At 46.9% G+C, this 69,104-nt stretch overlaps 6 protein-coding genes and 2 long non-coding RNA genes across 11 annotated transcripts in view; 4 read left to right on the top strand and 4 right to left on the bottom strand.

Annotated features, from left to right (window-relative positions):
- The window catches only part of LOC146270855 (phosphatase and actin regulator 1-like), a 39,637-nt gene extending 34,508 nt beyond the window's left edge, over positions 1–5,129 (bottom strand). The window contains exon 1 of one of the 2 annotated variants that reach the window (XM_084707169.1): positions 4,035–5,129. In XM_084707169.1, the coding sequence (XP_084563295.1) occupies positions 4,035–4,143 (109 nt within the window). In that variant the 5' untranslated portion in view covers positions 4,144–5,129. The remainder of the gene's footprint in view (positions 1–4,034) is intronic. The other variant, XM_084707170.1, reaches the window with a different exon arrangement.
- LOC146270854 (NAD-dependent protein deacylase sirtuin-5, mitochondrial-like) lies at positions 4,215–9,504 on the top strand. Of its 2 annotated transcripts, none has more exons than XM_084707173.1 (9): positions 4,215–4,328; positions 5,331–5,449; positions 5,554–5,687; positions 6,629–6,854; positions 7,144–7,231; positions 7,368–7,421; positions 7,661–7,784; positions 7,875–7,990; positions 8,134–9,504. In XM_084707173.1, exons 2-9 carry the CDS (start codon positions 5,350–5,352, stop codon positions 8,210–8,212), a joined length of 921 nt encoding a protein of 306 aa, XP_084563299.1. In that variant the 5' UTR covers positions 4,215–4,328; positions 5,331–5,349; the 3' UTR covers positions 8,213–9,504. The 2 variants fall into 2 exon arrangements, with proteins under 2 accessions (XP_084563299.1, XP_084563298.1); XM_084707172.1 differs by lacking the exon at positions 4,215–4,328 and adding an exon at positions 4,755–4,844.
- Positions 9,505–18,408: 8,904 nt separating this feature from the next.
- LOC146270853 (adenylate cyclase type 1-like) lies at positions 18,409–48,038 on the top strand. Of its 2 annotated transcripts, none has more exons than XM_084707969.1 (20): positions 18,409–19,408; positions 21,963–22,112; positions 22,873–22,991; positions 28,407–28,518; positions 34,901–35,028; positions 36,203–36,361; positions 36,894–37,035; positions 38,571–38,726; positions 41,001–41,195; positions 41,478–41,575; positions 41,705–41,789; positions 42,350–42,439; positions 42,752–43,014; positions 44,234–44,360; positions 45,408–45,524; positions 45,685–45,831; positions 45,944–46,042; positions 46,215–46,329; positions 46,481–46,605; positions 47,454–48,038. In XM_084707969.1, exons 1-20 carry the CDS (start codon positions 18,794–18,796, stop codon positions 47,841–47,843), a joined length of 3,432 nt encoding a protein of 1,143 aa, XP_084564095.1. In that variant the 5' UTR covers positions 18,409–18,793; the 3' UTR covers positions 47,844–48,038. The 2 variants fall into 2 exon arrangements, with proteins under 2 accessions (XP_084564095.1, XP_084564094.1); XM_084707968.1 differs by having other exon boundaries at positions 36,894–37,041.
- Positions 46,918–49,008, bottom strand: LOC146270852 (uncharacterized). The gene is made up of 2 exons (XR_014767167.1): positions 48,810–49,008; positions 46,918–48,065 (listed from the first exon to the last, which is right to left on the bottom strand). It is a non-coding gene; the product is annotated as an uncharacterized LOC146270852 (long non-coding RNA).
- A 3,207-nt stretch (positions 49,009–52,215) lies between these two features.
- LOC146270851 (uncharacterized) lies at positions 52,216–55,491 on the top strand. Its single transcript, XM_084708134.1, has 5 exons — positions 52,216–52,305; positions 52,503–52,649; positions 53,367–53,537; positions 53,613–53,702; positions 55,341–55,491. The coding sequence occupies exons 1-5, from the start codon at positions 52,285–52,287 to the stop codon at positions 55,428–55,430; spliced, it is 519 nt and encodes a 172-aa protein (XP_084564260.1). The 5' UTR covers positions 52,216–52,284; the 3' UTR covers positions 55,431–55,491.
- A 181-nt stretch (positions 55,492–55,672) lies between these two features.
- LOC146270850 (uncharacterized) lies at positions 55,673–57,287 on the bottom strand. Its single transcript, XR_014767180.1, has 2 exons — positions 56,635–57,287; positions 55,673–55,794 (listed from the first exon to the last, which is right to left on the bottom strand). It is a non-coding gene; the product is annotated as an uncharacterized LOC146270850 (long non-coding RNA).
- Positions 57,288–57,453: 166 nt separating this feature from the next.
- LOC146270849 (insulin-like growth factor-binding protein 1) lies at positions 57,454–60,055 on the top strand. Its single transcript, XM_084707485.1, has 4 exons — positions 57,454–57,904; positions 58,131–58,273; positions 58,596–58,724; positions 58,875–60,055. Exons 1-4 carry the CDS (start codon positions 57,553–57,555, stop codon positions 58,998–59,000), a joined length of 750 nt encoding a protein of 249 aa, XP_084563611.1. The 5' UTR covers positions 57,454–57,552; the 3' UTR covers positions 59,001–60,055.
- A 1,093-nt stretch (positions 60,056–61,148) lies between these two features.
- On the bottom strand, positions 61,149–65,347 carry LOC146270848 (insulin-like growth factor-binding protein 3). Its single transcript, XM_084707237.1, has 4 exons — positions 64,932–65,347; positions 64,121–64,374; positions 63,168–63,287; positions 61,149–61,274 (listed from the first exon to the last, which is right to left on the bottom strand). Exons 1-4 carry the CDS (start codon positions 65,299–65,301, stop codon positions 61,149–61,151), a joined length of 870 nt encoding a protein of 289 aa, XP_084563363.1. The 5' UTR covers positions 65,302–65,347.
- Positions 65,348–69,104: the final 3,757 nt, after the last annotated feature.

The following is a 69,104-nucleotide window of genomic DNA, read 5'->3' as shown; positions in this document are numbered from 1 at the left end:
CTTAGAAATAAAAAAAACAGGATAATTCAATCTGACAGCACTTCAGACCGGTCTTTAGAACTGATTTAAAATTGTAATCAAATGTGCTAATCCTTAAACTGGCCACTAGCTAAAACCACATTCTCTACTGAGAATATGCAGATGCTGATTTAAAATACCGTGAGTCTTTGCCTCACAGCAGAAATACAAGAAAACATACAAGAACTAGTACCAGTGTGAGTGTGTGCGCGTGTGTTTGTGTGGGTGTGTTTGAGTGTATATGTGCGTGTGTGTGTGTGTACTGGAGGCTAAACAGCCCCTTAGGCCCGACTAGAAACTCAGACGAAGATCCAGTGTGCTGCTTGTAATAAACTGCGGTCTGGTTCTCAGCAGGGGCCTGTATTTGCCCTTCTGACACACTGGAATACCACCAGGAGGAGACTGTCTAGACAGACCAGACAGACACACATAGAGACAGACAGGCAGGCAGGGAGGTAGACAGGCAGGCAGAGCGAGAGAGACAGACAGGCAGGTAGACAGGCAGGCAGAGAAACAGACAGGCAGACATAGAGGCAGACAGGCAGGTAGAGCCCTGCAGCAGAAATGTGTTCTATCTCACTCCCCACCGGCTGCCTGCTTGTATTGATTGTGCTCTTTGGGACAGCAGTGATTACAGTTGGGAACAGGAGTGAGGGAGGGAGGGATGGATGGATGAAGAGAGGAAGAGAGGAAGAGAGGGAAGAAGGGAGAGTTGAGTTAGCTCCATGTCTTTAATTTGCAACATCCCCATCATTCGGTAATTGCACAATTTTCACCTCATCGTTACACATGCATTACTGGTGTGTGTGTGTGTAGGTGTGGGTGTGTGCACGCACTGAGGAGCGACATGTCCTGTCCAGCTTCTACCCCCTGCAATGCAGCCAGCAAGCTCAGCATAGACACATTTACATTCACAGCTGGTCACAGAGCTCCAGCCACCAGTGCCCTGTCTCTCTGTCTCTGTCTCTGTCTCTCTGTCTCTCTGTCTCTCTGTCTCTCTCTCTCTCTCTCTCTCTCTCTCTCTCTCTCTCTCTCTCTCTCACACACACACACACACACACACACACACACACACACACACACACACAGAAGACGCACCAACTGTACAAACCACTGTCACATGTTTAGCGTTCTCAGAGGACAGATGTGCCTAAACTCTAAACACTGCAGAACACAGGGAAATTGTACTTATCGTTCTCATTACATTTGTTCACAACAGGCATTAAAGGTCACCAGTTACTGGTAAAAGTCACCAGTCACTGGCATCACATGTAAGATCCAGATTTAGCATCTATCTATCTATCTCTCTCTCTCTCTCTCTCTCTCTCTCTCTCTCTCTCTCTCTCTCTCTCTCTCTCTCTTTCTCTCTTTCTCTCTCTCTCTCTCTCTCTCTCTCTCTCTCTCTCTCTCTCTTTCTTTTGCTCCCCTACACACACAAATCTCTTAACTCGTAACACTGGAGCAGAAGCTGTGGAGAACAGGACCTCCGTGCAGAACGTTATTTAAATAGAGAGAGCTGGACAGTGCAGCACATTAATGGGAGTGCAAAATGTTACTAAGACAGTTGTACTTAACACTCACTGACTGAGTGAGCAGAGAAAAGGGATTGAGGGATGCATGTTGGTGCATGTGTGTGTGTGTTTGTTTGTGAGACGGATAACAGATGCCACGGTTGTTGAATTGAGCTGAGCAATGTGCAAACCCAAACAGACAGACGACCTCATCTAATGAGAGAACTGCTGTATCAGCGGTGATACAGACCAGCGATACACACACATGCACACAAACACACAAACGCACGCACACAGCCACACAAACCGCGGAGCAATAGCCTACAATATATAATGTACAGTGTGTATTGCCGTCAGACCTAACAGAAATGCAAACCATGCTACAGTTCCAGACACCTGCATACTCTTGACCGGATGCCTCCGAGCCATTCATGAAACTCCCATATCCTCAGCTTCTGTGCCACTCTGACACACATTCTATATCCAGAATTCACACGCTGAGCTCTCCCACAAATGTTCATTCAAAACCTCTCAGTCAGTCATGGCAGCCACATAGCTGTCTTTGGCACCCAAAAAAAAAACTGCACATTCTAATCCCTCAGCTGCCGGCACAGATGGCATTGTTGTGTGTGTCTGACTATGTGCGTGCGTGCGTGCGTGCGTGTCCAACTTCGGCACCAACTGAAACAAGGAGGCATACACATTAGTCTCTCTGGACAAGGTGCAGATGAATGTGGGTGGGAACAACAAACACCTTTCACACACGCACACACACACACACACACACTTTTTATGGCATCTTCTACACAGGGTAGAAACAGCATGCCAACCTCAAGGTATTGTTAATATGCTTTTCCAGTAACATTGAGCATGGTTAGTGAGGTGAGGGAGAGCAGTTTAGCAGCGGTGTCCAATGACAACAAAAACATAGGCCACTCACAGAGCAGAGCGAAACCAGATTCAACTCAGGTTCATCCAATCAAATTAGCCGGGTGCTAAGAAGGCCTGTTCAATAGAACCACATGTCATACTCACCTCTGATTCCATTATGAGGAACTTGCCATCATCGAGCAATTTTGTGCCATCGAGGCCATTAACGACTTTAGATGATATGGCACAACCCGATTGTTGAAGATACCTATGAACCAGAGGCCTAAAATGCAGTCAATCCCAGCACCATGGATTAGTCAATGGCTCATTAACTCGAGTGAATCTTTCCAAATATTCTAGTCAAACAATTATAATCTGGTCCTTTCACCAAGGGACCATAGCAGAATCTGACTTCAACTGGATCACAGGCATACTATTCCCTTTCCTCTTCGAATTCAACATGGAATCCCCATTCAACTACACTGACATTTGTCCTGCAGTATTGGCAGAAAAACACCTAAAACTACTCAAATCTGTTAGACAAATAACTCAGCTTTCACCTGAGACCAGAGTAGGGCACATGCAAGCAAGTGAGCATGCGGGAAAGTAAATTATAATAAACAATGACTCAAGAACTACGGTGCGGCAATTCTAAGAACATTGGGGTGGTGTGTGACACCAAACCACAGGGATTCAGGTAACTGTTAGATAACTTTCATGTTTCAAATATGTACGCTGTTTACATTAAATTAAAAAAAAAAAATGTTTTAACTCGTACAAAAAGTGTGTTCTAGAAGTCTGCACAACGTGGGCTGTAGGCTATGGGCTACCCAATTGTTTCAGCACCACACAACAGTGAACAGCTCCGGTCGCGAGACAGGGTATTTTACTATCACTGACTGTTGCCAACCTAAAGCAATATATCAAGTTGCATCTTCGTGACACAAATGATCGTACTATCAAACGACCTAATGCATAATTTAAGAGGAACAGGCAACTACTCGCACACAAGATTTAACAGGCAGACGAGATTGCTGAAAATTGAATCACTGACTCAGCCCCAAAATATGCCGTGTCACTATGGTAACAAGGATGCAATACACCTAGCACGGGGAGCGATTTGATTCAGCACACTATGATCCTGGGGGTCCAATCTAATTAGACAATATCTAAAATGTAGTGGGTAGACTCATTGCCGAACTGAATTGACTTTGTGTAGCCTACAGTAAATGCGTCGGTTTAGCCTTTACACCTTGCCTCATCCTACCAGGCGATCACGTTGAGGCTTTAAATGCTTCTTCACATGTTATTATGTAACTGCAGATAAATAACCTAGGCTACTGCTAGGCGTCCACAAAATAAAATATATAATCTTGTTCAGGCAGGACAAATTGCTAAACAATTTGAGAAACAAATCGTAAAAATCTGCTAAATGTTTGACTTAAAGACAGATATTCCACGTAAAATGTCGGGTATCTATTATAGGTGTGATGCAGACAATAGGCTAATCCGTAAAAACAGTAAATGGGACAAATGATTAACCAAATAACTTAATCATCTTGGTGCAGTAGTTTGCCATTGCGGAAAACATTGTTTATCCCACGGCAAATTAAATGGCTACACGTGTGTCCTTACCTGTCTTCAGGTTGAAAGAGATTCTGGCCTCTGCAAGGTATGGGGTATCGCTCTTTGACCGGACTCTTCTGATCGGTCGGCGGTCTAAGTCCTCCGGAGAAGCCGCCATCAATTTGAGCAGCGTCCAGTGACGACTGGCGTGCTGGGGCAGACTCAGAGCCACGGCCGCTCACGGGGAGGTTTTGACAGGGAGAACAAGTGGAACGGGGAGGACATGCAGGGAAGATGTTGGGAGTGAGGAGGTTACAATCGCGGCGCTTGGAGCCGCTACCGAGCTCATTCACGTATGACAGGGTATGATGAGATTGGATTATGAATATTAATTAACATAAACAATGCTAATTATGTCAAGGAGCAGGATTCTTACCAGCCAATTATTGGGGAGGACTTATACAATTTGCAGTTTTTTTTATGGAAAAAAACTTAATAGACTCTTATTTTCAAAGGGCCTCTCTCCAATCAAATGCTGCTAGTTTGAACTTATTAACTTATTAAGGACAAACTATGAGTTGAATAATTTATTTTTAAATCCTCAATTAAAACAAATTAGACCATTATAGACCCGAAACCCAACTTGATACTGCTACAATGCAACGCCATCTTGTGGCATAAGAAGGAAAGGAAATATACTAAAAGCACATAACATTTTGAGACCACTAGGGGTCTGTCTGAAACTACATTTCTATGACAGTACCAGAGCATTCTCTGACAGTACTAAGAAACCTGCTTTTGCGACAGCCGTGTACATTTACGGCTTTTTCAATAAACTGCTGCACAAAAAATACATACACGTTTGTTTACTGGAATTGGGTAAGTAGAGTCGTGTTAGGCATGGGAACTCAGTTGCAATCATAATTCATGGACGATCGGTGCACATTCATATAAGAAGTTTGAAGCCTCGCTTCAGTTCTCTTTACTGCCTGTAAAACTTATCAGTGACTCAGTGAATTGGGGCTACTATACCGCAATTCGTTGCGAAATGCTAGCTGTTTGACAAATGTAAAAAACCTACTGTAAAACACAAACACTAAAGCATAGACTTCCAAACAACGCAATGATAGACTACATCGTTTTGAAATAGTTGGCTTTACCTGAATAACTTGTATCGAGCTTTTTGTTGAAGAGGTTGAAATTATGCTGTTTTTAACTATTTTTGGAGTAGGCTAGCCTACTCAGTGGACCTAGCCCTTGCGCAAGTTAAGTCGTTTTTGAGACTGTCATGCGGATTACATTTTGACAATCTGTTACCACTATCAGTGTTATTTATGTCATCAGTCTCATGCTACTTTATTGTAGGGTGGAAATTTGATGAAAAATGATTCTGCAACGGTTAGCAAAACTTGCTCTTGGTCCTCGGCTGTCCTCGCCTGCAACCCTCGGAGGACCAAAGGCTAAGCTGACTAGAGCAAGCTCAGGTACCGTTCCTCCTGTATGGTTCACTTGGTTAAAATCTATCCCCTAGCGAAAATAATAGATTGGTGCTGAGTGACATGTATTGAGTTTTTTGTTGTTGTTGCAGATATGTCTGAATTCCGAGAAGTCTTCTCCAAAGCCAAACACGTAGTCATTATCACGGGGGCAGGCGTAAGTGCAGAGAGTGGAGTCCCGACCTTCAAAGGGACTGGAGGCCAGTGGAGGAAATGGCAATCACAGGTAATGATGAAACATACCCATACACACGTAAACTACCACTAACACCAACAAGGATCTGTATGCAATGTCATAACGTGACCCTTTTGAAACCAAATTTTGTCTGGTCCTTTTGCCATGGGCAAGGCTTTGTGTGGATTAAATCCCATTTTCCTCCACAGTTAATGATGAAGAAAGTGTTTTGTCTGTTTCTTCATTAAAGGAGCGACTAAGTTCAATTGAGTTCTGGATTGGTAGAAGTGTTATTAATCTGCAGATTTGGAGAGAGAACCAGACATAAAACCCTGTTTGACAAAACCCTGGTCAAACCAATAGCTAGAATGTGTTACAATCATGGCTTGCTCTGTGTTGCTTGACTGAGTTAGATATTCCTCGTTTTAATTCTGCAGTCTCACATTTTCTAGACCGTGGTAGCTTTACCAGATGAAAAAATGAATGTTTGATGGGTTCTTTTGACTTTTCACTTGACAAGATAGATTTGTGCTGGAAAATGTATAACAAATATATATATTTTTTTTTGAGTTGTCAAGTAAAATATACTTGACTGTGAAGCACATGCTTGTGTGTAGGTGTTTTTCTGTTGTAGCTGTAGCACCAGCAACACATTTGCTCAGAAATGTAAGGTTTGCAGCTGGAGGGATCCCCTCCTCCAGAGACGGTTGGTGAAAGAGAGGAGCAGAACACAGGCTTAACATAGTCATACAGCAGGGAAGTGTCAATGGGTGCTGGAACACACAGCTCCCAGCCCATGACCACTCTCAGGATATACATTACTGTAGGCCTTCAAGATTACAAGATCTTGACAATAACATCCAAACAGTGGGGGGAAAAAAAAGTATACTGTGCTTTTTGTAGAACGTTCTACTTCCTATCCATGGGTTTACTAGTGTATCTCTTTGACCTTTGAACCTGAACCCTCACCCGTGCTGTCCCTCTCTCCCCAGGATCTGGCCACGCCTGAGTCTTTCTCTCGGAACCCGTCCCTGGTCTGGGAGTTCTACCACTACCGGAGGGAGCTGGTCCTGAGCAAGGGACCCAACGCCGCCCACCTCGCCATCGCCCAGTGCGAAGCCCGGTTCAGGAAGCAGGGGCGGTCTGTGGTCGTCATCACCCAGAACATAGACGACCTGCACCGCCAGGCGGGGTCCAAACACGTGCTCAAGATCCACGGTGAGTCGGAGGGGCCGGTCCTATTGTAGCAGCAAGCTTTTCTGGAGGTACCAAAGGCTGATCCGGTTCCATTCAAACTCCTGCAATAGCTGTTTTCCTTCTTGTCAAAATGCTCATACATCTTTGTTTACGAACCCCAAAAACCTTTGTTAGACAGCTGTAAGATCTGGAGTTCAAGCCCTTCCAGGTCATCCGTTATCAGCTCCTAAACACAAACAGGTTCTTCTGATCTAAAGCGTCTCCATGGTGACGGCCTGTGTGGTCTCTCTGTGTGTGACTGCCTGGGCAGGAAGCCTTCTGGAGACCCGCTGTGTGAGCTGTGGACACGTGGCTGTGAACCAGCGTAGCCCCATATGTGCTGCCCTGAAGGACACAGGGTAAGCAGAGAGAGCACACGCAGCTGCCTTGTTGCCTCATCAAAGGGCCTCTGATCCTTACGGTTGACTTGGTAGAATGGGAAATGGTAGTTCTGTGACACAAGGTTGTGTGTGTGTGTGTGTGTGGTTTCCGCAGTTCCCCGGAGCCAGACACCAGCGATGCCAAGATACCCGTGGAGGACCTTCCGAGGTAGGACAGGGTTTGTTTTTGTTTAGTGTTAAACGTTTGTGCCTGTTCCGAATGGTTATACAATGAAATTCATACATAACACGCATATCTGGATGAAATGTTTGTTCAACGTAGCTATTTTCTTCACTTGACAGTCCACGCCGCAGTAAGTTCAAAAAACGAAAAGCCGGTACCTCATGCCCTTGGTACCAGTCGTAAGCTGTTTGTTTTTGTCTGGATGTGTGTGTGTGTGTATATAGATGTGAGAAGAGTGACTGTCGAGGTCTGCTCAGACCCAACGTGGTCTGGTTTGGTGAAACCCTGGACTCTCACGTCTTGACCAGGGTGGAGAAGGAGCTGGACACATGTGACCTGTGTTTGGTGGTGAGTCTTATCTGTGTGGGTAATGATCTGGGATGTCTCTCACATCCCAGATCACAGCTGACGCCTGTGCCGTCCCGTCGAATCTCTTAGGTGGGCACGTCCTCGGTCGTGTTCCCAGCGGCCATGTTTGCACCTCAGGTCTCCTCCAGGGGCGTCCCCGTGGCCGAGTTCAACATGACCAAGACCCCCAACACCGATCGCTTCACGTGAGTCCTCCGCCACACCCGGGGTCGGTCGTCCGGTCGCCGCTCCTCAAACCGCCGTCCCAAGTCAACGTCAGAGCACAGAGGCTTGGAGCCTGTGCAGTCTCTCTCGGTGTGTCATTGTGCGACTGCTTGGTGTTTTACAGGTTCCACTTCCCAGGCCCTTGTGGGATCACCTTGCCCCTGGCCTTGGCCTGTCATGAGTCAGAGGTCGATGGAGTTTGAGAACGGTGATACCTGGAATAGGTTGAATGGCATCACGTTCGACGGTATCATCCCAAAACATGTGCCTTAAAGATGCTACACAGCGGTCTCGCGAGCCTCACAGCGATGGTTCCAAATCAACATCGACAATTTGTAATGGTCACTTTTCAAATCCGAGTGAATTCCTTGTCAAGTAAGGTTGACTTTTAGGTTTCTGAATTTTCCAAACTGGTCGAGGTGCATTTTGAGTACAGCTCCGTCGTGCCATACACAGTCATATACACCCAGGTGCACAGAAATGTCTGGGAAGTAGGAATTCTGCTGGCCTGCCTACCATACAAAATTTGCACGAGAGTTAGATGGATGTTTGATCAAATTGCCTGACGTGGACACATATAAACACATATCAGCCTGACATTTAGTTTTCTACACGTTTCTTTTTGGTTCGAAAGCACCAAAACTACAAGTGATCCTTCCCGTTTTCTGTTGCGTTGTTACGGTAGAGCTGCTATCTGCATACTGTCGAACTGGACTTTTCAATGGATACTTGAACTTGAGAGGTTTACTGATCTAGGAATTAAATATGAGACGTATTTAAAGGTCGCTCTTGGGATTTGAAAATAGGGAGTTTATAACTGGAATTTTGGAGAAGGGATTTTTAATGGGGTATTTCTTTGTCCTAAAATGGGTCGACATATATTGCGATTGTGACGTCAAACTCGGTATGTTTTTGTGATATTTCGTAGAATAAGAGAGAACTGTCTCTCAGACCTGTCGTAGGGTGAACATCATATTGCTCCTACGTAACTTCACTGGGACCTCCATGCTTCTACACCCTGTTGGTCGGTCCTCTTTGAACTGGATGAACCATGTTACAGTAGAACAGGCAAGCCAGTGTTTGAAACCACCAAGCCCAAAGACGTGCCTAGGAAGTGCAAAGCAATGTCACAAAAGCTTTCGACGTCGGCTATTACTTCAAGGACCAAGACAGTGGATGGATACATCTGTTTAGGTTTTGTATACTCGTCCTAAACTGGTGTGGTGTTGTTCCTCTGCTTGTGTTGCATTCTCACTGTAGTGTGTCTAGCTGAAGTCTTTGAGAAAGTATGTTATTGCGTATTCCTGCATACTTAAATAGACAGCCTAATCACATGCTGGAAGTGACTGTACAGAATCAAATACAAAACATGGAGCCATGTTTCTATATCCCGATTGTACAGATGATTTTCTATGATTAACCTTTGGCTTCTAGGCATCACTACACAATTGTCTTACTATGCCATACTCCAATAAAGAATGAGTAGTTAATCCCATGGTTTTGATAATGTTGTCTCTTCAACCAAAGTGGAAGCTGTTGCCTTCAAGTGGCTCTTCTTCATTATTAGCCATGTCAAGTCATGGTGAAGAAAGTTGAGTGTGACTGCCCATTGTACCAGTAGAGGTCACTATGTAGCCATCGAGGTCTAAGAGAGAGTGTGGTGGAGCATGTTGGAGCAGAACCACCAGGCAGACAAGCCTGCTGCATCATGGCTACGCCCCCCAGGAAGTGGGGGTTTCCTGCAGGGGGAGCTAGAGCGACTGAAGGGCTGGACGCAACTTCCGAAAACAGATTAACGTCGAATATGGAGAGCGACATACTGGACGGGTGGGATTGTGTTCGTTTTTTTGTTCATGTTTCCTTAGGAGGGTGACCTGGGGTTGTGACTGAGCTCAGGCTTTAACCATCTGCCAAAATGACTTGTTGCAAATGGAGACCGTCTCCATGCAGATGTCTGGTCCTACCGACCCATCACGGTTCCTCGTGTCCAAGATCCTCAGGTTCACGGCTATTCTGATGGGGGTTTCACCAAGGTGCCCCCACCGGTGGTGCCTCCGTCTGTAGCCATCTGGAAGGTTGGACTCAAGTCGAGTGGAGACGTGGAGGTCACATGCACAGTGTGTTCTCAGCCCTGTAAAGCACGTTGTCTGCATCTTCTCATTATTCACTGTTAATGAGAGAAGTTGACGGTGGGCGCCGTGAAGCACCCGCGTCGCTCATTAGGACACCAGAGTAACTAGGCGTTTATTATTTCTGATATCCGGGTGGAGTGTTTTGAGAATGCGAGGAAGACAACAAAAGAGAGGCATTTCTTCGGCCGCTCTGGCGAGTCGAGCTGGGTGGTTCATATCATTCCTGCCGTGGGCTCAACATCCTCGTTAAATATCTCTCTGGCCCTTCAATTTCTTTCCGTTTTTTTTTTCTTCTCGTTCTTTCTCCCTCACCCTCTCTGTCTCTCTCTCTTACAAACACACACAAACACCATTACAAATATAAAGCAACGAGAAGCACCCACCACAACACAGCCTCAGACATATGTGCTCCCAAAATACCCCAATCCCATTTTCCGGTCATTAAAGTATACAGTAATCCTGTTTGAACCACAAACCCCCCGCTTCCTTTCTGTAGCGTCAATTATAGACCAAATGATAGCCTTAAGTCAGACATATTGAATCTCTGTATTGCTGATGATCCTTGATGATGATGGCCCTCGTCGTCATCATCTTCCTCCTCTTCATTTCATTTCCCCCCTGTAATTTCTCTCTTATTTTATACTCCCTCCCCCTCATCTTCATCTAGGAAGGCACAGGCAGAGGTAAAAGAGACTGTCATAATTTGTTTCCCTCAGCAATGAAGCAACTACCCCACGCAGAATCAAGCTAAGAATTTTAGCTGCGTTGATAGGGTCTTTTTTCTCCACATTGGTGGATGGACTGCTGTGGTCTGCGACCCCTGGAGCTAGCCTCGGCCATGAATGGTGGAGGGAGGGAGAAAGAGAGGGAGACAGAAAGGGAGAGAGGAGATAGTGGCTGTGTAAAGGTCTCAGTGTGACCCACTAGTCTCTGGGTTAATAGAGTCATCACCATTGGCAGCAGCTCTGCAAATATCCCCTGTCTGTTTGAATGAGAAACTAGATTGACCGGCAAACAGGGCGAAGTGAAACGGTGTGCGTGTGCGAGAGAGAGGGGAAAGAGAGATCAACCACGCTTCATCCAGTGGATCCTGGAGACAAAGACACTTCATGACATGTCTCATTTGCTGGTGTCTGCTTTGAACAGCTCAAAGGAGAATGGCGTGTGGGGGACAGTGGAGTCGGCGTGTACCTTCCTGTCATTGTTTGTTTGAGGGTGAAAAGGGTTGTGTGTTGTTTTGTGTGTGTGTGGGGGGGGGGGGGGGTAACTCATTTTTCATTTTCTATGCAGACTGATTGTCGGAAACAAAACCCTGGTCAAACCAATAGCTAGGATTGTTACAGTCATGGCTTGCTCTGGGTTGCTTGACTGAGTTTGATATTCCTCGTTTTAATTCTACAGTCTCACATTTTGTAGACCGTGGTAGCTTTACCAGATGAAAAAATGAATGTTTGATGGGTTATTTTGACTTTTCACTTGACAAGACAGATTTGTGCTGGGAAATGTATAACAAAGATTTTTTTTTGGAGCTGTCAAGTAAAATATACTTGACTTTGAATTATAGGCTTGTGTGTAAGTTTTTTTCTGTTGTAGCTGTAGCACCAGCAATAAATTTGCTCAGAAATGTAAGGTTTGCAGCTGGTCACACACATGCAACCCCTATTGACTAAATTGACTGACACACACATGCGTAAGCACGCACACACTCACGCACACATACAAACACACACACACACTTGATCCTCTCTCAGTGTCCTTGGTCTAAGCCCTGTCTGAACTGCTTTTTGCCAAACTTGGCCACCATGGTGTTTACTAATCAAATCAAATGTATTTGCATAGCCCTTTTTACACGCAAGCATGTCACAGAGGGCTTCGCGTACACCCATAGAACTGCCCCTCAACCAACCTCGACCCTCAAGGAAGACAAGGAAAACTCCCAGAAAAACTCCCAACAGGAGAAAAAATTGAAGAAAGCTTGGGAGGAGCAATTCAGAGTATTCATACTATCCCACTGTCAGTATGGGAACAATTTGTGTTCAAGTAGTCATGATGGCTACTCACAATTTTTTCATCCAATCTTCCTCTCTGTTTACCTTCTTGGTTAAGGTGAGAGAGAGAGACAGAGAGAGAGCGAAAGAGCGAAAGAGAGCAAGAATGAGATCCTCGCCCCCTTCCTGGTGTGGTTCTTTGTATTGGGCTTAGGTTGATGTTTCTCGGTAGGCTGATTGTTGGAGAGTTGTTTTTAAGACAAGCCAGGATGGAGGCTCGGTGCAGGCTAATCTGCTCTAACTCTGCGCTCATTAGGATCCGAGCTGGAGTCCACTTTCGCCTGATAATTGATCATGGGCCCAGCCGGTCCAAGATCCCATCGAGAGAGCTAGGAAGAGAGAGAGATCTATAGGATACTGTAACCACATAGACACCGAGGTGGGATGTTTTTTTGACATACCACAAGGAGGCTATTTATCTGTCCGTCTGTCTGTCCGTCTGTCTGTCTGTCCGTCTGTCTGTCTATCCGTCTCTGTCCGTCTGTCCGTCCGACCATCCTTCCCTCCCTCTGTCTCTCTGTGTCTCTCTCTCTTTCTGTGAACCTCACCACGCATTTGTGTACAAGCCTGTGTGACAGCTTTACGAGTGTATTGACCCCCATCCATTCGTAAGCCTCATAACTTCCAGTGCAATTTTTGCTAGCCAAGGTCCCCAATATGTCGGTGCTATAAATAAACCAGACTTCAACAACCCCTGGAGATTCAACCACTGCGCTCCCATGTATCTGGAGGAATATCCTCCATCTCGCTACCTCCCCCCCCATCTCTCTCTTTTTCTCTCCGTCTCTCTCTGCTTGTCCACAGTGTCAGCAGGTCTGCATCTCTCTAGATAGACAAGTCACGGCTCTGCGATCATTGTTTCAGGTTCGTTATAGGACTGCACACACACATGGTTTTAGTAACCTATTCGGTAGAGTGCTTGACCAATCATGAGAATTAAGGAGATTCCGATGGGCAAGAACTATTCTTAACAGATCACATAGGTCAAGTAGGTCAAAACCAGCAGACAACACCCTCCTCCCTCACAAATCCCCCCAGCAACTTCAACTGGTCCAGAATTCAGCTGCCCGCATCATAACCCGAACCCCCTCTATCCACCACATCACTCCTGTCCTTCAACAGCTTCACGGGCTCCAGGTCCAGTTCTGGATCCAATTCAAACAGTCCTCCTGTGCACATTCAAGGCCATCCACAACCTCACCCCCCCGTATGTGTCTGATCTCCTCCAGGGTCCCACTGCCTCCCGCTCCCTCAGATCCTCTTCCTCCATACACCTGTCTGTCCCCTCTGCTCCCTGTCTCACCACCATGGGGAGTAGAGCATTCAGCCGCTCTGCTCCCTGTCTCACCACCATGGGGAGTAGAGCATTCAGCCGCTCTGCCTGTCTCACCACCATGGGGAGTAGAGCATTCAGCCCCTCTGCTCCCTGTCTCACCACCATGGGGAGTAGAGCATTCAGCCGCTCTGCCTGTCTCACCACCATGGGGAGTAGAGCATTCAGCCACTGCCTGTCTCACCACTATGGGGAGTAGAGCATTCAGCCGCTCTGCCTATCTCACTACCATGGGGAGTAGAGCAGTCAGCCGCTCTGCCTGTCTCACCACCATGGGGAGTAGAGCATTCAGCCCCTCTGCTCCCTGTCTCACCACCATGGGGAGTAGAGCATTCAGCCGCTCTGCCTGTCTCACCACCATGGGGAGTAGAGCATTCAGCCCCTCTGCTCCCTGTCTCACCACCATGGGGAGTAGAGCAGTCAGCTGCTCTGCTTCCCGTCTCTAGAATTCATTACCACCCCAACTCAGAAACATCGATAAATTCCCCCATTTCAAATTGCAACTCAAATCACATCTCTTTAAAACTGCTTATTCCACTTGATGTCAATTACTCTGCCTCCTGTTGTTTTGAATGTTATTGTATCATTTTTTTTTTTTTTTTTGCTTTTAATGTCTTATGTACATCTGTCTGGTGTCCTTGAGTGCAGAGAAAGGCGCCCTTAAATAAAATATATGGTTATAATTATCAATGTGGGTTAAGAGACAATGTTTAAATACTGCTGTGTTATCCTTTTGACTAATGCTCACTAATGATGCCCTTTCACAAACAACAACAAATCTGCTTAACTGCTTAAGCTGCACTGGTATGGGACAACATGATCTGCCTGGAAATGTGGAAATAACTCCAAGAGTTTTAAATAAATACATCTATAAAAAGAAAAGAGAAACTCAGTTAACCTTGAACTTGCATTCTGTATAATATCTGACATTTGCATACTACTAGCCATAGAATCTACTTCTAGCAGAGGAAGAAGCATGTACGTGCTTGGTGTGAGAAAGCAACACCTCTTTCCCCTGGTACCGAACCAGATGTATGCAGGAGGATGCCTTTGATAAGCACATTCGAACAACATTCATTTCTCAGCGTCCTGATATGATTTGGTCATTATACGTTTACGTTACATTTGCAAGTCTGTCAAACTAGTTCCATAGTCCCCCTGCTCAGGGCAGGATTGGATCTCTGGGGTGCCGTTCGTGTTGATCAGAAAACTTGCTTTCTGGAGGGATAGGTTTGTCTATTGTTTTGTAAATTACAAAAAATAGGGGAATTTAGCCCCAGTAATGAATAGTTATGTGTCAGAACAACGGTTTCTCATGTCAGGGAACCCATTAACACACAGACCTAGCAAACTTTGAAGTCCTCGCCCTTGCTTTAAAAACACACAATGTTGTCCTTGTTGTCAGGGGCATGACCTGCCTGGCACCAGTATGACAGATGACTTGGGGAAAGAATCAGAGTATCTCAGTGCCTTTTAATTGAGGCTTGCGGAGCCCATGCTATCAGGCTTTACTAAAGAAAAGGTTGGGTTGGGTTGTGTGAAACATTCGGTGACAGCATAGGTTTGGACAGCGTTAAGATGAACATCCTACCGCAAAGTGAAAATAGGGGGAGTCAAGTGGCTGAGCGGTGAGGGAGTCCGGCTAGTAATCAGAAGGTTTCCGGATTGATTGCCCGCTGTGCCAAATGACATTGTGTCCTTGGGCAAGTCACTTCACCTTATTTGCCTCGGGGGGGAATGTCCCTGTACTTACTGTAAGTCGCTCTGGATAAGAGCGTCTGCTAAATGACTAAATGTATAATCAACTGATGACAGGATCCATTAGACCTCGATTTAACTTGAGGCGGTTCTTCACCATTCAACTCTGATCGACTGTTTGAGATTCAGTCCACCATCCTTGGCTTTTCCACCCTCTTGAAGTGCTCCAGTAGGGGGGAGTCTCACAGACAAACAGGGGGTGTTTAGAGCCCAACGTCTGGATCCAGCTGTCAGATCAAGGAAGCTTCGCACGCGCGTCTCCGAAAACTCTATCATCTATCGTCGATCATCCAGATGTCGCTTCAAACCTGTGGCGGATGCAGACAGGCGAGACACACCACATCACGCATAAATGGAAGCATCTGTTTTGCAAGAGGCTCCAAAAGTGTTATGAAACCTTAAAACTCCAGCCAGCATTCTACAGCATTGCTGTCATTCATTGCAGACACAGACCATCACCAAACGCTCAAGATCATTCTCTTGACAATGTTTAATATGTGCGACTCTTCTATACCTTAGGGTAGGCCGTACTTCCGAGAGCTGTTTTTCAGTCCCTGAGCGTGGGAGGGAGAAGGCACGAGAGAGCAGGGAGAGGTTCACAAAGAGCCTAGCTTGTCTTCTGACCGGAGACTGCAGGAAACAGGCTGGCCTCTCCTTGTCAGATGCTCTTGGAGTGTCCCGCCACTGAAAACTCCCATCAGACCTTTCTTTTGTTCCCCGAAGATGAGGGCCGGCAGAGAGCAAGCTTCCAAAGACATGTTGACCAATCAAATGCAAGGCAGGCGCCACTTTACACCATACCATGGCTTTTATCCTGGCTGCCCCATATGTCACAGACAAGGCCTAACGGTCCACAAGGAATACTCTCTGCTCCATCCACAGAAAGCTGTTGGAGGAAATGTAGGATAGAAGTGCTCACTAACATGGGTGCTGAGGTAAACAAAATACAATTTTACATGATTACATTACTGTAGAACAGGGCTGCCAGACCCTGTTTCTGGAGAGCTACTGGCCTCGAGGTTTCTACTCCAACCCTAATCCAGCACACCTGATTCTTATAATTGGCCCGTTGACAAGCTGAAACAAGTCTTTTACAGCTGAGGTTTACATGAAAACAGGACAGAAGTTAAAACTCCAAGAGCAGGGTCGGACATCCGTGCTGTAGAATGAGTAAGACATTCACTGTTGAGAGCAGCTGTCTTGCAAAAGGACCGACAGAGAAGGTGATTCAAACTGTCAGCTCATGCTAATTATTTGACTTATCATCTTAGCCTTAATAGGCCAGGCGTTGAAACAGCAGAGAGCTCTCAAGAGCGTGGCCTAGCACCTTGCTCTGGTAACACATGAGCTCATAACCAGAAAGGCCTACAGAGTTTGGCCTTATAGCTTTCACCCGACCTGATTACCTTCAGTCACCAAGGATCCCAGGAACAAGAATTAATTTACATAGTTAGCAAATGAATAAATATGAATGTATAGTTAAGCTATAATTTAGCATCGTTGGCTTCAGACCTCATTAACCTTTTCAGTGACACTGCTCCCAAGACCTAGATTCAACGTTTCCTGCGGCCCTACAGGAAATGTCCATTTACTTGTCTTTGTCCAGTCTGCAAGGCAGGTGTTTTTCATCCATTTTGGGATGAGCTCCACCTCTGAAAGCCAACGCTGCTGACAACGGTGATAGCATCTGGACGGGGTGGGTGAGTGTGGCTGCGTTACTCTATATATGATCTGTTTTCTTTCTCTTTCTTTCTCTCCTTCTCTCCTTTCTGTTGTCTTTCAATGTTTCAATTTTTCATTCTTTCATGTTTTTCATTCTTAATTTTTTTCTCAGCCTCTCTCTTTCTCTGGTCACCACTGCAGGGCACTGACAGGTCAAGGCGATGGCGGCAATGGAGGGTGTCATTTCCACTCTGACGGATGACTAATCTCCCCCTAGTAATGAATGATGTGGCACTGTCTGAATGCCAAGCGGCTGGTGAGGGCGGTGGCGTTCGCAGGGACATGGAAATCTCATGATGAGAGATGGACAGGTGGTTTCCCCTTTACTTGGCTCAACAGATGCTGTCCTTTACCTTTCAGCACACCTGACTGCACTGTTTCATCACTGTTAGGTAACACAAACACACACACACACACACACTAAAGCCACAAGAATGTATTCAAAGATGCTTGTTTGTTTCATTCCTCTCTCCAGTGCATTGACTGGACATGATGACATAACCATTTTTGACCTCACCCACACTCAGGTGACTTGTCCAATGAGATCTGAAGGCATTGAAGAGTACGAGAGAGTGGAGGAGATTTCAGTTGTTTTAAAGTATGCTAAAATGCTCATTATGTTTGTTCCTCCCTCTTTCTCTCTCTCTCTCTCTCTCTCTCTCACTCTCTCTCTCTCTCTCTCTCTCTCTCTCTCTCTCTCTCTCTCTCTCTCTCTCTCTCTGTCTGTCTGTTTCTCTCTCTCTCTCTGTCTGTCTGTCTGTCTCTCTGTCTGTCTGTCTGTCTGTCTGTCTCTGTCTCTGTCTCTGTCTCTGTCTCTGTCTCTGTCTCTGTCTCTCTCTCTCTCTCTCTCTCTCTCTCTCTCTCTCTCTCTCTCTCTCTCTCTCTCTCCCTCCCTCCCTCCCTCCCTCCCTCCCTCCCTCCCTCCCTCCCTCCCTCCCTCCACACACACCCCTCCACAAACACTTAAACACAGACACTCAAACACGAAACACACCTTTTTAAAGGTGATGTTACTGTCTGATTAAAAAGAGGCAGGTGTTCCCTCCTTTGTGAATTGCTATTTAAAAATGTACGTGTGAATGTATTCCTGTTCTTTTGTTGGACTGAGTTCCACAAAAATGAAATATGACAACAAATGTAAACTACTTATTACATTAAGGGTTGTATGTGTCTCTGTTCAGCTTAACTTTCAAGACACCAAATTAGGATTTCAACGTTCGGCAGTGATAAGGCTATGACAGTTCGTCAAACCATGCCTGGCTACTTATTTATAAATTGTGCACTCCCAGGTTACATGCAAAATATTGATTTTACACTGTAAAAATAGACAGGGATGTATGGCAATTGTTGAGTCCACATACAGTAGGCTACAGTATAATTTTCAGAGGTCTCAGGTTTATTCTGTCGATCTGTTGAGTCGGCCAGACGTGTCTTATCTCTCCGCCTCATATGCGCAGGCGTGATCCAATCTGAGCCTTGCAAAAAAGCGGATAGATCCTGGACTCGACGTCGAATGCGTGTATCTGTTATTGTTATTTTTCACAAACGAGTAAAAACATTAGGCCAGTGACAGTCTACTTTTTGGAATCGTCTTCGAAGGCAACGCGTTTCCTTGGTTACTGATCTCGACGAACAGTATTTTCAACCTGTGGATAGTGCGCGGCGTGCGTCTGGAGATTACTCTCGGATCAGTGGTCGGAGCTGTGATAGCCTAACTGGGACGAGTTGCCCGAAGCCGGCTGCGCGCGGGGTCTGCTATCTCTTATTAGGCAGTGAACTGATTTTCGGTTTATGAATGGCACTGACATGGAGGAAATTCCGTTTCAGAAAGTCAAAACCCGGCGAAAGAAAGGCTACTGTCCACCGGGTGTCCCTCTCCCCCTGACTGCCATCGTCTGCGAGGATGAGTTCGATTGCAAGGAACTGGAGTCTCTCTTCCAGAATTACAACCTGAAGCTGGAACAGACGTCTACTCTCAAAGCCCTGGCGGTGCTAATTATCATGGCATCGACCCTGGCCGTGGTGGAGTTGCTGTCCGGTCCCAGTTTGACGATTTCCAAGGGGTCCCATCCAATCCACAGTATCATCTTCGTATCCCTGTTTATAGTTACCAATGTGAAGTACCTACAGGTCACACAGCTCCAGCAGATCGTTAATCTGACCCTGCTTTTCGGCTTCACCTTCTCCTTCCTCTGTTGTCCCTTCTCTCTCGGCGCAATTGGCATTGAGTCCCAGACGTCTCCGGAGCAGGGCTTGTGGCAGCTTATGCTGGTCACATTTGTCGCCTATGCCCTCCTACCTGTGCGAACTCTTTTAGCTGTAGTGTTTGGAGTAATGGTGTCCATCTGTCACATTATTGTAACAGCCACCTCGGTCACTGTCAAGACACCGGAATTGTGGAGGACGGTGAGTAGTTGACCTAGACCAACTGTATGAGGGACCTATTGGGCTGTATTATTTTCATAATTTTTTTGTTTGTGTATTTGTAGATGCATGTTTGATCATTTCGAATCAGGAAACTTAGAGTTTTACGATACGAGGTTAGCGAGCAGTCGAAGTCGAAGTTCAGCACCCGTGTGTGGACAGCGACTCAGAAAGGGCAGGAACAGAGCGACTTCCAGGAAACTGGAAGATCTATTGGAGCACATGCTAAACTCACTCGGCTGAATGACGCGTGGAGAGTTCTTCAGAAGCTTGATCTAAAATCGGACTTCTTATGACGTGTGGCGGATTTTAACAACGTAGCAGGTCACCCAAAGTAGACTGACAATGATCCCCCTACATAGTTCTCAAATTTTCTTACACATTTAAATTGTTGTTCAAACGATTAGTTCTAGCCCAATGTACAGTCACTATTATAAATTCAAAAACCTGTTACACCTGGCGTCATCTGCTGTATCAGTCAACAAGGCAGGTCTGGCACCAGCAGCTCTCTACATGATATGCCTGCATGTATACGTGCAAGTCTGAACATAAACTAGAATCAGTTCCTTCTTGTTTGTTCTTGAATAGCTGTTGTTTGTCCAGAATAGCTACTTACTTGCTCAGTCTATGAGTGAATCACCAGTTTGATGCTTAAAACACAGGGATACAGGCAGCTTGCTAGCTCTTCCTAAATTTAGAGGAGGTCTTGCAGAGAGGGATGTTATACCCTGGAAGACGGCGATGACCGACCAGCCAGGGGATAGCAGTGACTGTTAGCCAACCAAGTTGTAGAAGAAGCCCCATGCTGTGTAAAAGTGTGTTCTTTGATTCAACATGTCACACAGCGACAAGGTAGAGAAAACACAGCAGGCATGACCAGAGCAGACATCCACATTTGGCTGTGTCTCTGGGAATACTTGGTTTGGTTGAGCCTCCCCCTCCCCCGAATGAAAAGTTCTTGATGCAGAACCAATGAGAACGCCTCCTGGTACCTAAAAGTAGCGCGTGTCCGAGAGCCCACCCACACACCACTGGCTCCCAACTGGACCTTGAGGAAGGAAAAGGAGGGCAGAATCAGTCAGTCAGCTGGAATGGAAACGGCTCAGAACTCTCTCTCTCTCTCTCTCTCGCTCTCGCTCTCTCTCGCTCTCTTTAACTCCCTCTTGGGCTCTGTCAGTCTTTCTCATTGAGGAGAGAGAGAGAGAGAGAGAGAGAGAGAGAGACAGAGAGAGAGAGAGAGAGAGACAGAGAGAGAGAGAGAGAGAGAGAAAGAGAGAGGGAGAGTCAGCGTGTTTCATATCTGTCATATTCTCTGTGGAACAGCAAGTCTCTGCAAAGCACTGTATACAAAACCTATTACACACCAGACTAATACATTGTGCTGCGGCCAGGTTAGTGTTGTCAGCCAATCGAGACGTTTGTTTTCCCTTGCTTGACAGCTGGACCTACTTGGGTCCAACTGATCGCAGGACCTGTGTGTGGAAAGGCCTGTGCTGGACTTGCTAATAGCCTAGCACCTAGCATAGCTAATCCTCTAAGCTTGGAGATGAGCTCCATGGCATGACCCTAAGCAGGAGTCTTTGTTTGGATCAGCTACTCAGGTATTTTCGATGGCCAAGCTGGTGTTACTGAACTTGATTTATAATAAAATCGACACTGTTTGCGTGTCCGCAAAACGTATTGCATATGGTTGTGCAACTGCATTTTTAATATTGTTTCTTGACAAGCCATCGTTCTCTGACAAGTTAAGCTACCCCTCTTGTATATGATGTAGTAAACAATGTCATTTCCTCTTTGACTAATGTGCACATTGCCAGGAGTTGCTTCAGTTTTTTCAGCTCTCAAGTTATAATTTTCAGTCAATGGCAAAGTCTTGGCAAACATCTGTGATGAATTACCTTTCACATGTGGTGCATGAATGAGGCAATGTCAGGCTCCAGGTAAAAGCTTTGGCATGAGAGTATGCTATCATAGACTGGTGTACAGTGTCCTGTTTTGTTTCGTAAAGGTCACACTCAACCGAGGCCAGCAAAGCTCAGCCAAACGGAAAACATGTAGGCACGCGCGCAGACACGCAAATACAAACACAAGCACACACAAACGCACAATGATTCCTGTTTTTGAAACACAGGCCGAAAAGTTTTCCTTGCCCATTTGGGCTGCAGTGTCGCAAAATGAACATTTAACTGCCTCCCTCCAGACAGCACATCCCTACAGGGCTCTGGTATCCTTCCATATGGTTCTGCTATGGCTGTCTCAGCGCTGCCTCCTAGCTTTCGCATGCATTATGAATATAAAACCAAAGCACATATGCCACATAAATACAGTCAAGGTTTATGTCATCAGAGAGTGTCATTCCTAAAGTAACTTCTCCATCCTTGACTACCTCGGGATGCCACATGCAGTCAAAACCAACCCTGCCCGTTATGCAATACTTCATATGAATTCAGACCACGACTGCATGTAATAGGGACCTCCAGCTGACCTGCAATGTTGAGTGTGTGCTCAGTGTGTTGGTGTGATTGTTTTTTTACAGCTCGTGGCCAACACAGTGCTGTTTACCAGTGTGAATCTGTCAGGACTGTTTGTGCGTATCCTGACAGAGCGAGCACAGAGGAAGGCTTTCCTTCAGGCACGCAACTGCATTGAGGAGAGGCTCCGCATGGAAGATGAGAACGAGAAACAGGTACGACACTAGCGAACGACAGCGCAAGGGGCAAAGTCATGCAGACGGGGCTCTCAGGATGGTTCCTCCTGCGGCCTGTCCCCTCTTTCCCTCTGTCTATCGTTCTCTCTCTCCCTCTCTCTCTCTCTCCCTCTCTCTCTCTCTCCCTCTCTCTCTCTCTCTCTCTCTCTCTCTCTCTCTCTCTCTCTCTCTCTCTCTGTTGCTCTCTCTCTCTGTGTCGCTCTCTTTCGCTCTCTTTCGCTCTCTTTCGCTCTCTTTCGCTCTCTCTCTCTTTCGCTCTCTCTCTCTCTCGCTCTCTCTCTCTCTCTCTCTCTCTCTCTCTGTTGCTCTCTCTTTCTGTGTCGCTCTCTTTCGCTCTCTCTCTCTGTTGCTCTCTCTCTCTCTGTGTCGCTCTCTCGCTCTCTCTCGCTCTCTTTCGCTCTCTTTCGCTCTCTCTTCTCTCTCTCTCTCTCTCTCTCTCTCTCTCTCTCTCGCTCCCTCTCTCTCTCTCTCTCTCTCTCTCTCTCTCTCTGTTGGTCTCTCTCTCTCTCTCTCTCCCTGTATACTGCTCACCCATCCCCCCCCTTGCTCTCTCTTGCTTGGTGACTCACACTTTTTCACCTCTGTTTGATTTCAAGCCTTTATGTCTCACACCTCTGTAATCGCTCCTGCCACTCTTCTCTCATTGCCTCCTCTCGCTTTGTATTACTGTTGCATACAACTCCCTCCCTCTCTCTCTTCTTCCACACACACACACACATACACACACACACACACCTAGGAACGCCTCTTGATGAGTCTACTGCCCAGGAACGTGGCTATGGAGATGAAGGAGGACTTCCTAAAACCTCCCGAAAGGATATTCCACAAGATATACATCCAGCGTCATGACAACGTCAGGTAAGACCCCCCCATCCCCATCACCCCTCACTTTCCCCCCCAAACTTCCCGAAACCCATCTAAACAACAGCATGATGTATGAGGAACCTGACATTTTCTTACTCAGATTGTACTTAACGTGAACAAAATCGTTGCCACACATCGCCCACACCCTTGTTTTTGTTTTTTTACTCTGGAATATATTGAAGTTGTGGGCGGCCAAAGACACAGTACATTTATCTTCTGGCCAGATTCCACATAGAAATGCTTAATGCTGTCTCTCTGTGTCAAGCCTGTACAGAGAAAAGAACAGAGAGACTTGAGCAGTCATGCCCCTTGAATGTAACCTTTGAGAGCCCCTCAAAGCAGTTTGAATTGTCCCGGCAAAACCCCAAAACACAGCAGGCTCGAGCCAAACATTGTCATTAAGTTATGAATGCCAAAATCTGATAACTGTGTTAATAATTCATTGTAGATTTGGATTATTTATCAACCCAATCTTTGGAGACCTGATATTCCTTAATCCAAGGTCACCTGCATACAGTATAATTATCTTCTAACCAGTTTTACATTATCATCTGTTCTGCGCCCCATAGACTTTGAACGTCTTCTCAGTAAATGGCCAAACTACATTGACCCCTTATATAATTCAAACTGGCAAGTTTTGGTCTGGGGCAATAATAATTTCACAGTGATAAACCCTCATTAAGTCACAAAATTAATTGCGATGATCATTCTGAAGACCAGCACGTGCCACGGTCAGAGTGCGGTCACGTTTTCTCTGAGGCTACTATGCCACTGGAGAAGAAGCCAACTTGTGGGCCGTCACAACCTCAGAAGTCCCTGGGGAAACAAGGCCTCAGGGATCATAGTTCCTCCAAGTCACAGGCTGGTGGGAGCTGGGTAGCTAAAGCAACGCTTAGTGAGTTGTAGAGTCTTCTGGCGTTTATGCAACATTTTGGCCTGGCTCCACCAACCAGGCTCATGTGCTTATCTCCAACTCTGCTGTGTTTTGTCCACGGCTTCACTTCACAGTGAATCTCTCTTTTACTACTGTCTTTTACTAGACACTAGACGGCGTCCATATAAATATATGGGATTTGTTTTTTTTTCCGAGTGTGTGTCTGCAAGTCAGAAGCTATGGTGGAGGTAAGGGGTGAGGGAAGGGGTGAGGTAAGGGAAGGGTGAGTTTGTGTTCTGAGTGCCAGGGTGTGCCAGGGTGTGCCAGGGTGTGCCAGATGGCATTAGCTAGCTTACGCAGCATGCTGTGAGTCTATGGGTAGTCTGGAAAGTGACCAGAGATTTGTTTGTGGGATGAGTGCTTCCTGGTGAACTCCTATGTCTTCATTTGAAACGAGTTTCTTCATTCTCCCTCCCTTCCTCCTTCAGGTTACCATTTGACTTCTTTGTTTTGGTAAACATGCTCTTTTGCACAGTGTCTTCATGTCAGTCGTTCGTTTACGTCGTTCTCTCCACGTCCTGGTTGCCTACTGACACACTTCCCTGTGTCTTCCACTTTTACTGATCCCCGAAATTCTAGTCACCTCCCTTGACCTCTCCCAGCTATGTCACCTACCCATTCAACTGAACTTTGTTCCGTTCTCCTGTCATCCCCTTCGACATGTCTTCGTCCTTACCAAGTCTCCATGAAATCTCTCCGTCGGACTCTGCTTTGACGACCTCCTCGTCCTGGCGCATTTCATCTCTCTTTTCTTCCATTCTTGTTTCCTCTCCTCGTCTCCATGCTCACTCTATCTTTCTCTTCCTCTCTCCCTCTTTCTAACATACCTCTGTGTTATCATAGGAGCACCGAGGCAGGAGGAGTAGAGCTTGGTTGGCCCAGGGATTGAACCACTGCTAGAGATTAAATGCAATGGAGACTAAACTGCATTGCGTAATGGCATGTTTGTGGTGGTTAAATATGGACACGTCTCAGTGGAATGCCACTGATTGCTTTTGCGTCTCTCCTTCCTTCAAAGGCTTTGGGGCTATGTTTGATATCTGTTTGCATCCAATAACCCTCAATTAAAAACGGTTAGAGACCACTGTGAACATGATGTATGTGATTTGGGTAGGCTGTAATTAGAAAGTAAACAGTGCCCATTACCATTTACTCACACATTCTCTCTCTCTCTCTCTCTCTCTCTCTCTCTCTCTCTCTCTCTCTCTCTCTCTCTCTCTCTGTGTCTCTCTCTCTCTCTCTCTCTCTCTCTCTCTCTCTCTCTCTCTCTCTCTCTCTCTCATGACTGTAGGCGTCTTTTGATTTGATTAAGAAAACATTTTTATGATCACGGGATTTACGAGCCCGAAGTGCTGGCTTATCTCATCACATTGGAATGGCATAACTGCTCTACCTTTCAATCCAGTATGGAAGCTCTGCCAAAGTTGGCTAAGAAAGACCACAGTATGTCCCATGCAGGCAAAATGCCAACCAGTGGCTGTAATTCCCCATGATGAAGACATCTGCTTTTCTAAACAAAGAAGGCTATGCTGCACAACGTAATCTAATAGATGCTCTCAAAGGATTTTTTTGTTTGCCTGACATTTTTAGATCACTAATCTGTGTGAAGGTTAAGAATAGGAGGGTGTGGATGACTGGGTGGGAGGAAGGAGGGGAGAAGCATAGAGTAGATTAGAGAGAGAGATTTTAGGAAAATGAGGACCATTAAACAAACACACTGTACTGTACATGTTTGGCATTTTGGTTGTTTGCTGTGTACAGTCTCACAGTTCATGAAGGTGATTTTGCCCAGGAATGAATACAAATCCCTCGAGCAAAGATACTTTACGAACATTTAGAGAAACCCTGCACACGACAGGGTGCTTTTTGATACCATTTTGACCGACGTGTTTGCAAGCCAAGCACGTCTGCAAAGAATACCATCTGGCCCACCACATAGGCTGTCTGTTATCCCTATGCCCTGCAAACCAAGCCCGAACATCTTTTGTCGTCGCATGCTGCCATTGCCAATTCTGGTGACAGTCTGCTATTGTTGCGTAAGGACAGACACACAACTTGCGTCACGCACACCTACCCTCTGAATCCCACCTGACACATTCTGGTCATGGACGCCAGATCGAGAGCCCCTGTGGGGACTACTGTTGATGATGTGCTGCTGTTGTGTGGAAGGCAGAGCGATGAGCAGGCTCCCTCCCTGCTCGGACCGCCTCTCTGTCTCCCTCTGTCACACACACACACACACACACACACACAAACGTACGCACTGACGTGCTCACACATGCAAACCACAAGCACGCATTGTCACTTGCACACACACAAGTACAGGCACGAGCGTTCGCACGGCACTATCAGCGGCCTCGGCGTCGTCGTCGACCTCTCAGCTGCAGGTGACGTTCGTGGAACGTCCGCCAGCTGCCTCGTTATCAAACGAACCGCACCCCCTCCGCCGGCTCTCAGGCCCGGCCAGATGTTGGCACCGCCGCCTCGCTGTCCGCGCCGCGCAGGGACCTCCGCCATCGCTCATCCCCCCTGAGCCTGCACGCCGCCAGCACGCCCTCAGAACCACGAGAAAGGACGCCAGCCTTCATCTCAGTGAGGAGGGGGGGGGGGGGGAAATGACCTCTTGAACTCCCAAAACACCTCAGTCATTGCCATGGGGCTCGTACTGGAAGGAGATTTGTCCCAGCATGTGTATATGATAATTGGTATATGACGCTACTAATGTACATGGGCTCCTTCACTTCCCATTCAAAGGCATGGCTGATCCTCTGGGCTTGCTTTGTGGCTGACCTGCTGGGATTGAGCATTGTATGAACTGGCACGAGGATGGCTGGATCCACAGCTACTGAGCTGGAGGACTCATGAACAGAATGAGGGAAAATGTGGCTTGGCGAAGGCGATTATAAGTCCTTGGATGAGGGCCAATGCATGAGAGTGTGAGGAGGTTACATTTTTGATTATGGAGGGAAAGGTCTTTTGTGGGCACTGTGCAAATCATTACAGAGTAATTGGCCTTGATGGGATAAATAGCTTTGGGGGCTGAGATTGGGGGTGGAGCTGGGAGCTGAGGTCGAAGCCAGGTCAGAGTCTGACGGCTGGACACTGTCTGTGGATCTGTCACGCAGTGTCTGTGGATGGAGGCTGGAGGCTTGAGGCAACACACGTAGGGAAGAGAAACTGGGACTTGAGCTGGGGTTGGGGCAAGGGTTAAGGGCAGGTCTGGGGCTGTGGCTGAGGCTAATGCTGGGGTCGGGGAAGGAGGCTTTCTGAGGTCGAAGCTCTCGGTAGCTCTGGCCATTGATCTTCTGCTCATATCACGAACGGGAATACTGTTCAGCACACGAGCATGAGTGCTTCGAAGCCTTCGAACTTTTAACTCCCGACTCAAACACAATATTTAAAGTCCTCGCTCCAAGGGTTTGCCCGCCACAGATGGTCACCAATTAAAATATTCACAGCAAATTGAATCCATTGCACCTCATTATGTTGACATCTGTGGGATGACAAAATGGCATTTAGCAGCTCCCGCCACAGACACAGCGTTCTGTCACACTGTTAAAAAGTCCAGCCTACATGAAGACAGCGGGATGCTGCAACATTCGTGAGGCACAGACACGCGAGCCTTTCAGGTCAAACAAGCCTAAATGACTAACAGTATTCTCACATCCACCATCCTCACACAATCTCACGCAAAAATACATTCAGGGCAACTCTATAAATCTCTCCGATTGGGCTAAACTGTTTCACTTAAATACAGATGGATTAATCCGGAATGATCTCCTTAATACGCATCTATGAGTAACCTTCAAACGATAGGCTCTCGAGCAGCAAGCAAGACAGGCTTGACAGACAAAGACACGGCCGCCAATATGAGTTCACCTCAAGGGATGGAAGGGTATGACTTCTTAACGGAGCGCCTGTATGGTTAGAATGCCAACTGAGCCAGGCTTGGCTTTGATCCTGTGAGTATGTTGTTCTATTTTGGGCACTGCTGCTTGACTGTCAGTCAGCTTCATCGGGCTGGTGGGATAGGGGCCCTTGGCTGTCGCGGGTCATTCATTTGACTGCCTGATAGGTCTGAAAGGTAAACACATCTAGGGAAACGAAAACGCTTACTTTTGAACTCTGGCTCCTCTCTGTGGATGTCGTGACAAGAATGAACTCTGCAAGCTTGTGATTTGTCACGCTGGGATCTCCTCTTCCCTCATGTCTGTCACAATGTCTATTGTGCGTCGCACATTGTGCATCTCTGTCCAAATCTTTTGTTTATCTTTGTTTTGTTATGTTTTGTTTGTTTGAGCCTCTGTCTAAAGACAATATTCTATCCCTATGGGGATGGACAATAATGTTTTTTTTTAATTGAATTAAATACAACATTGAGGGTCTCAGAAAACACAAATAATGCAATAAAATACCCTCAGTTTATGTTGCTCTCTCTCTCCCTCTCTTTGTCTCTCTCTCTGTCTTTCTCCCAGCATCCTCTTTGCAGACATTGTTGGCTTTACCAGCCTTGCCTCCCAGTGCACTGCCCAGGAGTTGGTCAAACTCCTCAACGAGCTCTTTGGGAAGTTTGATGAGCTGGCTACGGTGAGTCTCAGGCTGTCATCATCCGTTCTCACTATGCTGCATATTCCCCACACTTAGCCTAACACTCTTACCATGACACCTTGACAAAGGTGTTGCCACTGAGGTGACATTTAAGTGATTCATCTGGGTGGAACCCTAGCCCTAGCCCTGAACCTAACCCCTGAAAATCTGTTTCCGAGAGTTAGTTTTTTCCCAGACCGCTGTGCTGGACGTCCCATGATATCACTTCAGGCCTTCTAAGACATGTCACATGTGTTACAAGATGGTAAATGAAGCCGCAGGGCAAGGCCTGCTTTCATTACACGTCATCTGGAACATCAGGGCCCCATATGATGTTTAATATGATTACCCGAGGCCTCATTGGACGAAGAGATGACAGGATACTTAATCCATCCCAGATTTACCGCTGGCTAAACCTCGTCTCCACTCTAACGTGGGAGAGTTATATCTGTACCAATCGCTCTGTTGGAGTGGTGAGTGAAAAAAAGGAAGCAAAAAAAAAAGAGAAAGATTTGAGTCCCCATCTGTCGATACTCCATTCTTAGCCCCGGCTGTTTAAATGTAAATCCATCCACTGTTTGTGTTGTATGTGCGACCAACTTTGACTTGACCTGGTCCGGTCTGTTACTTGACCCGCTCTCGTGTTTATGGAGTCGCTGTTAGGGTTACTTCCAGAAACAACAGACATTGTGTGATGCTATAGCGACTCCTGTTTTGAACGGCAGAGTAGACAGACTGGCCTCTGACAGGCAGACCTGTCACCTCCCCTCCCCCTCAACAATCCCATTGTGATTGATACGTTCGGCTGACACATATCTTGGAGTGGTTCAAGGGTTGAGCCCCCCACCCTCCCCTCCCCGGGCTTGATGATCCCCTTGCTGCCTTATCAGTGTAATCTGGCCTCCATTACTTCCACCAGGCACATGTGCCCGTGAAATCCTTTAATCCAGGGGATTACACCCAAACCCCTTTTTTTTGCTTTCATAGAACATTTTCTTGGCCATATTGACAGTTCTATTTTTAGCTTGTTTGTTGACATGGTAGCCAAATTTAGAAGCAAACCCGGCTTTTGGGTAAAGGCCAAAGTCTAAGATTTCTTCTAAATGTTCCTCAAGCTGTCCCGACGGTGTTTTCAAGCAGCTTGTTGATGATTCAATTACTCAATGTGATTCTGCCCCTGCTGGGTTTACATGGAAATCAGTAGCCGATACTGCAATGTTGTTTTCAAAATGAGCCATGATAGGAAGGTGTTTTTTGACTCCATAAAATCAGGTAAGACATTGTGGAGAACATTAATGCTAATTGTATTATGTCGTTGTCATAACTACGTCCTACATTCAAGCATATGTCGAACTCCCATCATATACCACAAATCGTTAGACATGCTCCATGTTGACACATCTCTTCAAAGCTGTGATCTTTTTACTTGCAAATGTCACCTTTTCACACTCCTACCCAAAGGAGGTGGTGAAACAGTTTCAGATATAGCTGAGAGAACAGACAGCTAACAACCTGTCGGCCCTTTATAGATCCCCCATGTTTCATGCTTAGCTATCATCCAATAGTCTTCATTTCTGCCATTTGGACAGAAACGAGACGTGACATTGTTCATGGAGGTGTCCGGGTGTAAATGTAGTATGCTTTCGCTCTTATTGCGGCCCATTGAAATGTTGTGACGTACGGTAAAACCGTCTGGAGAGGAGCTGTTTCATCATGAAAGGGTTGGAATTCAGGATGATGTGCACCCCCTTTGCCGCGTGCTTGTGGGTTGGAAGTCTGCATTTAAAGGGTGAAATCAGGATGGATCGCATCAGTCTCCTACCATGTCACCTGACCCGGACGATTGCGTGTTTATGAGCCTGTGAGGCGACTGGGCCGCGCTGGTCCTCTTCCGGGCCAGCGCGGAGGAAGGGAAGCGGGCGTCACGCGGATCACAGCCTGCCCCCGGACCGAGCCTCCGTCATGGGAGGCTCCGCCTTGCCTCGGGCCCCCGGGGCCGCGCTCAAACTGATCAGGCCTGGCAGGGAGAGGCAGCCGCACTGACTCATGGCGGGGCGGGCTGTCTCTGTCCGTTCCAGACGAGGAGCGGGCGACGCCACATGTCCAGTGGGCACTGTTTCATCACGCCGTCCCCGCACCATCGCCGCGCCACCTGTCGAGTTGCTGGACTCGCCGCTGCGCGCAGGACGCGAGCCAGGAAAGGCAGAGTCCTCCCTCCCTCTCTGTCTGTTTCCTTCCCCTCAGCAATCTCTCGCTTTCTTTCGCCTCTCTCTTTTTCGTTCCTGCAGTTCACGCCCACTTTGTGTGAGGTAGGACACACAAAGTTCTGCCTGCAAATGAAGAAGAGAGATGTCTCGTCCATCCTGTTTCTGGGCTCAAGCTCACCCTACAGACAGAGACTTCCATCCGCACGTGTGCCATAGAGAGGCTCTCACATCTGCAAGGATGCACGCACACATGCAAAAAAACGTTTTTGAAAGAACACAGTCCTGTACCTGGCCTCGCTGATTTTCCAGCGGCGGTCAGAATGGAAGCCATCTTGCTGCGTTGCCCCCGCACAGTCACAGATCTGTCTTGCTGTGCCCAAACCTGAAACAATACAGCGCTGTCGGGAAGTGAGAGACAAAGAGAGATTCCGAGCTTTATGCGGCGCTATGATGCTGCGACAACGTTCGACGGCGGCGCGCGTTGTGTTTTCTTCCTCTCAGTTTCCATGGTAGAGTTTCACAGTGGTGCGTTTCGCCACCCTCCTGTTCTCTCAGACTTTTGATTGACACCTGGCAGCCTTCCTTAGCTGTCTTCCACACCCTCTGGTTATCCCTTCTCTCCTTTTCACTCCCTCTTTTTAGGGCGCTTCTATTTTTAGCAGGAGTCCGATTTATATATATATATATATATATATATATATATATATATATATGTTCATATGCCCCTGTTTAACTCTCTCGACGCACCAGCCCTCCGTTCTTACCTCAAACGCGCCAACGCCGCTTTGGAGAAACGCGCCGCCCAGACGAGACTGGCTCGGCTCCTTCTTCAGGCACGTACGCCCTGGTCTCGCGGGTGTGTACATAAGCGCAGCTAGTTCTGGCAGGGCAATCGGGCAGCGCGCGTCAGCCAGTTATAGGGGACGTAAGGCGTCTTACTCCACCTTCCTTACTCCACCCACTACCACACCCATGTAGCAGCGCATATCCATTGGGCCACATCCGATAAGGCGTCTTTAAAAGACGCGCGGATATGCACACACTCACCCCGGTCGTTGTATGATCAGTGCTGCTGCCACCCTCCACCGTCCCCTTCTCCCCCATGCTGTCTGTATCTGTCCAACAGGGGGATTATATCTCTATTGCTCCCTGCCTCATATGTCATGTATGTATGTGTTGCATCGAGGAGGCAGGGAGTGCTTCCCTTAGATCATCCACTCCGCCAAAGTTAATCTACATGTCCATGTCATGTAACAATAAATGCTCAAATCTAATACGTGATTGTCTTGACTGAACTATCTAAATAAGGCGATAAGGCAAAGTGGTTCTGTTTAATGGTAATCGAGGTGAGGTCAAGGGGAAGGCTGCAGCGGGGAGGGGTGACCCGCTATCCGTGGGTGTGGACGTTTTGCTCGTGTGCGGCTCCAGGTCCCAGGGGCTTCATAAACACGCTTGGCGACCAACAAAGGGACCCGTTTACCCGTCAAGGTGACGGGGCGAGAGGATGTGACAGCGAGAGAAGATCCTTGTGTCCGTCAATAATGTGTGCACGACATTGATCTGTCTGCGTGGGCTCAAGTGGACCAATGATGTATACCGTCTCATGTCACTCCCTTCCCTATGGACCCGACACATAGGATAGGAAACATCTGTGCTCGGCTGGGTTTTCACACTCATTCACACAGGGTTGTGTGTGCGTGTGCATGCATGTAGCTGGGTGTCGAAATAGGAGGGTGTCAGAGTACATCGGCTCTGCGGTAAATGGACGATTGCGGAGCTACAACGAATTGTGTTTGGTTTGTGTTGTCTGTGTGGTATCTCCATTCGTCAAGGTGCGTGTGTGTATCTGTGTGTGTGTGTGTGTGTGTCTTCAGGCAGCCCATGAAGCTGAAGTCACGTGACAGGGGGGGGGTAATCCAGCTTGAATCAGCTCCTGAACCCTCGCTGGGCAGATTAAACCGAGGAGAAGCACTAAGGAGGAGGGGGAGACTTTTTAAGTACTGGGGGCTTTCCCTGTTCCTCCAGCCTTCACCCACTCAGCCTCGCAGCAGCCCTCGCCCTCCCTCGCCCTCCCTCCCCCTCACCCATCTGTTGGCCCTTCGCTCAGGCCAGGAAAGCCCCCATCCACCAGAGGAATCGCCACAGCCGCCTGTTGTCCATGTGTAGATGTTTTATTGGTGTATTTCTACAAACTCCTTGTATACTTTGGATGGTACAGACGAGTGACTCTGCAGGAACGTCGAGATGGTAACCAAACCTCAAGAGCGGCTCGACGTCTTGGTTCGTCCGTTTCCTCGGCCTCTCTGGGATTCTCATCTGAAATCTCTTTGGAAGAAGAAGCCTCCTGTCTGGAGTCTTTAGCTCTGCTGACTTGTTGCTGAGTGCTTGGCAGGCAGCGCAGGTAGCTTAACAACTCGCTTGTCCCTCGGCTCTCTCTAATTCACTAAGCTGTCTACCTGAAACGAGGCTGTTTGCGCAGGCCTCTCTGTTGGAAAGAGTGAGGAGTGGAGGCTTGCCAACCCTAATAAAGATTTATGGGGGCCGGGTGTCGTTTTGGGCACACAGAGGCTGCGAGAGTCCTCGGAGGAAGGTCAGCCTGCTCAGTCCTGCTCAGTGCTGTGGAGATGCTTTGACAGTTTTAAGCGGAGGTTTCAGAGGTCTTCAGTGTTTGTTGGCGTGTTAAGCTCTTTTGCGCTAAATTGGTCGGTCTCAGCATTCCATGGTCTCTGTGCAGCCCACAGACTTAGTTCAGACCACAGAATACTGGAGGCTTGAGATGGGGAAAATGTAACACTGACAAGTTATAGTTGTTTCAGAGACAATAAATAACGGTTCAGGACAGGTCATGTTGTCATAAGGCTAGTAACTGTTAAACAATGCTGCTTCAAATGTCAGAATGGGTTTTTCCCTTAGTTGGATAGTTCTTGCGGATAGGCCTGGCTTCTCCGAACCAAAGAACGACAGTTTCCTTTGAAAATGTTCCAGATGAAGTCCCTAACAGACCGTGATTTGATCCCTTCGAACATGTTCATCTTTTTTTAGCTTAAAGCCTCCTCTTCTTTGTTGGTTTCGATTTGGGGCTGACCCTATCGAGCGCAAAACACAGATCATGCTCCCGCTCCGCGGCACATTCAGCGAGCGAGTGCAGGGTGAGCAGCGCTTGTTCTAAGGACATGAGCTTCCATGCAGCTAACGAGCTCGCACTCTCTTCTGGAACAACGCATGTGGTCTTGCATGTTCAAAATAGAGCACCTATCTTGTCTTCAGCACACTGATGTCCCTGATTACAAGTCTATGTCGCTCTTCAAATGTCCCCCCCCCCCCCCCCGCCCTATGCCTTTACTTCCATGGTAACAATCGGAGGTTATTAGTGCGGCAGCCCTGCCTCATTGCTTCTGGATGGCGGTGGCTCACATCCCATAATGACATGTTACATTCATGCAGTTTCTCTCAGACGACTGCTTGTCAATCTCTGAGCGTGTGACTCACCTTATTCACCAAAGTGAAACAGATCCATTGATTAAGCCTTGACTGTTTTTAGCTTGCGACGGTTGACAGGCATTTTGATTTGGGCTCCATTTTGCAAGTGCATGGGGAGGTGCGTGGGAGGTGGGTGGGGGGGGGGGGAGTCATGCGTAGGAGACTTGGGGGGGGGGGTGCATCAATGCAGGTATGGCGGGAGGAAGAGATGAAGGCTTCACTTCCTGTGTAAGGCGTCCGGCTTCACCTCCTGATCCCAGTTTGAGGTCTCCTGCCACTGCTAAGAATACTTAAAAGCACATTCAGTAAATGCTCACTTTTCCCCTCCCTCTCTCCCTCTCTCCCTCTCACCCTCTCTCCCTCTCTCCCTCTCTCTCTCTCTCTCTCTCTCTCTCTCTCTCTCTCTCTCTCTCTCTCTCTCTCTTTCCCTCTCTCCCTCTCTCCCTCTCTCCCTCTCACCCTCTCTCCCTCTCACCGTCTCTCTCTCTCTCTTTCCCTCTCTCCCTCTCTCCCTCTCTCCCTCTCTCCCTCTCTTCCTCTCTCCCTCTCACCCTCTCTCCCTCTCTCCCTCTCTCCCTCTCTCCCTCTCTCCCTCTCTCTCTGTTTGTTGTAAGGTTTGTTGTGACTGGGACTGCATTGTCCATTTTGCGGGAAGATATGTGATGTCCCTCTCTCTTCCCCTCTCTGGATGACAGGAGAATCACTGTCGGAGGATTAAGATCCTGGGGGACTGTTACTACTGTGTGTCGGGACTGACCCAGCCCAAGACAGACCACGCCCACTGCTGTGTGGAAATGGGCCTGGACATGATTGACACCATCACGTAAGTGATTCCAACCCGAGCGTCAGATTCATCATCGACAGAACCCTCGGATGGCTCCTGTGTTCCTGTTCTGGTGTAATAGTGCTATTTACACTCGCTTTCTTTCAATCTATTTGGATGTGTCTAAGGCACAGTCCTAGCCCCTCAAAACACACACTTGTTGATTGTTGATAGTTGATAGGGCTCACAACCCTGCTCTTTTGGATGGGTCTGAATTAGGTTAGCTGGAATTTTTCATGGACCCATTTGATCTGGGGAAGTAACTCAGTCTACCTAACCTACCAAGTCAGGGACTCTGAGTTGACAGTTAGGATTGTAAACATAGTACAATCAGATTGGTCAGGCCTGCTCTGAATGCAAGCCTAGATTTAAGATGAAGAGATTATCATTTGACCGTAACGAAACACATTTGGATGCATCCGGATCGAGCGCGAGAATGTTTGTCTCGTTTGCATGTCTTGGCCTGCACAATTTGGGGTGAAAAAACATGCCATTAGCTCTTCTTTCTGTTCCATGGGTTAGGGTTAGCTTGTCATGCTCAATGCTGCGTTCATGACACAGTACTGTCCACAAATGTGGTGGTAGGACAGTGTCACTACCAGCTGTATGGGAGATGAACCTCCAGTGTGCTATGCTTGGTAAATACGTATATTTTCTTTCCAACACAGTTCCTTAACATCTACATCTTGCCTCGGTAAACATTTTCACACCTGTTAAGAGAGCAATCTTATCCCACGCACTGCGTCAAGTGTTATGAAACACGCCCAACTCTGAACAGAGGTCAACTGACACATGCAAGCCAACTCTGAGTATTCCGCCTTCCGAAAACGCACTGCCCGTCAACTCCTGCTCACCAAGGAGATCACATTTCCCTTGAAATGTGTCACCCTTAGAGACCAAAAAGAGACTTTGAGAATCCAGAAGGGCCTCCATTTTGTCACTGCTCCTTATCTCGGTGAAACATGCGGGCCTGTCTCCCAGTCCTACTGAGATGAAATGCACTGGACTCTGTTCATCCTCACTGTCAGTACCACAGTGTGTGTGTGTGTGTGTGTGTGTGGGGGGGGGGGAGGGGTATTTAATCGCGCCGAAAGAATGGCTTGAAACTGTGCATGAAATTGTGCACAACCTGCCAAACACACGCACACTAACACTCCCTGCCCCGCTCCTCCAGGTCGGTGGCCGAGGCCACGGAGGTGGACCTGAACATGCGTGTGGGTCTGCACACGGGCCGCGTGCTCTGCGGCGTCCTGGGACTGAGGAAGTGGCAGTACGACGTGTGGTCCAACGACGTGACCCTGGCCAACGTGATGGAGGCCGGAGGACTGCCTGGGTCAGTGTTGCCCTGGGGCCCAACCCGCCTGTACCCCTCCATCCTCCCTGGGCCCTGGTCCCCCATCCCTCCTCAGCCTTAGTATCCTGTCCTCCCAACCGCCCAATCCTCCCGAACCCCCCTTCCTCCGCAAAAACCCGTCCTTCAAAACCCCTCCCCCATCTTCCGCACCCTCCCCCTACCCCTTAGTCCCCCATCCTCCCCTACCCCCCCATCTCCCAGAACCCTCCCCCATCTTGGCGCCCCCTCCCCCCATCCACCCTACCCCCTGTCCTCCCCACTGCTAGTCCCCCACCCTCCCTACTCTCTACCCCCAGCCTCCCGCCCCCCCTCCCCCACTTGCCCCATACATCTTAGGGGTAAACACCTCAATCTCAGATTACTGTCGTTTATCAGAAAGGAACATGCTTGTATCTTACCTCACACCAAGTTCAGTGGTCACGGCCTGCTTGGAGACAGCCTGAAGCAGATCATGGAAACCGTTTAGGACTAGGGGGTGCGGGTTTTCTCACAGCGTGTGCTCGCTCCCCAGCAAGGTCCACATCACCAAGTCAACACTGGAGTGCCTGAACGGAGACTACGAGGTGGAACCAGGCAACGGCCACGAGAGGAACGCCTTCCTCCAGAAACACGACATCGAGACCTTCTTCATCGTGCCATCCCACCGACGGAAGGTGCCTGTGCGTGGCCGCGTGTCGTGACAAGGGATGACAGCACCTGGGTCCATTTGTCTGTGTGTGTGTGTGTGTGTGTGTGTGTGTAGAAGGGAGGGAGAGATTGTTTTCGGGAGTGTTCTGACGAGGCAGTTTTTATGGTGTAGCAAAGCAGCACCTTGAAAGTGGGGGACCCCAATTCGATGTTTTAACAACCGTCATATGAACTAGGACCTTGGTGGGGATTTGCTTTGAGTATAAGCTGAAAGCCAAATGTGTCGATCCTGATCCCTCTGAAGACCAGAACAGACTACAGAACATCTACATAGGCCTGATTTGTGAAGGAGAGGTCAGTGTCTAATTCCTACTGTAGGCAAACTTTGCTTAGTTCAAACCTATGATGACGACCAGGACTGGAGCTAAACATACATTTTATGTTGGATCTCTATGATCGCATGGTGGAATACTGGCTTATGTGTAGTGTGTGCTGTGAAGCGGGGCCTGAAGTCTCAAGGTGTTGTAGAGTAAATAGCACACATCGACAACCCTCATGAATATCTGGACACATTTACAGTACTCCCTCTCTCTCTCACACACACACACACACACACACACACACACACACACACACACACACACACACGCACACACACGCACCCTCTCCCTTTAGTTTCACTCTGTCATGACATCAGACGTGCAGCGAGCAGCTGGAGAGGGGATTTCATCTCCTCTCCGACTGTCGGTTCATGGCCGCCACGTGTATCTCCCGTCTGGCAGGACCCGGCCTGGCTCCATCAGAGTGGGACTGGGCCTCGGAGCTCTCCTCAGCTTGCGTGTTATATAACCCACTATGTACACACACACACACACACATATAGGTGTTCCTAAGCCACGCAGGTCCTTACGTGAACTTGGAGCATCTCCTGAGGACGTTCTGTATCTGACTGGCTTTTCGGTTTTTCTCTTTGATATTAGGAAGAATGAGCTAATCCGCTTAATAGATGGAGCCGACAGTTATACTTCCATCAAAGACACAGTGAGTGTGCGAGGAGTGGGGACCCCCGCCCCCCCTATCTAAAGTGTGTCAGATGTGTTGCTCTCTCGGTAGCCATCCTGTACAGATACTCAGGAACGACTTGAGACGTTTTATTTTTTTTTATATCGCTAACAGAAGTACAATTTCTGCAGATTGACAAGAGTCCTGCCTTATCTGTGCTAAACGAAGCGTTATTTTATTATATTTTCTAAAATAGTTTTGAGGCCAACATTTTTTACAGGGCTCAAAAGACCTGGGGGATTGTCCCATTTTGGCTGCTTGCTTGTTAATTCCACATTGATACTGAAACTGACATTTTAAAGAAGCAGGAACACTAGAATTTCGATATGTACGAGTGTATGTGTATGTGTTTCATGTCAGTATGCTGCGTTTCTAATAATAAGCAAATGTACATTTGTCGTTGAATCATCCTTTGTGTGTGTGTGTCTGTGTGTGCGTTTTGTGAGTGAGTGAGTGAGTCATCTTTAAAAGCTTGTTCTCCTTGTTTGTTTGTTGACAGATATTCCCAGGATTGATTCTCTCGGACATAAAGCCTGCCAAAAAGATGAAGTTCAAAACGGTGTGCTACTTACTGGTGCAGCTGATGCACTGCAGGAAGATGTTCAAGGCAGAGATCCCCTTCTCCAACGTCATGAACTGTGAGGATGGAGACAAGGTACACCGACTCGTGTGTGGAAGTGGGAGATTGCGCACTCTGGTGTCTCTCTGTATTTTTAGACGTGAAAGGTGAAGGTGTGTAGGTGGATGCGAGGATGGGTACAGCTCAGTGGAAGAGCATTTGACTGTGGATCAAGAGATCGTAGGTCGAAATCCCGCCCTCCCCCATAAGTTGCCTCGGATAAAAATGTTTCCTGAATGAAAGCATGTGCATGCAGATGTAGTTATGGGATTGTGTAGCCTGCAGATGCATTTCTATTCTGTACTGTACAGAGTGCGTCCTCACATGGCACCAGGAGTCACTTTCCCCTGTGTATTCAGACCCCGCCCTGATTATCTGGCCAACTGTTAACGTGCTTATCTGACCCTCTGTCCTGTCCAGAGGAAGAAATCCTCTGGCCTGTTTTCAACCCCGGCTTGGTGTGCTTACAGTCACATTACCAGGTGCCAGCCAGCGGGCTGTTTTTGAGCTCTCAGCCATCGGCACCAATAAATGGCCCATGAACTGGAATAACAGTGTTTCTATTATGGTCTCACTGCTAAGTCGTTGGTAAAGTAAATAACACATCCACAGTCCACAGTACTGTAAACAGCCATTTGACATCATGCCGTGACAACACCCAATAGTAAGTGTACCCCAATCTCCGTGTGAACGTTTGTGCAAAACTCGACCAGAAAAGTAGGGGCAGGCAAGGAGAGGGCGGAGGAAGGCTGTGAAAACCGAGCTAAAGTTAACATTCAGGCCACATACTCTGCGGGCTGTCGGAAATGACACATGGATTTGGAGATGAGGGGGGCAGGAGTGAGGGCGAGGGGGAGAGCTGGAGCGTGCCGCACAGTGGCAGGCGTGGGAGGGAGATGGCTGTCCCGTGCTCCACGGATCATCTCCAAACATCTGGGTCATGTGGGGGAGCCCACGTCCTCAGGCTGCAGCGCTGCGGAGAGAGGAGACGCAGGGAGAGATGGAGAAAGAGGGAGAGAGGCAGAAAAACAGAGAGAGAGAGAGAGAGAGAGAGAGAGGGGGAGGGAAAAAGACAGAGAGAGAAAGGGAGAGAGCCATAGAGAGAGAGTGCGAAAGGAGGAGAGAGAGGAAGAAAAACAACGAGAGAGAGAGAGAGAGAGAGAGAGAGGGGGGGGCAAAAGACAGAGAGAGAAAGGGAGAGAGCCATAGAGAGAGAGTGCGAAAGGAGGAGAGAGAGGAAGAAAAACAGCGAGAGAGAGAGAGAGAGAAGCGGAAGACAGAGAGAGAAACGGAGAGAGACATAGAGAGAGGGAAAGAGAGCAGAAGGTAAAGAGAGGAAGGGAATGAGAAAACGGAGGAGGAATAAAAGCCAAGCAGGGATGAGGTGCAGCCGTATGTGTTTAAAGAGCACTCGTCCGCTCCGGGTCCTAACTCTCTCTTCTCCGTCCTCATTAGAAACACTCTCTCTCCTCCGTCCTCATTAGAAACACTCTCTCTCCTCCGTCCTCATTAGAAACACTCTCTCCTCCGTCCTCATTAGAAACACTCTCTCTCCTCCGTCCTCATTAGAAACACTCTCTCTCCTCCGTCCTCATTAGAAACACTCTCTCTCCTCCGTCCTCATTAGAAACACTCTCTCTCCTCCGTCCTCATTAGAAACTCTATCTCTCCTCCGTCCTCATTAGAAACACTCTCTCTCCTCCGTCCTCATTAGAAACTCTATCTCTCCTCCGTCCTCATTAGAAACTCTATCTCTCTCTCTTCGGTTGGACTCACCCACTCACCACCCCCTACTGACCTGCCCACCCCCCCCACCGCGACACTGATGGGCTTCACTTTCTCCTCTAGTGACACATACACGCACACACACACTCTCACATCCCCCCCCCCACACACACACACCCACACACACACTCTCTGTCTCCATGGTTAACCAACTGGCTCTGCCCTGCTCTACTGCCCAGCACATTAAATTGATGCTCATTCTTGCTTCAAAGACTTAGCGGAAGGGACGCTTGGTAGGGTCTGGGTTGGGTTTTGTTGCTCTAGAAAAGGACATTAACTGAAAGTAGATGTGTGTGTGTGTGTGTGTATGTGTGGAGTGGATGAAGTGAAGTCAGGTGGAATTGTGACTTGCCGGCACGTGTGAAGTGAAATGCCACAATTTAACGTAATGCACTTTATGGTAATTGTACATATTTTTTGCAACACAACGGCCCTTACTTTGTTCCATGCTGCGTTCCATCAAACAACGTTAGTGCAGCCTTTCAGCATACTGCTATTTCAACTGCCCACCCTCCTTCCCTCCAGCGGAGGGCGCTCCGGACAGCGCCTGAGAAGCTGAGGAACCGGACCTCTGTGTCGGCCAACGTGACCCAGAGTAGCCCCGGAACCCGGGTGAACCGCTACATCGGGCGCTTGATCGAGGCGAGGCAAACAGAGTCTGACACCGCAGACCTGAACTTCCTCACGCTCATGTACAAGTGCTCTGAGCGCGAGCAGAGGGTGAGAAGCAAACACACACACACGCATGTAGACAGGGAACACATTTTCACAGTCACTTATGCCAAAAAGACACAAACAGAAACCGCTTAAGAAACATCCTGTGAACACTTTTTTCATCAGATGACTTTTGAATACAATGTTGTTCCTGGTTTTCTGCGTCCCTCTCTCTCTCTCTCTCTCTCTCTCTCTCTATCTCTTTCTCTCTCTCTCCCTCCCCCTCTCTCTCTCTCTCTCTCTCTCTCTCTCTCTCTCTCTCTCTCTCTCTCCCTCTCTCTCTCATAGTACCACCAGCTTCCTGATGAGTACTTTACCAGTGCAGTGGTCCTGTCCCTAATCCTAGCTGCCTTGTTTGGCCTTGTCTACCTTCTCATCATCCCACAGTATGTACAGGATCTGACGGCAGCATACACACTCACACGCAAATACACACTCATGCACGCACATGTTTTTGGTTTTCTTTCTGTCAGGTCTGTTTCTTAGGCTGGTTCTGCTTCTCTTTTGTCTCTCAGGGGCACAGTAGTGCTGGTTCTACTGGTCTTCTGCATTTGTTTCCTAGTAGCTTGTATCATGTACCTGCATGTCACTAGAGTACAGGTAAACCTGCACACTTCCTCGACACCAATGTCTTTTTCTTTTTTCTTTTATTTATTAACCGGAGTGACTGTTGGCTTTAGATGTTTGTTGTTGTTAATGAATCACAGCTCGGTTGTTCAACTAAGTCTTCACGTCTTAGTTATGCTAGTAACTCTGTACTGCTAAGTTGGACTAAGTTGGACTTGTACTTTTCACTGACATATATGTATACAAGTATTACTTTCATAAATTCATTTTGTGCTGGCATAGGCAAATAATAAATACATTTTCCTTTGTGAGTTCAAATCAGCTCATTTACATGGTGTTTAGAGCCAGTGACCCAAAGCAGAACTTTGTTTCGCATTTAAACTCAACATAAAGTCAATTAATCTAAGTTTCTCCCAACTTTCAACAAACCCCTCAGCTATGACAAGAAAGTATGCTTTGTGACTTTTCACATTTAAATTCTGCCAAGTAAGCTTCCTTGTCTTCCCCTCCTTTCTTTCCTCCTACTTCATCTATCTCTCTCTCCCTCTTTCTATTCAACCCCCTATCTATCTCTCGCTCTGTCTCTCTGTCAGTGTTTTCCAGGGTGCCTCACCATTCAGATCCGTACGGCTCTGTGTATTCTCATTGTGCTCTTAATATACGCTGTGGCCCAGGCTTGTGTGGTGAGTACAGCCCCACAGGATTATAAAACACAAAACATTTAATCTGAATTAAAGGATTAAAGACTCATCTTCGAGAAGTTCTAAAACTGTTAGAATCGTGAATTAGAATAGGTCTGGTAGCAAAGAAAAAACACAAAAAAGGTTGCAAGCACGCTTGATGGCTATCTGACATGCTATTCACATTTAGCATTAGCAGCATTGGTGTTGGCATTAGCAGCATTAGCTTTAGCAGCATTAGCCTTAGAGGTGTGTGAGCTGTTGCAACGCGAGCTGATCTTCTCACCTCATTTCCCTACCTGCTCTCTCTCCTAGGTGGGCTGCATGCCGTGGGTGTGGGGCAGTGCCAAGTCCAACAGCTCCATCATCATCATCGACGCGGACGGCGCCGCTAACCGCACCATGGCCGAGCTGCCCTGCGACGGCGCCCGCTACGCCTTCCTGTCCTGCGTGGTGGGAACGCTAACGCTGGCGCTCTTCCTGCGCGTCTCCTGGCTGCCAAAGATGGCGCTGTTGCTGCTGCTGGCTATCCTCTACATCACCGTGCTGGAGCTCAGCGGCTTCCGCCAGTACGCGGGGTGAGTAGCAGAACACACACGGTCACACACACACACACAGGAGTACCAGCATGCCCGTACAGACAGAGATAAACACCCTGTCCGTCAGTCCTCAGGCCTTGCTCTCAGATCCACTATGTTGACCTGTCACTCAAACGTGTCGGAGACAGTGATTGGCTCCCACGTGTCCGGGGGCTCCATGTCCCTCTGTGTTTGATCTGGTAGAGGCACAAACAAACAAGGGGCGTCGTAGGGGGCATTTGCATGTACGAGGACATGCGCCGGAGTCTTTGTCCCCTGACAACACGTACGCTCGCTCATTTTGAAGTCTTTGAAGCAGCACACGTACTCATTAGGCTCCAAACCAGACAGCTGAGAAGACAGAAAGAGGGAGGGAGGGAGGGAGGGGGGGAGGGGAGGGAGGGAGGGAGGGGGGGAGGGGAGGGAGGGAGGGGAGGGAGGGCTGGGGCCTGGTGAGGACGACGACTGACCTCCCACTCAGCAGATCACAGATAGTGTGGGAGGAGCGGAGAGGAGGGCCGAGGAGATGGGAGGATAGAGGGGGAGAGGGTATGAGGGGGGAGGAGAGGGGAGGAGGAGAGGGGAGGAGAAGGGATGAGGGGGGAGGAGAGGGGAGGAGAGGGGAGGAGAGAGGAGGAGAGGGGAGGAGAAGGGATGAGGGGGGAGGAGAGGGGAGGAGGAGAGGGGAGGAGAAGGGATGAGGGGGGAGGAGAGGGGAGGAGAGAGGAGGAGAGGGGAGGAGAAGGGATGAGGGGGGAGGAGAGGGGAGGAGAGGGGAGGAGAAGGGATGAGGGGGGAGGAGAGGTAAGGGAGGGGTAGGGCGGAGTTGAAGACACGCGCGACAAATTTCTCGGAATGATCCGCAAATTGAAGTTCCTCCACCGGTGAACAGATTGACAAAGCTGTTCTTTCTTCGCTTTACAGTCCGTTCTACAAAACCTCACACCCATTAAAGAGGTCCATGCTCACTGAATAGCCTTTTCTGCCAGGGAGTTGCCAGCGTGCCACCCCGGCTCTGCAGAACGCAGTGAGCCTCCTTTATCCCAGTGTTTTTGCTGCCGAGGCCTCGCCGTCTTATTGTCAGCTACTGACATCACTGTCGGTCCTAGCACAGTGGGGGGTCCATCTCCACGCAGCACACACCGGCCCCCGGCGCGGTGTGTGGTCCATTCCGGTGTGCTGTAAGCTCTGCTGACGTCTCTGTTGGTCTGCTCCACAGTGGGGGGTCTCTCCACATCCGGGGCTGTGAGCCCATCCTCTCCCTGCTGCTCTTCACCAGTGCCCTGGCCCTCCACTCCAGACAGCTGGACCTCAAACTGCGCCTGGATTTCCTCTGGGCTACACAGGTCTGTGTGTGCGTGTGTGTGTTTGTTTGTTTACGTATGTGTGTCGAAGTGCGTCTCACGTCTCTGGGAAGTGTTGTCCGGTGACGTTGCTGACAAAAGTTGGGAAACTTTACGACAGTGTCTAGCCATCTGTTGGAACCATTGTATGGCCACTCAGCTATTGGGTTCTGCTTAGAGAGCTGGCATATTTGTATGTGTTTGGCTGCCAATGGCCAGACTTTTGGCAGGTGTCAAGGCCTCTGGCAGATGTGAGGGTTTTGGAATGGTTGGCAGTGATGTGTTACTTGGGGAGGGCGAGAGTAGGGCACTGTATTGGCTTTTCAAGTCTCAGATTGTTTTTGTTTGTAGAGTTAGTTTACCACGGAACACTGGACGGATGTTTTTGTCAATATCGTAACATGTTCATGTCTGTCGGGCTACACGTTAGTTTTGTTTTTGGTATTTTACTGACCCCTTGTGGTCACAGAGGTGAACTTTGGACTTCAGCTCTGGGTTTTGGATTTTAAGGCTTGTCTGTGCATGTTTGTGTGTGCGTGGGCGTTGTTCTATGTGTGTTTGTGTGTGCATGTGCGTTATTCTATGTGTGTTTGTGTGTGCATGTGCGTTATTCTATGTGTGTTTGTGTGTGCATGTGCGTTATTCTATGTGTGTTTGTGTGTGCGTGTGTGTTATTCTAGGTGTGTTTGTGTGTGCGTGGGCGTTATTCTATGTGTGTTTGTGTGTGCGTGTGTGTTATTCTAGGTGTGTTTGTGTGTGCATGTGCGTTATTCTATGTGTGTTTGTGTGTGCGTGTGCGTTATTCTATGTGTGTTTGTGTGTGCGTGTGCGTTATTCTATGTGTGTTTGTGTGTGCGTGTGCGTTATTCTATGTGTGTTTGTGTGTGCGTGTGTGTTATTCTAGGTGTGTTTGTGTGTGCGTGTGTGTTATTCTAGGTGTGTTTGTGTGTGCATGTGCGTTATTCTATGTGTGTTTGTGTGTGCATGTGCGTTATTCAATGTGTGTTTGTGTGTGCATGTGTGTTATTCTATGTGTGTTTGTGTCTTCAGGCAGAGGAGGAGAGGGACGGCATGGAGAAGGTCAAATTGGACAACAGGAGAATCCTCTTCAACCTCTTGCCAGCGCATGTGGCTCAACACTTTCTCATGTCCAACCCCAGAAACATGGTGAGGCTCACTTCCAAACACACACACACACACACACACGTTTCCTCTCACACACACACACACAAACACACACACACACACACATAACCAGACATAACCAGAATGTGAAAAACGTTGAGCCTCCAGTCGGTTGACTTCAGTGTTTGAATCTTCTTGACAGGATCTCTACTACCAGTCCTATGCTCAGGTAGGGGTGCTGTTCGCCTCCATCCCCAACTTCAACGACTTCTACATCGAGTTGGATGGCAACAACATGGGGGTGGAGTGTTTGCGTCTTCTAAACGAGATCATCGCCGACTTCGATGAGGTACCGTGCCAGTCAACCTCGCCAAATCATCTTTAGCTGATTTGGTGGAAGTCTTGTCTGGTCATGTTTGTGGATCAACTGATCCTGAAACGTTTGTGTGTCTCTGCCCCAGCTTATGGATAAAGAGTGCTACAAGGACATCGAGAAGATTAAAACCATAGGCAGCACTTACATGGCAGCTGTAGGCCTGGTCCCCACCATTGGAACCAAGGTACTCTTCTGGTTCATGTGTGTGTGTGTGTGTGTGTGTGTGTGTGTGTCTGTGTGTGTACACAGAGAGAGAGCATGTGACTACATTCATTATGTTAGCATTACAATGTTCAAATTCACATGAATTTTGCATGACTTATCAGTTCGTCCACCGGTTTGTATCGTCTCTCCAGGCCAAAAAATCCACTCACAACCACCTGAGCACCGTGGCAGACTATGCCATCGAGATGTTCGACGTGCTGGATGAGATCAACTACCAGTCCTACAATGACTTTGTCCTGAGAGTAGGTGAGTACGGAACATGCAGTCTTTCACATGTACAATCCACCTTCGAGCAGTTGGTTGGGTGTTATGGCTCCGGAGTAAGAGGAGGCGATTTAGAAAGGAGCCTCAGTGCGTGTGTGCGTGTGTGTGTGTGTGTCCGGGATTGTGTGTCTAGGCATCAACGTGGGTCCGGTGGTGGCGGGCGTGATCGGCGCACGCCGGCCCCAGTATGATATCTGGGGCAACACGGTAAACGTGGCAAGCCGCATGGACAGCACGGGAGTACCCGGAAAGATCCAGGTACCGCCAGCTCTCTCCTCAGACCCCCCCTCCCCTGGGTGGGCGACACTCTCCTTTGGATCTCAGCCATATCCTATGTCCATGTGTTCGCTCCCACTGTACAGCATATCGAATGTCTTATCATGTCTATCCTGTTGTTATGCTAAGTGGACCTTTCCAAACAAGCGCATACTCCTTGTTCAGTAGTACAACACTGGTAAACCCAACAGTGTGTTTGAAGGTGTGCATGCATATATGCCTGGCTTGCTAATATGTAGGTGTGTATGTGTCAGAAATATTAATCTATCAAGCATTGCACAGTCAGTCGGTGAACACGTTTTAAGAAAGCTTTATTGCTTGCGGCCGGCCCAAAAGGAGACAAAAACATCACACGCCATTGTGCTACAAAGTTTGTCTGCTAGCATGTCGGCTAGCTAGCTATTTAAGCAGAACCATTCTTTACAGTCTTTGGTTAAGACAAAGGCATGCAAATGTTCCATTGCTCTTCTTCATTGGCTCCTTGCATAGACCTGGCGCAGGCGTGTGTGCGTGCGTGTTAAGAGTGCCTTTCGACCCCTGTAAGCTTGACCACATGATTCACCCAACACAGATAAGGCCAGACATCTTTTATGGCCTCTCCAGTAAGAGCGAGTTGGCAGCCCAGGTCTCCTTGTTTACATATGCCTAGTGTTACCCAAAGTTCAGATTTGGGGGTAGGCCTCTCTACACACAAGGAATGCTGAACACAGAATCATTCTTATACATGATAAATGTGTTACATCTTCAATTTTCCCAACAGTATGTCTTGTTAACGTGTAACTGTGTGTGTGTGTGTGTGTGTGTGTGTGTGTGTGTGCGCGCCTCCCCAGGTAACAGAGGACGTGTACCGCATGCTCAAGTGTAACTACGACCTGGTGTGCCGCGGCAAGGTCAGCGTGAAGGGCAAGGGCGAGATGCTCACCTACTTCCTGGAGGGCAAGGTGCAGGGCGTGGGCACGGCCACCACCTCCTCAGTGGCACGCTCCGCCAGCCTGGAGCGCCGGGCCCACTCCTGTGGCCGGGCCAGCATCCAGGCCAAGCCGGGCAGCATGTCTTCCGTGGCCAGCTTTACCGTGCGCGCCAGCATGGGCACCATCCAGGCGGCCACTGGCAACAGCAGCCCCAGCCAGGCTCCGTGCCTTGCCTCGTCGTGCGTGCCCACGGTGGGAGAGGTGGACGAGGAGGAGGAGGAGACGCCGGTGGATGGGGCGATGGTGTAGGAAGCGTGGCGAGGAGCAGGCGTATCGCTCAGGAGGCCGCCTCGCCGCTCCCCGCTGGTGGTTCGGTCCGTCCGACCTTTCCATGCGGGTACTGGGACACTGGGACAGTCCACTTGGTAAAAACGAAAAGGGGGGGGGGCGCCGTTTTTTGGGCTGACAGGAGCTGGTTTTACAGATGGTAATGCTGTTCAGTGTCACCCGCGATGGCTGTGGTAATTGCTTCTGTGACGGGGTGAGGCGGGGGGGGGAGGGGGGAGGGTGGTTAACAATTGGCTTCACAAAGTTCCTCTTTCTCACAGGGGGTGACCTGAGCAAGACGGATACACTGCAAACCAACCCAATCCTCTTCTTCCCCCCACCATTCAGGAACATTTGATAGGCATACAGGTTATTTGAGGAACTCTGTCTTGTATTTTTATTGGCAAATTAGGTCCCACGCTGTTATGCCTCTCCAATAGGAGGTGGGAGGCAGGGAGGGGCTAGGTGTGGCTGGTCTAGACAGTGCTAGTGGCCATGAACTGTCCAGTATTACCCCTGATCACATTACTACTTTAGTATGTTCAATTATGCCAAGGATACATTTCATCCTTCATGGTGTACAAATATCATGTTGTTTTTCCATACCTATATGTCCGTACATGTACGTATGCATGCACGTGTATTTGTATGCATGTGTGCTGTGAATCTTGAAGAGCAACAGAATAACACTAAATACTTCTTTTTTTTACGATCAAAGAGTTATTTAGCCTAAAACAGCTTTTTCGGCGCTTTGTTATATTATTGCATGAGTTGTTACATTTTGTGGTGTTGAGGTAAGAAATACGGAAAAAATCCTACCGAAAGGAAACCAAAGCACAGGTATTGCTGAACAAAATACAATATTTCTCAGAGCAAGGCCTTTGCGGCCTCAAAGAAAACTGTAGCCGGGGGAAATATTCACCGACAGATATTTTCCTCGACACTGACCTGGAGAGAAATCGACTTGTCCGTCCTTGGTACGTGTGACTTGCAGCTGGTACATGATCAGTCCCAGGTGTTATTGATATGATCACTATCACCTGTTCGAAGAAGCTGCACCTGCGGATGTTTCTTGTGTTTTGTGTTGTTGATGAGACACACACGCACACACAGTTCCTTGAAACAGTCCGTGACCTGGCCGTTCACTATTGACCCATGCTTGTTATTCCTCCAAGGCTGTATCTGATAAAGGGTGTGTGTGTGTGTGTGTGTGGGAGTGTGGGTGTGTGTGTGTTGAAGGCATTAGGGGAACGTGCGCTGACCCACAGAGCAATGCCCTCCTCTTACAGAAGGCTGAAAAGAACACTTCTTGGATGGAACTTTGGTTAATGCCAAATGTGAACTGGGCCCACATCAGGATGGATATTGTCTCTTTCTCTCTTTCATTATTTGTGGGGGTTTTTTCTGTTTCTCTCTCTTTCTTTTTCTCCCCTTATTTTTCAGTCTCTTCCTCTCCTTCTCTCTTACTCTCTCAAAAGCACAGACACACACATACTGTATACACACCCACAGACCATAAAATTCACAGACAAGCGCATAAGCACACAAGCTATACATACTAAACATAGTGCTTTATATTACAGTTAGACATCTAGAGAAAAGTCATATATAGCTATACATTGCATAGTGCACAGAACTTTGGTTCATCTTGTGAAACTCATTGTGGCACATTAAACAACTGTCAGATTCTAGGATCAGGAGTCAGTGTTTATCATCTCAAGATCACAATGTTGGCACAATCTAAATATAATTTATTTTTTAGATTAGACCTTTTACTCAGTCTGCAAAAATGTAAATACTTCAAGTTTCAAGTTTTTTGCCTTACTTAATAATAAGCTTACGGTGAATGAAACCTGCCTTTTTAGCTAACAACTTTGATATGCAGATCATACTTTTGTAAATAGCAGAAAGCTGTAAAGTATGTTGTATCTTGTACAGTGTAAAGTTGAGTAATCTAACATTTTGTAATAAACACATTATTGGTGTACAATATACAAAACATTGTACACAGTTTTATTATTGTGGTTTGAGTCCAGCCTTGTGCTTTGTATTGAGTTTATGAGTTTAAGAATGCTGCTCTTTGAAATCTAAAATCACAATTTTTCTAACGTGAACATAGAAATCCAGAAATTAAGAATCAAGTGAAAAAGGAAAAGAACAGAAGATAGAATTCTGCAAGTCATTTACAGTCACTGAGAAAAACAAATGACACCCAACTAAGAGCTGCCAGTAGATGTTTGGTCTGTGGGACATGACCCTGTGACGTCTGTATGGGGCCCAGGCAGAAGGCATGGCCACTGGGTTTTTCCAGCTACCTTTGATCCATAAAAACAGTTCCCTCCATACTTTGTCTCATCAATGTCACCAACAATGGCTAGTCTACGGAGCCCTTGTGTGCCTTTCCACTGATAAAAACAAGAATGTCACCATGTCTCCTACATAGAGCAGGGACCAGTGTCTCCCTGGAGTTGATGTGTGCTTTCCAAAGGCTCTCTGTAACAGCAAAGTCAATAGAGCAGCTCGCAGAACCAGGCTGCTCGAATCAGACAGACTGTTTTGGAGATTCTCAATGAGGTCAGGAGCAAGGAAAACCCTACAAGAACTCGGTGTTCTGAGGTGACGTACAATACAGTCAAGGGCGAAATTGTGTGTCACCAATTGTGAGAGGAAAAAAATGGCATGCTGGATCACACCATCGCTCTGGAAGATTACTGTCTGTCTAATACTGAGTTGAACTGACCTAAAAGTATGTAAGATAGTCTGAAAGTTAGCAAGCGACATTAGCCAATGCAATATTCACCTAATAGCCTACTCCTAATGGCAAAATGTGCCACTTAAAAAGTTAAACCTCAGGGCATGGGGGCAAGGATTATTAATTAAGTATGACATGGATTCTAAAAGATTGCTTATTTTTTATGAAACACAAGTGGAATGGCACCTTCCTTGAACATTGGGGGATGTGTCCCTCCATCCTTACTGGGAATCTGGCCCTTGAACACATTTCCTCCATGGAGGACTTTGACCTTGGTCCAGATGGATTGATACCTAGTGGGCTCATAAAAATATTTAAGAGGTTATTAGGTGTCATGTACATCATTTTTCAGCTGAACAATATTTTTATAAAGCAAATATTCTCTGCCATTGTTCATTCAAGGTTAGTTCCGAAAGGACTTTCTTCTGATACATGACTATGGTTAATAATAATGACAAGCCCATCTGTGACTTGGGGAACTTGAATGAATGAAAGCGACATTGTGTCTTCCCTTTGGAGTAAAATATGTTCCCTAAAAGAGCTGAGTTGCGCGTAGAATGAACATGTTTTGTCATGGTCATGCCATCCTCTCTACCATCACCAAACAGTTCAAATAACCAACTTGGTACAAGTTCTTGTTGTCAAACTTTAAGAACCACAATGACTTACCATCACTAAATAGGCATGTAACTCTTATTTTTGTGTCAGAACATTTGAGCATATCTCTCTATTCGGCAATCTCCAATATCCCCGAATGGACTCTAATGTGACTAAACCCAAATGACTTTCTGAGAGACGCACTCCTACCACATTTGACGTTGAAACATAATGACACAGATGGATCTAGAGTGACCATGATTCAAGCTGCAGATGATTTTGTCACATGTAGTCAATGCCCCATTAAGCCATGTTCCTGTCCAATGCTACGATAAGACCACAGAGCTGAGGTGAGGTCAGCCAGGCAGAGCTCAACTACACAAACAGCTCTATGTGACCCTAGGAGTCCAGCCAATACCGGTCAAGCTGAGCCATCAAATCAAAAAGATGTTATAAACACAGTTGTGATTACAGTGATAGTGACCCTGTGTCATTTCAAGCGCTTCTCCTCAATCTGGGTCAATACGGAATCGTTGATTAACTAACAACAAGCTACACAGGTCACCCACACTTTATTTGCCTGCCTCAATCACGCATCAGGGACCAGAGAGTGTCATCGTTCACACATTTCCATGAGGTTTTAATAAAAGCATTCTCACATGAGGGATTGCATAATGTATGTCAGCACTGCTGGAATTTGGTCGTTCACAAAATTGTGAAGTGTGTTACAATCCAAGACGCATAATGATAGCTAATGCAATTAACTGGTATTGGAACGCCTTTAAAGGGGAGTGATACGAGTATTAGTGAAGTCCTAGGCCTGATATACTCTATATGAGAGCTCATGGAATGCCTCTTGTCCAATCAAATTACTTGGTCGGAACAAACTGTTGTATGATGAAGCTTCAATTACAGCTGTAATTACTGACTGGCGGTTTAAAGCAATCAAAGCAATTACAAACAGCTGTGTACCAGAGTAGTTTAACGAGCATTTAACATTTCAACATCTGTTCCATGAGAACCCCAGCTTACACAGCTAACTTATTCAACTCTCTTCATTAGCAAAGAGATGCTATGAGTATTCATCAGCAATATGTGAGTCTGTTTCAGTATCATTCTTTGGTATATTTTATGGAATAAGGTTTAACTGTAGGGTTTAACTAAATAAGGTTTAGGCTGTGTTTAGTAAAAAAAACTGCTGCTGTACGAAGATTTCCCAAGTCGAACCTACATGTTCAAAATCAACAGGTGTGGTGGACATGGGTTGCGATTGATAAGAGAATGCTTTCCAGCTCGAGACTATACAGGAGTGTGAGGAAGATGAGGCAGAGGAGGAGGAAGAGGAGGCCGAAGATCAGAGAGAAGAAGAGAAGGACGAGTCTGAGGAGGAGCAGCTTAGAGTGATGAGGCCTGGGCGCTTGTCAAGTTCCCTTGTTCTGGTGAGGCTCCTTGTGACGCTTGCCCTCATTGTTTGACACAGCCTGTGTTCCACTGGTGGCTAGAGACTGGGAAATGAGGGAGCACAGGAGGAAAACCAACTATATTCATGTCGTTTTACACTAGTCGGCAACTTCTCTACTTTCTTTATGTTTGTGTTCTACTTTGTTCAAATGTAGCAAAAATCCAACTAGCAACCAACTGATGCAAATTTACTGTACAAGTAAAGCAGGGTGATACTCCTGGAGCTAATTCCCAATCTTTCATAAGGAACAAATATATCATATTAATGAGAATATAATGATCATAATAGCACATTCCTTAATTTAGCTTTGTAATCCCCAAATTTGAACGGCTGTGATTGTAATCCACAAGGTGTTCTTCCCCAGTCCATTGTGTCTGTGTGCATCAATTTTCTCTGTAATCCTCTCACTCACGCACCACTGACTGCCGTTAATTGCCTTGTTAGCTGGAGGAGCAACGCTCTCCTCCAAATCCATTCCGGTTACCAGTCCTGGACTGCTACAATAAGCTAACTGTTAAATTGGCTAACGCAAACCATTGCACGATTAAACATTTCCAATGAAGAGATTGTTTTTGAAATTGCACTGCGATTTGGTAATGGTTTATTTCAACCAATTAAAGGTGAAACGACGTCCTTTGCCTCTATGAGCCAGCCTCCTGATATGTTCTGACATGGGTCCTCTCCCCTGATATAGGATGATACGTTAACACAGGCGAGGATGAAGGATCCTTCTGACCCTGGGCCCACAACTCCTAGGACACCAGAGGACTTCTGTGTGAATGTTAGCCCACCCAGGGCCCCTCGGTCTGGTCTGGAGAGAGCATATTGTGAAGGCAGTGAGGCTGACGGTGGAATAAAGGTCAAGGTAAATGGCCTTGCATTGACCCAGTGGTTTTCAAGTGCCAAACACTATAGTCCTTATTGTTTCCATCTGATCAAGTTCTTCAGAAACGTGAGGAGGAGACTTTCCTTGTCCTCAGTAGAAGAAACACCACGCAGACCTGGGAAGAAGAGAAGAGGACAAAGAAAGGTATGCAGGGGGATTCATTAATGTGCACCTCCTGATCTGTTCACAAACACCTTCCCATAGAAACTTTTTGATTTTTTTTTTTTCATTGCAGGCTGCAAAAAACCTTATTACTAAAAATAACTTAATTATTGTACCTTTTACCGCACCAAGTGTTTAAACACTGGTCCCCATGCCTTGTAAAACACACTACTACTCTTTTTTTCCTACATCCTAGAATCTAAGTGTGTCCAGTTGATGGGTCTAGGGTCTGTCAGCCACATCTCAAATGAAGGCACATCACACACAAAATTACAGAACACAGGATCTCTAGACATAAAAAAAAATAAAAATAGATAAACAAAGTGAGGCACCGGGCAATCACATGTGGATGGTTCGAAGGTGTGGTTGGAATTTTTTAGGCTGTGCTAATCTTTTTCCATATTTTCAAGGAGCTGTGTACCAGAGGTTCCTTCCATATTACATTTTTTTTTTTTTTTTTTTTTCTTAACATGTCTGTTTAGAAGGGCTAGGGGAAAGGTTCTGCGACAGACTGCTCGCTTTACAGAAAGCCTGGCTGGTGTGTTCTCCTCAATGCTCTGTGAGATTACAACTTTTCCAGAAAGACAGAGGGTTTAAATGTGTAGCTCGGTAGTAACATCTCAAATCTGTGAGACTGAAGCCTTCCTTATTTTCTTACATGGGTGTATCTTGCTGATATACTACTGCCAGATAGAGGATATAAAGAGGATTATAAGAAATTCAAAGTTCCTAAAATAGCTTTGTGGAATACATGATTGGATTAACTGAAATGGGCAAACCACCATCTTTAATAACATTTACTCTCCCAACCAGTGACAGTTGGAGACTTTTCCAGAAATCTGTGTTCTGTTTAGCTGGATTATTTTGAGTTTCCAGTTTGCCTCAAGTAATAATCAGGTTTTCTGGTAACAGTCCCCCCAGGTAAGTATCCCTGTCCTTGGTCATCTAAAAAGGCACACGTTTAGCGTGGAGCTATTCTGGTTTAAACCTTGTGTAGTCTTAACACTCTGTATACTCCCTTTGTTCCAATGGTCAAATGACAGCCTTCACTAAACCCCTAAAATAAATCAGTTTACAGTAATTTTGAACCTCAAATATTTTTTGCAAGAAGAAACAAACCTGTCATTACTTTGTGAATATCTGTCTTTTCCCTCTTCAGTGCAGCGAGACTGCATTTAATCAATGGACACCACTCATTTCTATTATTTATTACACATTTGCTTTCATGACTTAGGAAAGAGAAAATAGGTTGAACTGCATCTGTACCAGAAATCACTGGCACCAATAAAAACGTTTTTAATCTGTTGTGTGTCTGTGCTTTCTGTTGTGTGTAAATAATTTAACTGCTGGGTCAATCATTGTACCCTGGTGGTGCACAACTTTCATGAAAAAATGAACGGCCATGTTTCATTCTGGGGTGTTTTTGTATGCATTGTGGCTAAACGTTTATGACCCTGTTTGGTACTGTGGTAGAAGAAATACTTGGGACACATCCTGCTTTGTGATAAAACTCGCTGTCTGATGAGCATACTGAATCTGTATCCAATCAATTAACTCCTTCCCAAAGCCAAATGCCTCCAAGGATCAACTGCTTCTGATTTGAAGTTGTCTCTTTCGTAGGGTGGGGATCCTGATCCTGTCCCTCAGTGGCTGGTGAATCTGATGTACAACATTGAAGAGGCCACCACACACCAGCTAGTTGTTGAGTAGGTTCCATGTGTGATGTCTGTTTGATTCGCAACATTATTAAAGGATTCATCACTGAAAGTGAGTTGACACTCTCTCTTTGGGTTCTGATCCAACCAGAACTTTGGGTTGTAAAGAGGTGGACATGTTTTGGGAAAGTGCCAGGGAAGTTTCCGGAAAACATTACTGTTTTCAATTTGAGAGATTTTCTGTATTATACTGTAGCAACCAAGGGATGTAGCAAACAGCATAGCACCACTCAAAAGCACGGTTGTCGTACTAAATAGCAGACGTTTATTGAAATAAACAACATAACACCAAATAGGTTCTTCGGTTGAGGGAACAGTCTGGACTGGTCCGGCTGGGCTGTTTGGACCCCCACTCCTCACTGAAAAAAAACACACAGTAGGAGTTGGTTAGACGAGGCCGTAAACGTGTTGGAGTCCAGCCACCACCCACCACACCTGCCCAGCTCGTTGTCTCCCTTGGGAGAGGCACCTGGACACGCATGCCTCCGATCACCTGACACCGGGCTTTCCGCTGACGCGGTCTATGGTGGTGCACTCCTGGGTGCCACAATACGTTCTCAAAAGCAACCATCACATGGGCTGTTATTTCCCACACCACATGCACATACAGTTCTCAGCATCAGTCACACAACTGAAGATAAGCCGACTTTCAACCCAAGGAGCCTGTGTGTTCTGTTAAATTTGGGTTATATTACTAAGGTGAATATCTAAACATTGTCATGTCCATGTCAATATAACTAGTGTACAAAGATACTAAATAGCCTGTAGAAGTTTCCAACTTGGCTTGCTAAGGTGTTTCACATTTTATTTGCTGCCATAGAGGTACAGGTTTTAGCTTGATTTACCATACAATGGTGTATTAAACCTGTATTGTCATTGTCATTCATAATTTTTTTTTAAGGGATGTTATTAATACTGTTATCAATGATGTATGGACATCACAAAAAAATACAGTGTACCCCCCCAAAAAAATAATTTCCATTAATTCCCCCAAATTTCCAAATATTTCCAAGGACAGTTTTCAACATTCCACATTTCAACATTTCTGGAATTTTGCAACTCTGGTCGGTGTCCTGTTTAAACAGATAGGGAAAATGATTGTTGAGCAGGAGGAATCACTGAAGACAAAATACACTGGACTTACAATGAACAAAATTGTATTTAATCGGAATGTAGACTTTCTTAGTGGAACAGCATACCGGTAAAGTATCCCTGACTGTGACAGAGCAATGTCTCACTGTAGGTAGACGAGGCCATGCCGCCATAGAGGTCCATAGAGTGTCCAGTGGAAAGGACTAATCAGAAGATCATTCTAGAGGGCAAAGGCTGCAAGTGTGTGTCGGGGGAGGAATACTACACCAGGAAACAGCCATTTACTGCAACCCTTTTCCAGACAAACATGTTTTGAGACAAGAGAAATAATCCATATTGTTACCATGGTTATGCAACACAAAGGGGGGCTTGTTTGCAAGGCAGATAAGAAGGGCCTTCACCAAAGATCAAAGAAACTCACAAATATGTTTTATAAGATATAAGAAAGAGAGTAGAAAAAGAGAGTGGAATTTTGTTACAACCTCTGTTCAACCTTTTTAGAATGAATGAATTAATGAATTGACAGTTATATGATTTTCTAGATATTATCAGGTCTCAAGAACTTGTCAGCTGGAGGATTTGCAGAAAAATGTTTTTGTTGCACAAAAATGCATCCACATATTTTCAAGCTATTAACATTGTTGACATGATGACGGTATCAAGTTGGCTCTGTGATGTTAACCACGAGGTCAACCACACATTTACTGTAGGGGTTGAGGTTGTTATTGTCAGTTCATAATCACTCAGTGTTCCAAAATCAATATTGACAATTGCTCTTCTGAACCTTAGTCCAGGTCTACCCACTCCATCCAGAGGTCATGCACCAATAGAACTAGCCTGTTCAAAATATTTAATATCTGGAGTCACCATGTCAAACATTAACCCTGCAGAGGCCAGAGAACTGTATAAATACTGCCAAGCTGCCGCTTCGGGGAAATCAGTTTAGAAGGAAACCAACTGCTTGGCCTCAAATCTCCAAAACACATCTGAAAAGATTTTGAAGACCCTCCTAAGTTCCTGTAAGCATGGCGATGACTGGAATATACAAGAAGCTGACGCTGGTGTTGGGGGCGGCCCTTGCTTTCCTGGCAGGGGGGCTGTCCTCCCCTGTGGTGGGACCCGAGCCTATCCGATGTGCCCCCTGTACCCAGGAGAAGCTGGACCAGTGCCCTGCCATTCCCCTGAACTGCAGGCAGGTTCTGAGGGAGCCTGGCTGTGGCTGCTGTCAGGCCTGCGCTCTGGAGAAGGGGGCCTCCTGCGGGGTGTACACGGCCCACTGCGCCCAGGGTCTCCGCTGCACGCCCCGACCTGGGGAGGCCAGGCCACTCCACTCCCTCACCAGGGGACAGGGCGTCTGCGCTGAGGACGGTGGACAAGGTAGACTCCGTGACTGAACCCACCCCACCCCTATCCCTCACACGTTTTCACATCAAATGATTATCATTCGACGTTATTTCGATCCTGACGAGGCACACTGCCAAAATGTGAGTGCCCTTTGACTTTGTTTGCGTCGTCCTGTCGTGACAGGTTGAAGTTTAATGAAGGTTCATGAGCTCTTGTTGATGTTGAAGGGCTAAGCTGACCTCGTTGCCTCCCCCCACAGAGGAAGCCGATGGCCTGCCTGACCACAGCTCCCTGCCTTACCTGCTGGGCCTCAACACGCCTTCCGACCACCGCGACGCCGCCGAGGCCCAGGAGAGCATCAAGGCCAAAGTCAACGCCATCCGCAAAAAGCTGGTGGAGCAGGTACGGACACACACACACAGGCAGCACACTCAACCTGGCTTGCTGTTATGGGATCTAGGGCACGAGTTGAAAGTCTGTTGTGGAAAGTTACATTCCAGCCCTCTAGAGGGAGCACTTGCTGTCCAAAGAAAAAGAAAAAAACACTTGGCTTTGTTTCCAAATCCAGACGTTTATTATGTGGAATTTATTTTATAAGTTTGGTTATGTTTACATGCCAGCGTTTTATTTCTGAATTAATTGTGCTGTATTGTGTGTATGATGAATGATAACCCCCAAATACTCATCTCTTTTTCCCTCCTTTCTCTTCATCTCTCTTCTTCAGGGCCCCTGCCATATTGAGCTGCATGCAGCCCTGGACATGATCGCCAGTTCCCAACAGAAACTGGGGGAGAGATTCACCACCTTCTACCTCCCTAACTGTGACAAGCATGGCTTCTACAAGGCCAAGCAGGTGAGGCACATCTCCATCACCTCGACAGGCAAAGACGAAGAGAGACATGGGTTAGCTTAGCGGCTACTTTGAAAGACTGGCAGGATGTTCAACTGACGATACGTGTTAGTTAGTGACAGTATCTCTCTTCTTTTCTACTCTCTCGGTCAGTGTGAGTCATCTCTGGTCGGACCCCCTGCTCGCTGTTGGTGCGTGTCCGCCTGGAATGGGAAGAAGGTTCCGGGCTCGAGCGATCTGGCGGGTGACTCTGAGTGCCATCAGGAGCTGACTCACTAGTGCTGTGATCAGACATACACACACTCACACACACGTGAACCCGGCCCAGGGAGAGATGCATACTGCCACTCTTTCACTCAGTTAAAGGACTAAACACACAGCATGCTGTAGGTTTCTGCAAACTTACACACAGCCCCCTCCTATACTAAGTTTCTTTTACACACACTCATTCCCATAAACACGCAACATCAAATTTTATTTGAGAGAAGATAAATTGCTCTTAATTTATTTACATGACGTACGTATCAAGCTTTATTTATTCAAAATGTGTATGTGCTCACTAGTTTGAACCATTTGTAATTTTTAGATTATTTATATGTTTGCCTATTTTTTGATTGTAAATAGGGGAACACTGTATACATTTGTGTTTGTGACTAAATAACTCCATGGCTGAAGACCACAGGTCACCAGCTTTGCCAAACCTCGTTCAGGATCCTCAGGAGCTGTTTTTTGATTCATTCAAACGCTGGACTTGTGCACTGCACAGAACAACACAGCCACTCATTCAACATGTTGACAGTGGCGGAATGTATCTTCATTGACGTTTCCTCAATGGGTATCGGGGAAATAGTTAAAATGCCACAGGTATGTGCACCGTGGCCTAACACAAACAGCATCAGGGCTCATCCAGGCCAAGTGCTCAGGTTTCGGATGGGCTTTTTTATATCTTCCTCTGCTCTGTTCATCTACCTCTACTGGTCTCTGTAGGCCTCCTGCTTCAGCCAGGGGGTCATGGGGGGCACCCGCCCTCCCAACCCTCCACATCCCTCCCCATCTCCACTCTCCCACTCTTGTGTTATATATCGCTCTGAAAGGACATTTGTATCGCTTTTCGTTTGAACTTTTGTTCTACCGGCAAGGTTTCTATATTTATAAAGATTCTGTGTTGTCTACATGCCACTGTTGGTTGTCGATATTGTGTACTTTTTTTGTCTGACCGCTATAGTTCACAAAATATGCTGCTATTGACTTGGTTGGTTGGTTAAAATCAAGTATGTTGACTTGTTTTGTAATCTCTTGAATGTTCTTTCAATAAATGTTGTTGTATCAGTTTATATTGCCTTTATTACTTAAAAATAGACTTTTGAGAGGTAAAATACATTTGCATCGTACAGTTGCGTTATACACGCGCACAGAATTTTGCCTACAGGCACGGCTAAATAATAAAAAGGTCTCACTGCGTGGTTAATACAGACAAAAAACCTACACAGAAATGCGTGATGAGAAGACTTGTCTCCTTCATCCCACATACCAGCTTATGCAAATGGGACATCTTAAAAACAAACACTAGAAACACAATAAGGCCCATAACGATTGTGGCCTTCATTTGATGCAGCAGAATCCAACAACAACAACAACAAAAATAATAATAATGCATTGTGTATGAGCTGCATATGAAAAATCTGACTTGAATTTCAACTCCCTTTCTCACAGGGTCCTGAGGAGGAGGAAGTGAGCATGCAGTGAAACGCTGAATGGATGCACAAAGCTGTTGCATGCACTGGAATAGAGAAACATGGCCTGGGTTACCATGGGGACGCTGTACTGTACCATGCATACTGTCTGTGCCCATTATATGGTTAATAAAGTGCCCGTATGCACTTAATGTCTCTCACACAGATATGCAGAGAATATACGACACAGATACAAGGCTAGCACACCACACACAGTCAGAATCACAAACTTACAATGATTCCATTACAGTACCATGTCACAAACACATACGTGTATAGTGCCATTTAATTGTGCGTCGATGTCTATCTCTCCTTGACTCTGGGGGAGATGGCCTCGGGGTTGACCCCTGTGCAATCGAGTTCATGATAGAAAATCCAGAAATGTCTGCACTTCTCAGAGATGCGCCAGGCTGGTTGAACTTCTTGTGTCTGAGTCCAGATGCACGCTGTTAGCAATGGAGAGAGGTGCACGACTAAGGGAGTTGAACTTCACCTCCCCACCCCGCCTGCCCTGCCTCTAGTAAGGTCCTAGGAGCTTCAGAAACAGCAACTCCAGCCCTCCACAGCTCTGCTGTCAGAGCCACGGTTGACCTCTCTCCCAATAACCGCTGTTCCTCTGGCTGTTTACAGTTCCTCTCTCCGCCTCTTTCCCTCCCTCTCTCCCTCTCCCTCTCCCTCTCTGTGTGCTTCCATCCTATTGGCTCTCTGAGTTGTAGCATTGGGCGTCTCCTTTCTCCTTGCCGTCGAAGCCTGGCAGCGGCTGGCCATACTTGTCCACACACCAGCAGAACCCTCGCTTTCTGCCCTTGGATGGACGACACTACCAAATAGAGGGAACGAGGGAGAGAGAGATAGACACAGAGAGAGAGAGATAGAGAGAGACAGAGAAAGAGAGCGAAAACGACAAAGAGAAGATCCTTAAATAACCATAAATACAGTCCAATATTCAGAAAGATGGGCCGGAGGCTACTTGATCAGCAGTGCAGAGTAGCAGCTAAAGAGCAAGGGCCATTAATGGAAGCCCTTTTCTGCTGAGTAGATGCAGACTTGGCCATGCGACACGTGATGGTATTTTGAGCTGCTTTTACGGTCTACCTCCAGTTCCACACACATATAGAGACCTTAAAGGTAAACAGAAAGCTGGTCAAATATTTGCTTAGGCCCGTTTGTGAACAACTGAGACCCGACATCTATTTTCAGAAGCCGGTGGCCAGTACAAATCATCTGTTGCTGATTATACCGTACAGCCTCAAATTATGGGTACTACAAATGACTTACAGCGTCTCTGGAGCAACCCAAAGGCTGTTATTTTACTGCCAATTTTACTAAAGGTCAAGATCCTTTCTAGTAAAACATGCAGCGATTCATTTGAAGGACAAATACAAAATCTGTCCATCCATGACAGAGAGTTTGGGGTTTGATCAGAAGGAAGATCAACCGCTTTCTGGCAGCATCACTTGCTGCACTTCCTATTTGCACTATTTGTATGTCAATGAATACATTGAAATATAAATGGATGCATATCTGATCTGAGTCATTTTAAACTGCGCTTCTGTGAGATGTTCTGTGAGACATGAGAGTATCTACACAAAACTTACATTAGAACAAACTTTCTGCATTACACCCTTGCAAAGAGATGGAGGAAGATGCCATAAATGTAAATATGCACTCCATAAGCTGGATAAAGTGTGCAGTTAGTGTACAATTAGTGCTTTGGACACTGTAATTATTGTAGGAAAAAAGCCACATCTATATGTAATTGAGGAGTAATTACAAAGAGGTCAAATGTGCATTTGGTGAATGCATCCAATTCAACCAGTACTCCTACTTATTGTCCCCCTTCCAACAAACACATGCATACATGTGGACTCTGTGTCGACACATACAGGTAATAAGTTGAGTCTGGCCCCAGCGACATCCGGCAACCACCCCAAAGAACGCTGAAAAACACAAAATGGCTGTTCCGCCCTGCTCTTGACGGGGGCGCACACACATACACAAATGAGACTTTAGGGACATTCAAAATAAACAGACACAATGAGACCGCCGTGCATTAGGCGGCTGTCGTATAATAAGGAGCGGGCTGCTTTGGCGGACGGCATGGCGCGCGGGAGACTTAAATGCCTCCATATGAAAGCACGGGTCCCACTCGTTTATTATAAAGCGATTGTGGCCGCGCCGCGCCAACGCAGGGATGGACGGCAGGCTCTATTTCTGGGACTGGCTTTTCCCAAGTCCGACAATTATGGGGCGAGCGCGTCGGGTTCCGACGGCCACCTTGACGTCTGTCTCCCTGGGAGGGTTAGCGTAACCCCGGCCGCCATCTCAGCCTCCCCTTGGCTCTCGAGGGCTCTGCTCTGCGGTAGATGACTGCTGGGCTGAGCTGTTCTGGTCTACATCCCCAGGCAGTGATGAAGCTCTAATAAGCAGTACGGGAAGCACCTCAGGACATGCTACACATCTGTTATAGATCTGTTGATGCTGCTCTGGATGAAGAGAGTGACTCGGAGGATTCATCTAAGCTGGGTGTATTTTGTGTTGCTGGTAGGGCTTTTGGCTTTTATATTATTGATCTAAATGGGATCCCCTGTCGCTGATGCTTGGTAGCGGTGGAATTCAGAACAAAGCCGGAGTCAAATGACTGTTCTCTACTAAAACATATATGCTTCCAAGAGCTTTATTTGCACACAGGTGTTTTAATCCACTCCCCTACCTGTTTTTTCTTATAGAAGCCTTTCTTGTCACAGTTTGGTATGCGGAATCCTCGTGGGTTCAGTATGTCTGTGATCTTCAGGCCGTTGAGAACACTCTCCATCTCTCGCCGACATGGACCCTAAACAGAACAGGACGCACACAGAAACACAAATCAGGATCTCCTCAGTTCTCGCATGTATGGAATGATTTCAGAATCAGGACCAGATGACTGTGCTGAGAAATACACTGGAGTTCAGTCTTGAACATGGTGTTAATCCTACAAAAACCCAGCAAACCGGTCTTCAATAATACTCCAACAATGGTGGCCGGAGTATGAAAGCTAGGTAGCTGATATGAAATGAATTTATCTTGCGAACTTGTGAGGGCTTACGTCTGTTTCTAAGCTAATTATGACTGTAACACTTCACACAAAGGACAGGGGATTAAGTGCCTTCAAAGGGACTCCGGTCACTGATCAAAGCAACGAGCCAAAGCTCATTCCTTGTGCGCACTCGCTTTCTCTCAGAGGATCAAAAATAGCAGCGGGGTTTCCAATCGGGTGTACGCAGGGGCCTATCCATCATCCTCTGTGTCTCTCTCTCCTCGCTGGACGCCCCGGCACGCGGACGCCTTGCGGCCAAGCAACCGCCTGACCCGGTCAGCCACAGAGCCACCGTATCCCATCGCCGCCAAGCCAATCTATGCCTCCTGCCCTGCCTGCCTGCCCTGCCAGCCGTCAGCACCAATACCCCAAACATTTCATCACCCGCAGAGAGAGAGAGAGAGAGAGAGAGAGAGAGAGAGAGAGAGAGAGAGAGAGAGAGAGAGAGAGAGAGAGAGAGAGAGAGAGAGAGGGAGGGAGGGAGGGAGGGAGGGAGGGAGACCAAAACACGGAGAGAGCCGAGGAAAACATCCCCTAGTGGGTTGTTGAGAGAGAGAAACACTTGTGGACAGGGAACACTGGGTACTTACATACTCCAGCTCCTGCTTGGATTCCACAGAGAAGTTCTGCTGGTCTGTGCTGAGCATGCCAGGGGCTTCCTCCATTTTGAAGCTCTGAGCTCTCTTCAGCTGCACCCGTCGGAGGACGTCAGCCTTGGCAGGGTTGAGGATAGAGGGCTGCTGGGGCGGTCTGGGCTCCTCCTGGGGCCTGTGATTGCTGGAAGTGGTCTGGAGGAGTGGGGGGGCTTCGAAGCTTCTCTGCTCCTCCTGAACACCAACACTCTCTGGCACAACCAGATAAAGGTCATTTTTTTTTATTTCTAACCAGTTTTACATAGAAAATCAATTAACAATCCTTTGGGATCAATAAAGTCAGTTCTATTCAAAGATATACTACGCTGAGCAACCTCATAGGTAGGCAGATCATTAAATATAAATATGTTTTTAGGAAATCAGTAGAATGTACACGGCGTCACAGACCCAATTCCCTTTTTACATAGGTACATCACATCGTTACTGTTACTCTAGTATCTTCGGTGTCATGCCTAGTTCGACTAGTTGGTAGTCTACAGAGTAAATATATGTATAGAAATGAGACATTTTGCCTAGATTTACATTTATTTATCATATTTCAAAACAAATGTTATCAAAAAATATGTATTTTAAAATGTTAAATGTTCGATCCAAGCTGAAAAAATGTTTTATCCATCTGTCAAAAGCAACTCGTTTCTGGTCTGTTGCGAGGAAACAGCTATCAACCTGTGACGGATTGATCCCTTCCCTATTACACTTGGAAACCCACATACACCAAAAGAACTGCTGTCTGGAATAAATAGCCTACCTGCTATCTCATTAATTGGAGGTATGATGCTGACGGGTCTTTTGTTGGGTGAGTTTGCACAAATTCCACGTCCCTCCAGCAGAGCTTGGAGAGGTTTGGTCTCTCCAGGTTGATGTAGACAGGTCAAACCAGAGCCGCATCTTCCCGTGTAAACCCCACATGGCTGTCCAAGGACCAGGGCGCAAGTCATACAACAACCGCAACCTGGCTCGCGAACTCTTTCGGCGCAGTCCTTGGGTAAAGGCTTGCACAGAAGCCGCACTCCAGCATCACAAGGCTCGCACTTGATAACCGGACCTATTGCAACTGAACACTGTGTAATCGATGCCAGAACAACGGCCATACAGAGGGTGCATAAACTTGTCTCCATGGCGATATTTCGAGGTTTGCGACGAAGTAGCCTTCTCTCCCGAACTTTTAAGACTAGTTTCTGCGTGTAATTCACATGACGCCACTGAACACATCGTCTCAATATATAGAGCCAGCAGCTGAAGTCACACCCCCTCAAACGAGTTGTGGTGGTTTTGCTTCCACTTGGTTTTAAGCAAATAAAATAAAAAGAGCTTTAAAAAAAAAAGGGGAAAAAAATCACATAAAAAATATTCGAGGTAAAAACTGAGCCCTAAAATGAGTACAAAAGCCTTTGTAAGATTGCACTTTCGTAATACTTTGTCAATGACTAGGCTACATGCCAGGATTAACCAGATGCTTGTATATTTTCTTTCGGGGCAAGCCAATAACGACACCAATAATCTACAATGATGAGAGCTAGCTAACTGTGCACCCACTCCCTTTTGAGTGATACCTTGAGTTCAGGTTGGAATTGAGAATAAACAGGACACTTTACCAGTTCTCCCCTCCAACCTGTTCTCTATCACAGCACATTGGCAGGACACCTCTGAAATCGAAATCTCATTGGTCCCAGGCTGCTCAGCCTAGACTAGACAGAAACAGGCTAAATCCACACCAGTGAGACAGAAAGGGGTGTTGTATTTCAGCAAGCAATTGCTTCAATAAACACAACCTTCCCAGTGTGTATGTGTTTGCGTCTGTGTGATAGTGAGAGAAAGGAGTCTCTTTATGTGTTTTCTGTCTTTTTATTTAGCCTATGTACATGGATATAAGTCCTTTCTAAAGAAACGTCCCTTTTAAAATATTGAACAAGCGCCTTACTCCTCGTGTACTTAGAACCCATTCAACAGGTTGACACAAGTGCCAATTGTTTGTAACTGGATTACATGTTTTAATCACCGTGATGACGTCACTTGGTTTGAGGCTTAATGTAACTGGTCTAAAGCTGATCTAAGATTGATATCTGGTGTATTATCTTTTAAGACAGCTCAAAAATGCATTTAAGATTTAACTGATTACAGATTGCATATGCGTGTGCGTGGAAAAACATTTGCATTACTGATTACAATAACTCATACAGTCGCTACAAGGGTTTCTTGGTCAGTCCTTGTCAATCCAACACATTAACCTTGACCCCTGTGGCTATCCAAGAGTTACCAAGTTCACAAGCACTTTATGAAATCCCTTGCAAAATATCATTGTGTGGGAGCAGATGAGACCAAGGTGGATGTGGACCAAAAGTGGATGTCTTATATTGAACCGGATCATTTGAGGATTTTATTAACTATTGGAATTATGAAACAGTTCAACTAGGAACAGTTATATTGGTCTGCAAGGTCACGGGTAGGTTATCTGATAAACTGTCATCGCATCAACCTGGCATGATTTTTCAAATATCTGTAGGCCGTAGCCTACTTCCCTGTCAAACCCGTCCAATGTGTCTGTCGTCAGGACGTGCAAAATTGCTGAATCAGTTGTGCAGTTAGTGTGGTTGTCGATAAAGATGCAAAGTATAAACTAAAAATAAGGACACATTCCTTACGTGTATGTGAGAGATGCCAAAGTAATTACAGTAACCTACATCATTCTTTAGGTCCCATATTAATCGGTCACAGATGAGAGAACGAACACACCGGCACAAAATGTTCGAAATACCTCAGAAGAATAACAGTGTAAAAAAACGTCGTGCACGATTGCCTGGCATTTAACATTTCTTGGAGCTCCCTGTCCAATGAGTGGCCAACAGGCCCTGGCGTCCCGCCGACTGTTAACAGACAGGTCTACAGCAGAGCACGGCCCAGTGGAATGCCAAACATTTGTTTCATATGCTGAAAAAACCCTGCTGATTTTCCTCCCTTTTATCCGGTCGGAGCCTTGAGGAAGGGGGGTCTCTCAACCACCTGCGCATATTCGGCATAGCGGAGGAGAGCGTTGGGCCTAGGAGTAATTCGCTGAAAGTTTTGCCGGCGGAATGTTGTCCCGCAGCGCAACCACTCAATAAAGAACGAGTATGAAGACTGCGTTTTTTTGTCAGCACTTACAGGATATTACAGTACATGTGTTTAACACAACCTGCTGTCACAGGCAATGTCAGCCAACCACAACCGTCTGTCAAATTTTAATCCGGAGCAATTTTCCAACGTTTTAAAAATGATTCCGACAATTCACCAAAGATTTATTGGAGCACAGCAAGTGCACGTTCTTGAACCCAATGCAGGAGCTAGCTGTTTAGTTTAGCGACCTACTGATGAGTGCCTTGACTGTTGTTGCCCATTGCTACAACCCAGGTTTACTGGTGCTGTAGGTTGACTGTATAGCTGCTTTGCTGGAGCCGGCTGTTGGAGCCTTCTATCTGGTTCTGTTATTGGAGTCTTCTAAGGTCTTCTTTCCCACTGTTGGTAGCAAAGGTTTAGACAAGATAGTTCAATAATCCTCTCTTTCCTCCAGAAAAAAAAAACATGTTTTTAAAGAATCTGATCTTAGGTTTCGTGGGGTTGGGTAGGGGCAGAAGTGCGGGGAGGATATGGTGTTACTGCAGTGACAGTGAAAAAAGCCCAAGAATCTATAGGGAGAGCCAAAACTCACAGAGATGGAAAGCCCATAGTTTAATCAGCTGGAGGGCCGTTGAACGTGTCTGAGTTTACCCAGGGCAGACTTGTGTGTGTGTCCCAGACAACTGTCCTTCTCCCTCCAGCACCAGACACCACCAAGCAGTAGTGATCGAGTGGTGATTGTGTTGGGGGTGTGTGGATGTCTAAGAATCTGATTCAAGGCCAAGTACGGGACAGTCCCTTTGTTCTATGGTCATGGTCTCATGACTGGCTTGCATGCACTTGTGCTGTCTGTAAACCTTTTTACAGCCCCTCACAGAACAACCCAAAGAGACAAAACTTTCATCATTCCCATTGCTCAGGACACTTTTCCTGACAACTTTGTGTGTGTGCAAAAGATACACAACATCCACAAAGTGTAGGGAGAGAAACAGTCCTAATGGTGACCAGAGATGTCAGGGAGGGGGGGGGGGGCGGGGGTGGTGTTGAGGCCATCTTTCATCTCATTTCAGAGGCGGTCGCATCTTTTTTTGGAGAGCTTCGTTCGTGCGAAGCGCAAGGGGACCCTGGTGCTGTTGTGGTCCCCTCCACTGCTGGCCAGACAGGGGAGCAGTCCAAGGCCCTAATTAGGCCGTAGCGAGAGGAGGAGGAAGGGGTTGGGGGGAGGGTGGAGTAGGGAGGGGACAGAGGGAGAGGAACTCTCAGCACCCTGCCTGATGGATTGCAGAGTGCAAGGAAGTGGGCTGAGAGTGGCGCCGCTCACTTGGAGGATGGCTCGACCCCCCCCCCCACACACACACACACACACACACACATACAAACACACTACACCCTCCCAGCACTATCAACACCACCACCTTCAACGCCATACCCCCCTGAACCCACACACTCACGTGCAGGCATACACAAACCTAAATGCTAAAGTATGTACACAATGTATATATTTTATTTTCTTTCTTTCTTTCTTTCTTTCTTTCTCTCTCTCTCTCTCTCTCTCTCTCTCTCTCTCTCTCTCTCTCTCTCAATGACAAGCTTCATGGGAAATCATAGGTGTTGGAGGAGGGAACGACTCTTGGACAACACCAGGCCTTCTCTTCTTCATTTATTTTGGACGTGTTAGTGGTCTGTGGTTGTGGACATGTGGCTTGTTGCCTATGTGGAGAGTTGAAGTGGGGGAATTGTCGGTGTTGGAATTGAAGCGATTTATAAAGAGTTGTAATTGTGTCTGACAGGTTTTACCGCCCTGGCCATCATCATTGTTGTCAGGCTT

Source organism: Hypomesus nipponensis, chromosome 10 (assembly GCF_054491055.1).
Source record: "Hypomesus nipponensis isolate SF chromosome 10, ASM5449105v1, whole genome shotgun sequence".
In the NCBI taxonomy this organism is placed as follows: Eukaryota; Metazoa; Chordata; class Actinopteri; order Osmeriformes; family Osmeridae; genus Hypomesus; species Hypomesus nipponensis.
Note: the sequence above shows the minus strand (reverse complement) of the source record. Positions and strands in the feature narration are given on the sequence as shown.

Coding starts and splice junctions, on each gene's coding strand:
- LOC146270854 (XM_084707173.1), top strand. CDS start 5,350: ATGATTCTGCAACGGTTAGCAAAACTTGCTCTTGGTCCTCGGCTGTCC. Junction 5,688..6,628: donor GGAGGAAATGGCAATCACAG/GTAATGATGAAA, acceptor CTCTCTCCCCAG/GATCTGGCCACGCCTGAGTC. Junction 7,785..7,874: donor CATGTGACCTGTGTTTGGTG/GTGAGTCTTATC, acceptor CGAATCTCTTAG/GTGGGCACGTCCTCGGTCGT.
- LOC146270853 (XM_084707968.1), top strand. CDS start 18,794: ATGAATGGCACTGACATGGAGGAAATTCCGTTTCAGAAAGTCAAAACC. Junction 37,042..38,570: donor CCCACCGACGGAAGGTGCCT/GTGCGTGGCCGC, acceptor GTTTGTTGACAG/ATATTCCCAGGATTGATTCT. Junction 44,361..45,407: donor ATTTCCTCTGGGCTACACAG/GTCTGTGTGTGC, acceptor TTGTGTCTTCAG/GCAGAGGAGGAGAGGGACGG.
- LOC146270851 (XM_084708134.1), top strand. CDS start 52,285: ATGAGTATTCATCAGCAATAT. Junction 52,650..53,366: donor TGTCAAGTTCCCTTGTTCTG/GTGAGGCTCCTT, acceptor CCCCTGATATAG/GATGATACGTTAACACAGGC. Junction 53,703..55,340: donor AGAGAAGAGGACAAAGAAAG/GTATGCAGGGGG, acceptor TCTCTTTCGTAG/GGTGGGGATCCTGATCCTGT.
- LOC146270849 (XM_084707485.1), top strand. CDS start 57,553: ATGGCGATGACTGGAATATACAAGAAGCTGACGCTGGTGTTGGGGGCG. Junction 57,905..58,130: donor CGCTGAGGACGGTGGACAAG/GTAGACTCCGTG, acceptor CTCCCCCCACAG/AGGAAGCCGATGGCCTGCCT. Junction 58,274..58,595: donor GCAAAAAGCTGGTGGAGCAG/GTACGGACACAC, acceptor TCTCTTCTTCAG/GGCCCCTGCCATATTGAGCT.
- LOC146270848 (XM_084707237.1), bottom strand. CDS start 65,301: ATGGAGACAAGTTTATGCACCCTCTGTATGGCCGTTGTTCTGGCATCG. Junction 63,288..64,120: donor CCAAGCAGGAGCTGGAGTAT/GTAAGTACCCAG, acceptor TGTTCTGTTTAG/GGTCCATGTCGGCGAGAGAT. Junction 61,275..63,167: donor GCTTCTATAAGAAAAAACAG/GTAGGGGAGTGG, acceptor TCTATTTGGTAG/TGTCGTCCATCCAAGGGCAG.